Source organism: Stegostoma tigrinum, chromosome 18 (genome assembly GCF_030684315.1).
Source record: "Stegostoma tigrinum isolate sSteTig4 chromosome 18, sSteTig4.hap1, whole genome shotgun sequence".
Classification (NCBI taxonomy): domain Eukaryota; kingdom Metazoa; phylum Chordata; class Chondrichthyes; order Orectolobiformes; family Stegostomatidae; genus Stegostoma; species Stegostoma tigrinum.
Genome location: NC_081371.1, coordinates 32,141,150 through 32,213,238, shown reverse-complemented (window position 1 = coordinate 32,213,238; position 72,089 = coordinate 32,141,150). Strand labels below are relative to the sequence as shown.

The following is a 72,089-nucleotide window of genomic DNA, read 5'->3' as shown; positions in this document are numbered from 1 at the left end:
TCAAGGTGACGCTGAGGATGGGCGCAGACGGGAATGTCGCACACCCACCGTCCAGCTTCGTGATCGGCGGGAGCAGGGGCTACCTGACCTATGCAGGGCAACCTAAAGTCTGCCATGCCTGTGGTAGGTCAGGTCACATGGCGGCTGACTGCAAAGCCACCATCTGCAGGAACTGCAGGGAGGAGAGACACCTTGCAAAGGATTGCCCAAGAGAGAGAAGCTGCAACCTTTGCGGGGAAGCGGGCCACTTCTATAGGGCATGCCCGCGGCGGGGTACCACCTACGCCCAGGTCGCCGGCAGGGGAAATGCAGGGCCAGCCCCCCCCGGAGGAGAGGAAGGCACCAGGGCCAAGCAAGGACCCCACTAATGTGCAGGAGGGCCAGGCCGTGCAGGAGGGCCCAGCCCTGCAGGATGGGCCCGAGGCCAGCAAAGCGCCCCTGCAGGCTCCGATCCCCCCCGACAACCCGGAGCCAATGGAGGTGGCGGCAGGCAACCCAGGGGAGTGGACTACAGTCCGGAAAGCGAGGAGGAAGGTGCGTCGACGGGCCCAGGAACCGCAATCATCAGGCGGGAAGAGGCAGCTACAGGGGGGCTATAAGAGCTCCTCTGACGAGGAGGATTCGGAGAGGGCCCACCCGAAGCAGAAGTTAAAGGTCTCGAGGGGGAAGGAAAGCAGCACCCTGCTTCCAGGTGACGGGAGGCATCCTGAGGCTCTCTCCGACACCCAGTCAAGTGCCGCTGGAGCACTGGAGGGCCCCCCGGAACTTCCAGGCGGGAAGCAGGAACCAGTGCGTACCCAGCCTGACCCGGAGCCGGACCCTCCTGCCTCCGCTCCCCTGACGGGGGGATGCCACCCGGAAGGCAGCACGGACTGTTTCCTGAGCCCGGAGAGCGTCCAGCAGTTAGCCCGGGCAATGGGCATGAAGGGACAGATGGAGGGGCTGGACCTTGGACTTGGGGAGGGTACTGCGGTCACTGCCCACAATGGGGGTACGAGTTGCGAGCATTAATGTGCGCAGCGTCAAGTCAACCGCGAGATGTGTGTCCACGTTGGCCTACCTGACCACCATCGAGGCGGATCTCCTGTTTCTGCAGGAGTGCAGGATACCGCACCTCGGCAGGTACGGGAATAGGTCCGGCGCCTGGACCTGTGGGCCTTCGATCTGGTTGGGGGGTAACGACTGTCGCTCCTCGGGCCTGGCTATTCTGCTGCGGGGGCACGACTTCACCATCTCTCAAGTTCAGGAGGTGGTGGGGGGGCGCCTCCTAGTGGCTGACATCACCTACAGGAATGCTCCCCTGAGGCTGATCAACGTGTACGCCCCAGCGGTACGGAGTGAGCGGTTGGCCGTCCTGCAGCGGCTTCCACCCCTGCTGGCTACGTCCAGGCCGGTCATCCTAGGCGGAGACTTCAACTGCATCATTGATGCAGATGGAAGATCCGGCGTGGGGACAGCGGGTGGGGGGAGTTAACTGGATGTCACGTCCAGATTCCTGATGGGCACGGTGAAGGACGCCAAGCTGCTCGACATCTTCAGCACCCCTGCAGATGGAGTGCAGCGGAGGTACACCTGGTGGTGGCCAGACGGGTCTATCCACTCAAGGATAGACTTCCTGTTTGTGTCACGGGCGTTCTCGGTCATGTCCACCGGCGTTGGGCCAGTGTTCTTCTCTGACCACTGCCTCCTGCTGGCCGACTGTCACTTACAGGACGACCAGCCGGCCGGCAAGGAAACGTGGAAGCTCAACACGACTCTGTTGACCCCGGAGAATGTCGAGGGGCTTAAGAGGGAATACGCCGGTTGGAGAACCGTGAAACCCCTCTTTGAGTCTCCAGGCAACTGGTGGGAGATGGTGAAGGAGAGCATCAAGAGGTTCTTTGTCCTCAAGGGTGTTCGGAAGGCAAGAGAGGGGCGGGGAAAGCTGTCACGACTCCTGAAAAGGGGGCAGAACCTGCTCCTTCTGCAGTTGATGGGCGTCAATGTCACAGAGGACCTCCGCGAGGTGAGGGGCCGGCCAGCAAGCCTCGCTCTTCGCCGTGGAGACCTCCAGGGTAATCTTCCGGTCCAGGGTCCGCTCTTTGGAGCAGGAGGAGACGTGCTCGCTTTTCTTCTTTCAGAAGGTGGACAAAGAGAGCTCTGTGCTTAGCCGGCTGAAGGAGGACGACGGCTCAGTGACGTCGTCTCGGCCTGACATTTTGAGGATCAACAGATCCTTCTATGGCGGACTGTACGACACGAAGCCCACGGACAGCACGGCCTCCGAGTCGTTCCTGTCGTCTATCACGGAGGTCTTAGACGACAGCACGAGGGAGTGGCTGGACCGGCCGATATCCCTGGACGAGCTGACCAGAGCCCTCAAGTCCTTGGAGAGGAATAGGACTCCCGGGAGCGACGGCTTACCGGTCGAGCTGTATTCCGCTCTGTGGGACCTGGTCGGCCAGGACCTGCTGGAGGTGTACGATAGTGCGCTTCGGGCAGGTGAAATGTGCAAGTCCATGAGGAAGGGCATCATCACCCTCATTTACAAGAGGAAGGGGGAGAGGGAAAAAATTATGAATTGGCGTCCCATTTCACTATTGAATGTGGACTACAAAATCCTGGCCAAGGTCATAGCCAACCGGGTCAGGTCTGTCCTGGAGTCAGTGATTCACCCTGACCAAAACTGTGCTGTGCCGGGCAGGAAGATTGCTGAGAGCCTTGCGCTCATCAGAGATACGATCACCTACGTGCAGGACAGGCGGGTGGACACCTGCCTCGTCAGCCTGGACCAGGAGAAGGCCTTCGACAGTATCTCTCATGCTTACATGAGGGACGTCCTCTCCAAATTGGGGTTCGGGGAGGGCAACCGCAATTGGATCCGGCTGCTCTATACCAACATCGTTAGCGCAGTCTCGATCAACGGGTGGGAATCGGACAGTTTTCCCGTCAGATCTGGAGTCAGGCAGGGCTGCCCGCTCTCTCCTGCCATGTTCGTGTGCTGTGTAGAGTCCTTCACCGCATCCATCAGGAAGGACATGAGCCTGAAGGGTGTGACTATCCCAGGCAGCGGAGGCCTTCAGGTCAAGACCTCCCTGTACATGGACGACGTCGCCGTCTTCTGTACCAATCGTCAGTTGGTGAGTAGGCTGTTGGACATCTGCAGCCAGTTTGAACTGGCCTCGGGTGCCAAAGTCAATAGGGGTAAGAGCAAGGTCATGGACAGGCTACCTGAAGGTGCTGGGTGTTTGCTTCGGTGGAGCTGGGGCGTGCACTAAGACTTGGGAGGAGCGTATCACCAAACTGAAGCAGAAGCTGGGCAAGTGGACGCTCTGGTCCCCCTCCATCGCGGGTAAGAACCTGGTTGTCAGGTGCGAGGGGCTTTTGCTACTGTTGTATGTGGCGCAGGCCTGGCCTATTCCCTGGACCTGCGCCGCTGCGGTCATCCGGGCCATCTTCCACTTCATTTGGGGGTCGAGGATGGACCGGGTCCGCAGGGACACCATGTACAAAGACCTGGAAAATGGGGGAAAGGGTGTACCGAACGTCACCCTCACCCTGATGGCTACCTTTGTGTGCGGCTGCATCAAGCTGTGTGTAGGTCCTCAGTATGCAAACACCAAGTGTCACTACTTACTGAGGTTCTACCTGTGCCCGGTGTTGCGAAGGATGGGCCTGGCCTCGTTGCCGCGGAACGCTCCAAGCAGTTGGACCGTCCCATACCACCTGTCCTTCGTGGAGAAATTTTTGAAGGGAAACACGTTTGACCACAAGGCCATCAGGCAGTGGTCAGCACGTAGTATCCTCGAGACCCTTCAGGGAATGGAGAGGGTGGATCCCGTCATGTGGTTCCCCACGCAGACTGCCAAAGTCGTTTGGCAGAATGCCTCATCGCCAGAACTTTCAAACAAGCACAAGGACATTGCTTGGCTGGCGGTGAGAGGGGCTGTGCCAGTGAGATCTTTTATGCATGCCCAGATTCTCGGCACCACCGCACGCTGCCCTCGAGGCGGCTGCGGGGGGGGACGAGACTGTCGATCACCTCCTTCTGGATTGTGCCTATGCGTAGGAGGTCTGGAGGGGGATGCAGTGGTATTTGTCGAGGTTCGTCCCGAGCAGCTCCGTGACACAGGACTCCGTGCTCTACGGGCTGTTTCCCGGGACGCACACCAAGACCAATATCAACTGCGCCTGGAGGACCATCAATGCGGTGAAAGACGCTCTTTGGTCTGCCAACAACTTGCTGGTCTGCCAGCTGAAAGAACTGACCCCGACCGAAGGTTGCAGACTGGTGCACTCCAAGGTCCAGGACTACATGCTGAGGGACGCTTTAAAGCTTGGGGAAGCCACCGCCAAGGCGTGGTGGGGAAAGACCACCGTATGAAACCCCTCGTCCAGAATTGGAAAAAGAACCCTATCTGGTAACTGGGCCCAGCTGGCGCCTTCCCCAACTGGTCAGGGGGCCAACTGGGACTGTGCGGGGAGACAACTGCCAGGGTATTTTCTTTGCTTCTTTTTTCTTCTTTTTTTCCTTTAGTTGCTGTATGTACCCCCTGGGTAACCCGGAGCGGCTTGCATGACTGGGTAGGTGTATAAATTTTTTTTTGTACATCTTATGAATAAAGTATATTTTTTCAAATAAAAAAAAGTGACGCAATGTCCAAAAACTAACCTTCCAGCTCAGTGAGCAAACTCACATCCATATCTTCTCTCTATTTGGAAGTTCTTTTACTCAGTGGAGGAGGTTCAGAGCAAATCCTGTGTTCTTGCTCAACAATGACTCTGTTGATTCCGGATGACTTATGCCTTTTCTGCACACAAATAACCATTATGCCTCAAGGGCACTTTTAATGTCTCTTGGGGTTTTTCAATCACCCCAGGGAATATTAAGTCAGGCGGCTGCAATTTAATTTTCATCAGTTGAAGGCTCATTTTTTGGATAATATTTTAACATTTGCTCTGAAGTCAAGTTGGAATTGAGCTGGATTACCATTAACCTCTATCATCTGTATCATATCTGGTATCAATGAGTCATCTATTATCTGAAGCAGGGGTTGATTTACCTCTGTCAAGGTTGACTTGGCAGCATAAAAGAATATATGTTCCATTAAAAGTGAGTCCAGTTATTCTGGATTTTCTCCCAGTCATATTTGTTCTTTGTTCAATAGTTGTTTTTGACTTATATTATTGGTAATGTTTAACTTTCTTAAAGAAGTTTCCTTGGAGTGATCAAGGTGGACCTAATTCTTTTTGGGTGTTTATTTCTAATTTCATCTCCGGAACAGTGAGTTCTGGCATCAAAAGAATAAAGAATTCACTTGTGTGCTGCATTGGTGTGGTAATGGCTTAGAAAGTTAATGAAGCCTTCCCATATTCTTGAGCTGTGTTTTCTTTCTGTTCCCGTCATTCTCTGGTGTTGTTTTTGGGCTTCATCTGCTACCATCATCTGGGTAGCTCTTTAAAAAGTGAAATCCACTTTTGATTGTAACGAGACGTATCTGAAATTCAGACAATAACGCTGTCTTAAATTACCTCTGGTTGCAATTCACCATAACATCAGAAATTGGACATTGTTTTTAGATCATAAATAAAATTGGCAATATATCAATATATTCTTCTGTTAAATCGTCCTCTCTCCATTATGCAACTGCACCTGAATGTAAAGCAGTTGTCAAATGCTCTTCCAATATTGTCAAATGTATCTGTCTCTTTGCTTACTTTGCGTCATTTTAAAACATGATCTCCTATGAGATCGAAAGAATAAAGAAACCCATTCACTTGCTCTGAGTTACTTCTGTGATCTCGAAACAAATCCGTGTCCATGAATTTTCTCTTCCAAATGGTCCATTTTAATTCTATCTGTATTGTTGTGATTTTAAACCTGATTGGTGGTTTAATATCTTTATCAGTTATTGTGGCATTTAATTACTGTTGCTTCTCCTACTTAAATGATTGACTTGGAATCTATTGTCAACAGTGTTAGCTCCCAGGACGCCAGCATTCCACTCCCGCACATCCCAGATGTCCGCGTTTTTCAAAGACCGCAACCTCCCCCCCGCAGTGGTCGCGAATGCCCTTGACCATGTCTCCCGCATTTCCTGCAACACATCCCTCACACCCCGCTCCCTAAGAGAATCCCCCTCATCCTCACATACCACCAACCTCCGGATAAAACGCATCATCCTCCGACACTTCCGCCATCTACAATCCGACCCCACCTCCTAAGACATTTTTCCATCCCCACCCTTGTCTGCCTTCCGGAGAGACCACTCACTCCGTGACTCCCTTATCTGCTCCACACTCCCCTCCAACCCCACCACACCCGGCACCTTCCCCTGCAACCGCAGGAAGTGCTACACTTGCCCCCACACCTCCTCCCTCACTCCCATCCCAGGCCCCAAGATGACTTTCCATTTTAAGCAGAGGTTCACCTGCACACCTGCCAATGTGGTATACTGTATCCACTGTGCCCGGTGTGTCTTCCTCTACATTGGGGAAACCAAGCGGAGGCTTGGGGACCGCTTTGCAGAACACCTCCACTCGGTTCACAATAAACAACTGCACCTCCCAGTCATGAACCATTTTAACTCCCCCTCCCATTCTCTAGACAACATGTCCATCATGGGCCTCCTGCAGTGCCACAATGATCCCACCCGAAGGTTGCAGGAGCAGCAACTCATATTCCGCTTGGGAACCCTGCAGCCCAATGGTATCAATGTGGACTTCACAAGCTTCAATATCCCCCCAGCCCGCACTGCATCACAAAACCAGCCCAGCTCATGCCCGCCTCCCTAACCTGTTCTTCCTCTCACCTGTCCCCTCCTCCCACCTCAAGCCGCACCTCCATTTCCCACCGACTAACCTCATCCGGCCTCCTCGACCTGTCCATCCACCCCGGACTGACCTATCCCCTCCCCACCTATACTGTCCTCTCCACCTATCTTCTCCTCTATTCATCTTCGGTTCGCCTCCCCGTCTCTCCCTGCTTATTTCAGAACCGTCTCTCCACCCCCTCTCTGATGAAGGGTCTAGGCCCGAAACGTCAGCTTTTGTGCTCCTGAGATGCTGCTTGGCCTGTTGTGTTCATCCAGCTTCACACTTTGTTATCTAGTGTTAGTTGTTTGTTGTGCTATGGTTCTAGCTGATGTTCTTTCTGGACATGTCAGATCCCCAGCTGAAATGTGGCTTGATTGATCAGATTATTTTTATCTTTAAAATTGTGGTCTTTATCGATAAATAAGCAAGAAAATACTGCAGACTTACTTTTAAGAATATAATAGAAGTTTATTAGACAAAATAAATAAAGGTGAAATAGAACAAGATGAATAAAGATATTGAGATTCTGGTCAAGAATAAGGAGAATATGTTAGGTGTAGGCAACTTGGATTAAGTGAATATCTTGAAGACTGCAAGGGGTGTTGGGTCATTCTTAAGAGGGAAGTCAGGAAGGCAAAAGGGGGATATGAGATAAATTTATGTGCCAAGGCTAAAGTTAATCCAAAGAGATTTTACAAGTATACTAAGAGCAAAAAAGTGTACCAGGGAGAGGTTAGGGTCCCTTAAAAATCAATGAAGTTGTAAATTTATGGAACCAAAGGAGATGGGAGATTCTAATCAAATATTTTGCCTCAGTTTTTACTATGAAGAAAGACACGGAGGCTCAGGAAAATAAATATTGATGTCTCGTAAACAGTCTGCTTTGCAGAAAAGGGGATACTGGAAGTTTTAATAAACATGCAGGTGGATAAATCTCTGGGAATTGATCAACTGTATCCCAGGATGTTGTGAGAAATTTGGGAAGAAATTGCAGCTCCCTTAGCAGAGATATTTGTATCATCTATAGCCACATGTGACATACTGGGGAACTAGAGGTTGACAAATTTTGTGCCTTTATTTAAGAAAGGTTGTAAGGAAACCTGTGAGTCTGACATCAGTAGTGGATAAATTGTTGGGGGAAATTCTGAGAGAAAGGGTTAACATGCATTTGGAGAGGCAGGGACTTTGTTTTTTCTTTATTCATTTACAGGATGAGGGTGTCGCTGGCAAGGCAACATTAATTGCCCATCCCTATTTGCCCAGAGGGCAGTTGAGAGTCAACCACAGTGCTGTGGGACTGGAGTCACTTGTAGGACAGACCAGGTAAGGATGGCAGTTTCCTTCTGTTAGTGAACCAGATGGGTTTTTCCAACAATCAAACGGGGATTCATGGTCATCATTAGCTTCTTAATTCCTGATATTTATTGAATTTAAATTCCACCACTTGCTGTGGCAGGATTCAAACCTGGGCCCCAGAATGTTATCTGGGTCTCTGGATTAATGGTCCAGTAATAATGCCACTAGGCCTTTGCCTCCTTAACAACACTGGACTGATTAAGGATAGTCAGCATGGCTTCATATATGGGAAATCATGTCCCACAAACTTGATTTGAGTTTTTTGAGAACATTACCAAAAAGTTGGAGGGCAGAGCAGTAGACATGGTCTGTCTGCATGGACTTTAGTAAAGACTTTGACAAGATTCTGTATGGCCGACTGATTACTAACATGTGATCATGTGGATTCAAGGAGAGCTTGTCAATTGGATATAAAATTTGCTTGACAGTAGGAGACAAAGGGTGGTGATAGAGAGTAGTTTTTCCGGACTGGAGGCCTGTGACCTGTGGTGTACTGCAGAGATTGGTGCTGAATCTACTGTTGTTTGTTATTTATATAAACAATGTGGATGGGAATTTAGGAAGAATGGTTAGTATGACACCAAATATAGTGGTATAATCAACAGTGAAGAAGGTTTCCCAAGATTTCAGAGGCATCTTAATCAATTGGGCCAATGGGCTGAGGAATGGCTGATAGAATTTAATTTGGTTAAATGTGATGTATTGTATTTTGCTAAAGTGTATAAGGGCAGGGCTTATACAATTAATGGTATGGTCCTGGGTAGTGTTGTTGAACAGAGAGACCCAGGGGTTCAGGTACATATTTCTTTGAAAGTTGTCTCACAGGTGGAGAAGACATTTACCACACCTGCCTTCATTGCTCAGTAAAGAAGTCTGGATATCATTTGAGGTTGTACAGAATGTTGGCAAGGCCATTTTAGAGTACTGTGTACAGTTCTGGTAATCCTGTTATAGGAAGGATATCACTAAATTGGAGAGAAAAAGATTTACAAGGATGTTGCCAGAATTAGAGAATTTGAGTTATAAGGGAGGCTGGTTAGACTGGGGCTTCTTTCACTGACCGTAGGATATTGAGGGGTGACCTTATAAAGATTTCTAAAATTATGAGGGGCATAGATAAGTTAAAGAGCAAAGGTCTTCTCCTTAGTGTGGGGGATTTCAAAACTAGGGTGTATAGTTTTAAGGTGAGCAGAGAAACATTTAAAAAGGATCCCAGGGGCAACTTTTTCACACAGAGGGTGATTTATATTTGGAATCAACTGCCAGAGGAAATGGTAGATGCAGGAATAGTTACAACATTTAAAAGCTATTTGGCCATGTACATAAATAGGATGGATTTACAGAGGTATGGGCCAAACACAGACAAGTGGGACTAGTTTAATTTAGGAAACTTGGTTGGCATGGACAAGCTGGACTGAAGGTCTGTTTCTAAGCCATATGACTCTATGAGCCAAGCTGTTTACGTATAACCACAATTTCAAAGATTATAAAACATGCAGCAAGAAAAAATTCCATCTATCCTAACATTACTTTACATCACTCAAATTCTAGAGTAAAGGTTCCCTTTTCTGCCACATCTACAGGTTTGACTTAACCATTTCATTTAGTTCCCAGTCTTGACAGCTTGATGCTCCCTTCAGGTCTTTAACCAATCAGTTCTGGTCTGGAATTTTCAAACTAAAATCATTATGTTGAGGTAACCTATTATCTAACTGTTTTGAACTAACTCCTTTCTCCAGAAGAATTTATTTTCCCGTCTGACACCATCCAGCTCTTTTGTGAACAGCCCAAAAGTTTTCCAATCTATGGATTTTCCCTCTGCAACAAAAAAAATTAATTCTTGATTCTTCTAAACCAAAAGTAAGCTAATGCATTTCAATGTTTGTTCTCTCTCATCATAAAACTGTCACAGTACAATCTTCTTTACATTATCACTCCAGGAGGGCTCCAGTCACCTGTGTTCTGACACATACAGGTTTAAAATCACAGCTCCAGAAAACGGACAAGTTACTTATTACCCTTTCATAAATATAGGCCAAATGTCATATGCCACTATTTCAAAATGCAAATGCTAAAATAAATGATACTAGCATATATATAAATCACACATCCTATAACACATCCAACTAGGTTTTGCTGTTTAGTGTTTTAAATTGCATGATTACTTCATTATTTTAAATGTTGACTTCCTGCAGAAGGATTGTTTAAGCAGGTGTAATTTTCTGTAATAACCATGTTCCTGTATACCTGGGTTGTACCAGAGTGCAGCTCCTCTTTCATTATTTGAAGGAATGATTTCTAAAGTTTTGGTTGCACTTCATCCCCACGCTCATTGCTAATATAGCATTGTAATTAAGAAGCTTTGTTGTTTTACTGAGAGTTTTAACTTATATCATTGCCTTTCCTTTTCAGATTTTTCTTTAATTTCTATGAATTAAACCCAAAAAAAATCTAATTTTGTTTATGCTGGAAAAAGTCAAAAATTTGAATATTTTAGACATGCTTTAAAATTTGTACATTTTCTGCTTCTTCTCTGAAATATTTGGCCATTTCAAATATTAAAAAAATGGCAGCTTGCTTTTATCATGGTTTTAAGAATATTTTTGGTTGTACAATAAAAAAACTTTTGAATCAAAATAGAATTGGGTTTTTTTTATGTTTGTGATTCTCTTACTAAGGGTCTTTCTTTTTGAAGTGTTTTTTTTTGCCAGCTTTTTCTCCGTAATTTTAAACATTGTAACAATGCTTGTGTACTAAACATATCCTTTCTTCGGTTCTTAGCTTAGAACTTTTCCTTAAAAGCAATCATTTTCACACTTTCTCTAAAGGACTTGACTGTCTTGGGATGTTGGATATCATCCACTGTATTGTGGTTTATAATTTGGATTTTTCCTCTTGCCACTTTGGTAAGATTCTGCACAGTCTTCACACTCATTTTCAATATATTTTGCTATTTATGCCTGTTTTACATTTCTACAAAAATGATAAGCTCTGCTCTCAGTTTTACAACCATTTTAAACTGCTGGTTGCTGCAGGCTCTACGTGCTTTTGAGTCACTCAATAATTAACAGTATACCAAGAGTTATCTGACTGGAACATTTTCCCCTTTTCTCTTTGGATGGCTTTTGCTTTTGTAGAGCTTCAAGCTAGCCCTCTTTGATCAAAATGTGCACTATTCTTCATCTTCTATATGCTATGATCATATTCATTGAAACCTCTAGGGTTCCCAGGTAGATTCACTGTCACAATTCACACTAGTCTAAGGATGTCCGCACAAAGTCTTCAGCCGAACATGGGCTAGGTTTTGATAATAGGTAATGGACATGTTTGATGAAGGACTTAGTGTACATATAAAGATACTTAGAGGGTGGTGCACCCAACTGTATCATACAATAGAAGGTCAAAGTCGTTCACAGTCTCCCACACTGTCTGCATTTTCTGTGGGTTTGAGGAGACCATGTTCCACGTATACATGGGTTGTACCAGAGTGCAGCTCCTCTTTCATTATTTGAAGGAATGATTTCTAAAGTTTCGGTTGCACTTCATCCCCACGCTCATGGTCATTAGTCACCCTGTATGAAGGGAAGTGGGCATGTTAGACAACCTTCTCATGGATTTTATGACCAAGGTGGTCATAAAAGTCCAGTTTTTCATTAAAAAAAATTAAAGTTTGTATCTAATATTTTAGCTTCTAATGTGAATTACTCCATATTTGGAAATTTTCCGTTTGATTTAATACCCAACTATAAGTAACAATGAAACAGTTCTACTGCTGCATTTCAACTGGATGAAATAACCTGCTGCACAATTTTGTAAAGCAGGAAAGAGTGTTTTAGTACTACCTATAGTGAAATTAACAGTGGGACTGTTATGGTTAATGTGTCCTAGGTTGAAATGAATTTGATAATGTAGCGTCAAGAAAACCTATATGTTACTACAGAATTGACTGAATTGTACAATGGAGAAATGAAAAGTTTCTGTATAAGGTATAATTATTACAAAGAGTACATTACTTAAGCTTATATAAAGACATGAGAACATATGAACTCAGAGCAGGAGAATGTTTCTTGATTCAATCAACATTCTTCGCAATTCAAAAAGATCATAGTTGACTTGATTATGGTCATAACTCAACTTTCCTGCCTTAATCCCACAAGATTCAATTACCTCATAGATCAAAAATCTCCCTAACTCAGCTTTGAGTATATTCAATAGTAAGTTTCCATTGGTTGCTGGTTGGGAAATTCTAAAGACAATAATTCTCTGAGAGACGGTAGTCTTCCTTCATTTCTTAAATGCCTTATTTTGAAACCATGCCACCTTTTTCTAGACTCTCCCATGAGGGGAAACATATACTCTGCATCTACCCTGTCAAGTCCTCTCGGAATCTTATTTTCAGTAAGATCACTTCTCATCCCTCTAAACTGCAAAGAGTATAGGCACAACTTGCTCAACCTTTCCTCATAACTCAACTGATTCATCTCAGAAGTCAACCTAATGATTTTTTTTTTCTGAATTTGCCTCCTATCCAAATATATGTCTCTTCAAATGAAGAGACCAAAACTGTACATTGTACTCTAGGCCAAGTCTCACCAATCCCCAAAACAGTTATAACAAAACTTTCTTATTTAAAACTCCATCTTCCTTGTGAGAAAGGCCCACATTCATTTGTCTTCATAATTACTTGCTATAAACTTTTTTTTGAGATAAATATATGTGAACACCGAGATGGCTACTGCCATACATTTTAATTACATTCTGCTTCTCATTTCCTCTCTACCATCTTGTGTATTCTCATATTTAACTCCATCTGCTAACATTTTGCCCACTTACTGAACCTATTTTTATCCCTTTGTAGATTCTGTGTGTTTGGCCCACAAATTGCTTTCCTACCTAACTCTGCATTGTCAAAAAATCTGACATTTGGTCCCGTCATCTGAGAAATTAATATAGTTTGTAAACAATTGACATCTCAAAACTGATCCTGTTGCACCTTATTAGTGCAGTATGCAACGTAAAAGTGACTCATTTATCCTGATTATATTATACGTTAGCTAATTAATCCATGCTAATATATTATTTCCAACACCATGAGCTCCTGTTTTATTCTATATGGTAGCTTATTAAAGGTCTATTGTAAATCCAAATATACCACATCTACTGGTCCTACATTGTCTGCCCTTCTTACAACTTCCTCAAATAAATCACTACATTTGTGAAACATGATTTGCCTTTCACAGTATTATGTTGGCTCAATTTGATTGCATTATGAGTTTACAACCATCCAATGACTACTTTCTTAATTATGGATTCCAGAATCTTCCCAATGACAGATCTCAGGCAAATTGATCTATAGTTTCCTGCTTTCGGTCTCCTTCCCATCTTGAATATAAGTTTCACGTTTACAGTTTTACAAAATGCTGGAATCATTCCAGAATCTGAGGAATTTTGGAAGGTTGTGACAAACACACCCGCTGTTTCTGCAGCTTCTTCTTTTAAGACCCAAGAATGCAAGACATCAGTTTGAGGGGACTGATCAGAGTTTAGTCTCAGAGATGAAGGGTCTAGGCCCAAAACATCAGCTTTTGTGCTCCTAAGATGCTGCTTGGCCTGCTGTGTTCATCCAGCTCCACACTTTGTTATCTCAGAGTTTAGTTTCAGTATATTTTATGCTAATTTTTTTTCTAGTGGTAGTGAATTTTTGAAGTTTCCACTCACCATTTTCCCCTTTGATTTCCACTATTCTTGGGATGCCTTTGTGTCTTCTACAGTGAAGATAGATACAAAATACTCAAAAGGTCAAATCTTATAGCAGTTTGTGTGCTGTCAGATATATTGTGATTTGTGGCAGAATCAGATGAGATGTTCCCCAAGGCTGATTTTGAGGTGAGGAGTATCTCACACCAACCTTTTGCTTTTAACAGGCAGCAATGAGTTACCAATTAAGGGAGATTATGGCTTCTTAAATACTTTGTTAAAGGCCCAACCCATCTTATTAATACAAAGCATCCTATGGTGGAGAATGAGGGACCAGAAAATCCAAATATACCACATTTACTGATTCTTCATTACCCAACCTTTTTACTGTCATTGAGGGAATGGTCCCTGCTCGATGCTGACAGTGGAGTGCAGATGAAGATGCATTTGTGGCATTTTGCTGGAGGTGGTGGAAATGGCAGAGGATTAACCCTTGAATGCCAAGGCTGTTGGGGTAGATTGTATTGACAAAGGGAACTCTTTTCTCAGAGGGAGAGTAGGGTTGAGGGCAGAAGTTTCAGAAATGGGTTGACATGACTGAGGGCCCTGATGGGAGAAATCTTCTAATGAGGATAGAGCAGGGTGTATCAGAAGACATTCATCACAGTTGGCTATTAGGCACAATCATTACTTGCACAGGCTCATGACAATGTGTGTAGCTAAAGTTGTTATGAAGTCACAAAGAGCAGCATGCTTTGAATAGCATGTCATGCTTCAAGTGATCCACTCAGTAAGATGACATTAGAGGCCTTTTTACACTCAGATCATATGCTATGATAAAATGATGATATCAAAAGCATATCTTTTAAAGGAATACACACACACTGTCTCTTAAAGGCATCCTGCCATACTGACTGTGAGAAATAACTCGACAAAAATACTTCTATATTCAAGGAAACAACGGTCGGGTACCAGCCGGCAATTAATCTCTGAGCAGTTGATGATCCTTTTAAATGGTCAGGTTGGTTTGGTTAGCAAGATGGCTAGTGTGTGGTTCAGAGTATAACTAACAACACAGAGCTCAATCCCCATTCTGGATGAAGTAGACTGGGCCTGCTGCCTTTCATCTCTCTGGCATAAAATCACAGCATAAATTGTGGCTTGGTGGCATTCAAATCTTTTCGGATGTTACCTGGAGAAGAAGATCCTTTCAAATAAAAAAAAACAAGCATAAGAGATAACAACAGGTGAATGCCTGTATAGTTTCTCCCCTCGATAATACATGATCAGCTCCAAACACTGAGACAGTGCCTCCCTGTTCTAGATTTTGCGGTCAACAGAAACAGTGCGATTTCCCCAAAATATGAGCATGGAAGATTACAATTTCTCCCTCTTCATATTCTGCACAAATTTAAATTGAGGCTAAGTACATTTAAAGAGCAGGTAGCTCAACTGATCCCATGTTCTTTTTTTGCAAATGTAACTCTTTATAATAAGGCATTTAATCTCTGTGCCGTGACAAAACAGGGCGTCAAACCAGAAACTATCATTTCTAAAGGGTGTGAGATAACAAGGTATAAAGCTGGATGAACACAGCAGGCCAAGGAGCATCAGAGGAGCAGGAAAGCTGACGTTTCGGGTTTTTTTTTCTCTGAAGAAGGGTCTAAACCCGAAACATCAGCTTTCCTGCTCCTCTGCTGCTGCTTGGCCTGCTGTGTTCATCCAGCTCTATACCTTTTTATCTCAGATTCTCCAGCATCGGCAGTTCCTACTGCCTCCTTCTAAAGAGCCTTGCTGCTTTCTCCAGGAATAAATTGGGTTAACTTCAGATCTATGTGGAAAACAAAAGCTTCTGGAAATACCCAGCAGGTCTGTCCAAAGGGGGATAGTGGCTATTTCAGCTTCTGATCAATATTGACGCAAATCCTAAATTAATACAAGATAATAAAATGTGAGGCTGGATGAACACAGCAGGCCCAGCAGCATCTCAGGAGCATAAAAGCTTGACATTTCGGGCCTAGACCCTTCATCAGAGAGGGGGATGGGATGAGAGTTTTGGAATAAACAGGGAGAGACGGGGAGGCAGACCGAAGATGAAGAGAAAAGAAGATAGGTCGAGAGGAGAGTATAGGTGGGGAGGTAGGGAGGGGATAGGTCAGTCCAGGGAAGACGGACAGGTCAAGGAGGTGGGATGAGGTTGGTAGGTAGGAGATGGAGGTGCGGCTTGGGGTGGGAGGAAGGGATGGGTGAGAGGAAGAACAGGTTAGGGAGGCAGCGACAGGTTGGACTGGTTTTGGGATGCAGTGGGTGGAGGGGAAGAGCTGGGCTGGTTGTCTGGTGCAGTGGGGGGAGGGGACGAACTGGGCTGGTTTTGGGATGCGGTGGGGGAAGGGGAGATTTTGAAGCTGGTGAAGTCCACATTGATACCATTGGGCTGCAGGGTTCCCAAGCGGAATCTGAGTTGCTGTTCCTGCAGCCTTCGGGTGGCATCATTGTGGCGCTGCAGGAGGCCCATGATGGGCATGTCATCTGAAGAATGGGAGGGGGAGTGGAAAAGGTTTGCGACTGGGAGGTGCAGTTGTTTATTGCGAAACGAGTGGAGGTGTTCTGCAAAGCGGTCCCCAAGCCTCCGCTTGGTTTCCCCAATGTAGAGGAAGCCACACCGGGTACAGTGGATGCAGTATACCACATTGGCAGATGTGCAGGTGAACCTCTGCTTAATGTAAAAAGTCATCTTAGGACCTGGGATGGGGGTGAGGGAGGAGGTGTGGGGGCAAGTGTAGCATTTCCTGCGGTTGCAGGGGAAGGTGCCGGGTGTGTTGGGGTTGGAGAGCAGTGTGGAGCGAACAAGGGAGTCACGGAGAGAGTGGTCTCTCTGGAAAGCTGACAGGGGTGGGGATGGAAAAATGTCTTGGGTGGTGTGGTCGGAATGTAGATGGCGGAAGTGTCGGAGGATGATGCGTTGTATCCGGAGGTTGGTGGGGTGGTGTGTGAGAACGAGGGGGATCCTCTTTGGGCGGTTGTGGCGGGGGCGGGGTGTGAGGGATGTGTTGTGGGAAATGCGGGAGACGCGGTCAAGGGCGTTCTCGACCACTGTGGGGGGAAAGTCGCGGTCCTTGAAGAACTTGGACATCTGTGATGTTTGGGAGTGGAATGCCTCATCGTGGGAGCAGATGCGGCGGAGGCGGAGGAATTGGGAATAGGGGATGGAATTTTTGCAGGAGGGTGGGTGGGAGGAGGTGTATTCTAGATAGCTGTGGGAGTCGGTGGGCTTGAAATGGACATCAGTTACAAGCTGGTTGCCTGAGATGGAGACTGAGGTGTCCAGGAAGGTGAGGGATGTGCTGGAGATGGCCCAGGTGAACTGAAGGTTGGGGTGGAGGGTGTTGGTGAAGTGGATGAACTGTTCGAGCTCCTCTGGGGAGCAAGAGGCGGCGCCGATACAGTCATCAATGAAACGGAGGAAGAGGTTGGGTTTGGGGCCTGTGTAGGTGCGGAAGAGGGATTAATACAGATTTGTGGGGATTTTGCATCTTGCAAAGTTTTCTGACGCATCACTCAGTATTAACGTGCTTGTAACACTATATTTTCTCAACCCTCAATGAAAGCATTGCCAGGGCGTTCCCTGTGCGGATGCAGTTCTGATGAAAGATCAGCAACCAGCATGTGCCTCTCTCTCCAAAGACTCTATCTGACCTACTGAGCATTCGCAGCATTTTCTGTGTTTGAATACATGATAATATTTATGTTCAACAAAACAATTCAACTGAAGTGATGAGTTATCTGAAACGAGAATGTCTACTTTCCCAGTGAAGTGGCAAGACAGGGATTAAGTCCTCTTTTTTCAGACTGGCTTTCCTGATATGCAGCAGTGCCTTTTCTCCCTTAAGTCTTTTCTCTGTGTTCGCTGTGCAGAGAGGCTTGGCTCAGCTTGCTGCGCTGTGTGGAGCCAAAACACAGCGCTGATGTCAAGAGGAGCAAATCTTACTGAAGGCAGGCGAGCATAGTTTACAAGTCAGTGGAGCTATTAATAGGCCTGAGTTCTTTTACAATGTCAACTGTAACCAAAGCCGTTGTGTTAAAGTGTGTTTGCCTGAAATATCTACAGCCACAAGTTGAGAGGTCTTGCTTCGGTTAACTTTAGACACAGTAATGGAGTCGGCGGAAAAAGTCCCCAACCAACATTTTGCAGTCAGTTTACTAGGTCTGCCAGCCGAAGATGATGTTTTTGCTGAGGATGAAGACGCGAATGAAATTTGGATCAAGCCAAAATCTTCCCCACTTCCACGAAGACGGAGTTCTTCTTCAGACGAGGGGCCAGAACCTCCCCCGACCCCGAATCGAAAAGTTTCTTTTGCTGATGCATTTGGTCTCGAACTCGTGTCTGTTAGAGAATTTGACAAATGGGATTTGCCCACTGGCACACTGGGTGGGGAGCTGCCAGGTGAGCGGTTACCTCTTGAGGAATGTCTCTTACTCCCTCTGTTTGAACTCCCATTCTCCCCTGAGGACCTGATGCGGAAAGTTTACGCCCAAAAAGTGGAACTAGAATCGACAGACTTTCCTCCGGGAACGACCTGCATGAAGGGACTTATCCGTGTTTTGAACATATCGTATGAAAAGCTGGTGTATATCCGGATGACACTGAATCATTGGGAGAGTTACTATGACATTCTGGCGGATTATGTCGTTGACTCCTGTGATGGTGAGACTGACCAGTTCACATTCAAAATTTCACTCGTCCCCCCTTACCTTAAGGACGGGGCCAAAGTTGAATTTGCAATTCGTTATGAAACTCCAGGTGCTGTTTACTGGGCAAACAACGATCACAAAAATTACGTGATTTTATGTCATAAGAAAGGCGACCCCAACACAAACGGAAAATCTCCAGAAGAGCTCGATGATCGAAATTTAAAAAGCTGCCTGAAGACATCATATAGGTGAGGAAACAGCAAGCGTGAGCCAATTTACAGCCCTTAAAGTTGCATCGTTTATGATACACCCAAAGGGTTAATCATGTTCATTATTTCCGGGCTCCCTTTGTAGATAATCAGAATCTGAGCAACAGCAAAATGTTTTCTGTATACCAGCACGTTGGAATTAACAAAATCATTCTTCGCAATTTAAACTGTTTTGTCCTAACTGGGGAAGGGGATGCTCATTTGATTAATTTGAAAAATCACGCGGGAAAAGTTATTATTCTCATAAATGAAGATAATTCTATCTCCTGTGCTCTGACATCTACTGTCACTAACAAGATGGAAACGTTCCTTTGGCATCATTGTCCTTTTTAACTTTTGCCCCTATCAGATACCACCACGTGTGTGTCACTGACATAAGCAGAGACAGCGATCCCAGTTGGACTTTTGGTCGAAGCTGCGTTGCTTTAACTCAACCCTGATAGCAGTGACACTGTTCAAAATGAGTTGGCCAATGGCCTCTGATCACATGGTTAGTTCTGCTGGCGGAAGACCCGAAGAATTCGGGCAAAAGACGATTGAGGCTTTGCTATTGTCCCATCATAATTTGTGTTCAACCAACACCATATACAAAAAAACTTCCCTGGTCAACAATCTCATTTGCTGTTTTGGGGATTTACTATGCACAGATTGGATTATGCTCCTTGACTGCTGTACCCTGAACAAGTAATGCATAGAGTGTAAGTGATTTTTGCAATTCTGAAAATGCAAACAATGTTATATGAAATCAAGTTCATTATTTGTTCCTTTCAGAATAATAGTGATAGAAAAGCAAATTGGATAGAAAGTGAATGATAGTGATAATTGGTTCAAAGAGTGTCCCAGGAAGGAGTTTAAAATCTGGGGTTTTCTGGCACTTATGAAGAAGTGTAATTTCCTTCTCAAAGACACACACTTAACTGAACTATTGTTTTGTACCTTTCAGGCAGCCATCTGTCTTCTCCTTTGCATTGCATGAATGATGGTTCCTATCTTAAATATGCGTGCTGATAAGAAAAAAAACTGTTGATAGTAAGAAAATAGAAAACCCACATTACAAATCGTACCTTTCCTTACACTTGGTATTTTAATATTTGTACATAAGTTACTTGCCTAGAACAAAGAACATTTATCAAAGGGTATGACCAATATACAGGATATCAGGGTATGGATTAGGTAGAAATGAACCAGGATAATACATAATGTTTGAGTTAGTGCTGAGATTTTGTTCTCTGTCTTACTTACTTTGGAGAAGCATCATCTTGGGAGGGACATAGTAAAGGTTTTAAAATGATGAGATATTGGGATAGATCTAATTAGTTTGGCTGTTTGAAACAGCAAGAAATGTTAACCCTGGAAATCAAACACATAGGGCTACTGTTAACTCAGAAGTGCTGTGCGGACAGAGTCCTTGTGTACATTTAAGCCTGAGAGAGATTGTTTCTTGATCATTAGGGAATTCAAGGGTTCTGGGAAAAGGGTAGGAAAGTGGGCAGGAAGAATGTTGGATCAGCTATGACCCTATTGAATGGCAGAGTAGGCTTGAGAAGGTGAATGGCCTACTCCTGTTACTTTTTTAAATCATACAATCCCTACAATGTGGAAATGGGCCCTTTGGCCCAACAAGTCCACACTGCCCCTCAGAGCATCCCACCCAGACCCAGCCCCCTATAGCCCACCTAATATATACATCCCTGAACTCCACGGGCAATTTAGCATGGCTAATCCACCTAGCCTGGACATCATTGGACTGTGGGAAGAGACCAAAGCACCTGGAGGAAACCCAAGCAGACACTGGGAGAATGGACAAACTTCACTCAGATAATCGCTCGAGGGTGGAATCAAACCCAGGTCCCTGGCACTGTGAGGCAGCAGTACTAACCACTGTGCCACCATGTCATCCCAAATTTCTTATGGTCTTGTGATCTTATACCTTGACTTAACAGTATTTCTATTTTTTAACTAGAATTGACAGGGTTTGTATAGCCCAGCTGTCACATCAACATACACCACTATCTGCTCATCTACCTCATGACTGCATGAACACACAGATCACCAACCACCTCTCCCCCAGCCCCAGTGATCAAATTCTTTTGACAACTGGAATCTTCCCCTTCCCCATTCAATCTACCAGCCTCTGTAATCAGCTGAACTTGTCACCATAACCTGCTCAATGATCACTCCCACCACTGACTACCTTTCCCGTTCCCATTTGAAAACCACAAATGAATCTGCTTCCACCACATTCTTAGGCAGCATATTCCAGAGGCCACCATCTCAGGAAAACTCTTCCTAGCATTGCATTTGCTTCTTCAGCCAATCACCATAATTTGGTATCCTTTCACTCTCGATCCTTCCACCAATGGAGCCAATTTATCTTTGCCCACAATGGGAATATTCATCATGATTTTGAACATCTCAACTCAACTTCCTCTCTACCTTCCTCCCTAATCCCAGCTTCTCCAAACCGTCCACATAGAGGGAATTCCTTATTCATGGGACCATTCTCATGAATCTTTCAGCACCATCTCTGAAGACTTTCCATTCTTCCTAAAACAAGACACCCAGAATTGGACATAATCCAATTGAGGTCCAGCCAGATTTTTTTTTTAAAGGTGCATTGTAACTTCTTTGCTTTCAATCCTGTATGTTCTAACTTTCTAACCTTTCCTGCCAACTGCAATGATTTGTGAACATATTTTCCTGAGTGTCTCTTGTTCTGCATCCATTTTAGTATTCTAATTTGTTGGCTTATATTTCCTTTTAATTTACTTTGCAATAAGTTCACTTACCTTATCTGTCGCTGACCGTATGTCCACAAATTACCCAGCCTACATCTTTTTTCATGCAAATGTTATGTTCACAGTTCAAATATTTTATGTCATATGCAAATTTTGAAAGATGTGCCTCATTCTCTAAAGTCTAAACTATTAAAATATACCAAGATAAATAGTGGTTCAAGTGCTGACACATGGGAAACAACTGTATATTTTTCTCCAGACAAAATATCATTAACCTCCTTTGTATTTATTGTCACTTTTCTCTTCAACCAACTTTAAATTCATTCTGCAATTGTCTCTTTTATTCCAACAAGTTTATTATTGTACACTTTATCAAAAGTCTTTTGGAACTCCATGCACGTTACATTAACAGCTTCAGCCTCATCAACCTTATCACTTCATTAGAAAAAAACTCAAAAATTAAACACAGATTACTTTCAAGAAATCTAGCTTTCCTTAGTTAATGGGTGAGGTGATGGCTGAGTGGTATTATTGCTGGACCGTTAACCCAGAGACCTAGGTTGTGTTCTGGGGAACCAGATTTGAATTCTGCCATGGCCGATGATAGAATTTGAATTCAATAAACATCTGGACCTAAGAGTCTAATGGTGACCATGAAGCCAGTGTCAATTGTGAGGAAAAACCCATCTGGTTCTGATGAAGGGTCTAGGCCCGAAATGTCAGCTTTTGTGCTCATAAGATGCTGCTTGGCTTGCTGTGTTCATCCAGCTCCACACTTTGTTATCTCAGATTCTCCAGCATCTGCAGTTCCTATTATCTCTGGTTCACTGATGTCCTTTGGAGAAGGAAGTCTGCTGAACTTACCTGGTCTGGCCTACATGTGACTCCAGACCCACAGCAATGTGGTTGCCCTCTGGCAATTGGGATGCTGCCTGGTCAGCGATGCCCTCATCCTGTGATGAACAAAGAAAAAGAAAATTCACATATGCCCAAATGGCTGTTAATTTTATCAAGATTATTGTTTCTGAAAGTTTTCCCAGCACTGAAGTTAAATTAGCTGGATTTTAGATGTTAGGTGTATGCTTACATGCTCTTGTGAACAAGTGTGTCACATTCTTATTCCTCTGGCACCACCTCTGTACTTCAGGTATATTAGGATATTGTGATCAGTATGTCTACAAGTCCCATCTTTATTTCCATCAGGATCCTTAGATCCTTCTGGTGCTGGTGACTCATCAACTTCAAGGAAAGATAAACTTTCTAATATCTCATCCAGTATCTCAATGACTACCTCATTCACTGTGATTACAGCAACGTCTTCTTTGATGAATTTGCAAAATATTCACTTCACAATTCAGCTGTACTTCCTGTAGCAATCTGTAGATCCCATTTTTTAATAGATCTTGTTTTTGTCTCTCGTCAGCCTTCTAACCTCCTTTAAATTTTACTACTGACCTGTCACTAAAATATTTGGATTCCCTTTAATGTTTGTGGCTGTTCTTTCCTCATACACTTTCTTTTGCCTCTCTGTTTCACTTCTCAACATGCCACTTGGCAAATAATCTGTTAATCAGCTAACTGTAGCTAGGATACCAACTGAAAAAAAACAAAAAGCACTGGATCCTGGAGGTTTGAAATGAATGCAGAAATCGATGGCAAAGCTCAGCAATTCTGTCAGCATGTGTGGGAAAAAAAAATAAACATTTCAATTCTCCAGTTGTGATGAAGAGTTACTAGACTCAAAGTATTAACTGCGTAAGTCTTCCGACAAATGCTACCAGACCGGCTGAGTTTTGCCAGCAATTTTTGTTTTGTTTTTGTGAAGAAAATTAAAGACAGCTTCCTGATCTCAAAACATCAGTTCCCTGATCACACCTATCCCATTTTCTCCCTGCCACAGAGCAAATATTTACTTGTTTTATGATTTAAAATTCCCTCCATTAAATTGGTTGGTATTTACAAGGTCAGATTAGGTTAAATCCTATTTTTTTGTATCAGCATTTTATGATCTTTGCAACAAACTTTAGTGATATGTAATAGGAAAAATATTATTAAAGTTCTTTGAAGAGGAACCTTGACATGTTTCAGAAAAGAGAAAATTGCTTTATTGCTTCAAGCAGTGACAACATTATTGTTGAATGAAAGTAAGAATACAGGCGGTAGAGCGACTGTTCATGTGGATGTAAACACCCAGTACAGAATGGTAGATTGAATGTCAGTTTCCTCGTTGTGATTTCTGTATAATTCGATAATTTAGGTAGAAGTCTCATAGAATTCTTCTGAGCAGGCAAATACTTTTTATTCTCTTTCATTTTCAGCAGTAAGTATGTTTAGAAGATTTATTTAAGATAGGAAATAGAAATATACACAAATAAAATAAATTGTTATGTTCTTTATATGTGATTCCTAAAGGATTGTGACAGAAAATAATGCAGTAACTGATGAAGACAAAGGCTTCTACTATATATTACGTATATCTAAAAGAAAAAAGAATTCCCCAAATGAAAGTAAAAAACGTTTTCAGTGTTTAAAGAAACAATTAAAGGCATCTAAAATAAGTATAGTGAGTAATTACAAATCAATCTTATTGATTGCTGCAGTTTGTGAATTGGTAAATTCTAATATATATCTATGTCAGTAAAACAAAAAACAAAACCAGCAATATGATCGAGCATTTTTGATATTTCAGTTGATGCATTGTTAGCCCAGCTATTATCAGTAACAGTCAAGTCTAGCTCTTTGTAATTTGAAGCAACTTGTTTTAAGTCTTTTCTACTTGCATTTTGTGTTCACATTCTCACATTTGCATGAATTCTCCTGTGCATGGGGTTAAAATGAGAAATTTAAACATTAGTATTAAAATCAAATCAGACATTTAATGAACCACTGAGTATCGGTTGTAATCAAAAATTATTTTAGAGTCTTTAAATGTAAATCGCCAAATTTCTTTCAGAAAATAGCAATTTGGGGTTCAGTTTATGGGCTTCAAGATGTGTTTAAGGATAGCATATTTGTGAGGAAAAGCTATGTTTCTCACAATTCCCCACCATTAAGGTTTTCCTTGTGTCATGTCTCAGTCAATTGTAGACTAATTGATAAAGATTGCTTCTGCAACCAGCAGCATGTGAGGTGGTGGACTGGATTCACATTGATCTTTTCATCCACGAATTGCTATGTTCAATAGTCCCTATTAAAGTTGCATCATAATTTAGTGTGGATGTAAATTTCAATATAAAATGTTAAAGGCCATGCAAAATATGCCGACTTCCTGAAAATGTAACACTTTCTGAGAATCAAACTTTTCTCATCAGTTACTGTTATAATTTGTTACTATTTTTAGCTCAATTTCTGTGACATACCTATGGTTGACTCATTCTTTCCTTCAACACTATTATCTTCTAAGTTTATACTAAATAATTTATAGTGCATTCAACATTTCTTTCAGTTGGTTGCTTGACACACAAATGAATGTTTTTCAAGCAAATTTTTGCCGTGTTTTTGGGTATTGTAGAAATATGTTTACCTGGGATTGACTGACATCTCAATTTTTCTTAAAAAAAACTTCTAATTCCTTTCTACGGGCATTCGGATCCTTAATTACTATTAATTATCAATTTATAGAATTATTTTCTTAAGAATTAACATTTGCAGTATTAAAACCATAACTTAGCTTTAATGGAGCCATAACGTCGTCAAAATGTTAGCAAGAGTGATACAACAAGCTCCAATTTTTAAAGGGACTTAACATTGGGAGTTAGAAGCGCATGGTTTTTTCTGGAGTCTGGTCCCATTTAGCATGGAAAGTAGAGTTCTATGTTGGAGAAATAACATGGAAGCTTGAAAGAACCTGAAAATAATGATTTTCATTGTCCTGATGTTCAGTGAGAGGCACTTTTTATCAATGAATCACTTGGTATCAGGGTAAATGTGAAAACATGGTGAAGTGAGACGACAAATAAGTTGGAGCTGGGAATAGAATTTCTTTCAGTGTGAGATGAGATGCAAGAAGCAACATGACCAATGAAGTTAAAATGAAAGCGCTGCCATGGATAAAACATGGGATAGTTTTTAGTAACCAAGCTTTTGGACACCATCTGAATTAAATGTGCAAACATTATTAATTGAAGTAAACATTTTTCTTTGCAATGCAGTGAGGCTGGATGAACACAGCAGGCCAAGCAGCATCTCAGGAGCACAAAAGCTGACGTTTCGGGCCTAGACCCTTCATCAGAGAGGGGGATGGGGAGAGGGAACTGGAATAAATAGGGAGAGAGGGGGAGGCGGACCGAAGATGGAGAGTAAAGAAGATAGGTGGAGAGAGTATAGGTGGGGAGGTAGGGAGGGGATCGGTCAGTCCAGGGAAGACGGACAGGTCAAGGAGGTGGGGTGAGGTTGGTAGGTAGGAGATGGAGGTGCCACCCGAAGGCTGCACTGTATGGCAACTCATATTCCACTTGGGAACGCTGCAGCCCAATGGTATCAATGTGGACTTCACCAGCTTCAAAATCTCCCCTTCCCCCCCTGTATCCCAAAACCAGCCCAGTTCGTCCCCTCCCCCCACTGCACCACACAACCAGCCCAGCTCTTCCCCCCCACCCACTGCATCCCAAAACTAGTCCAACCTGTCTCTGCCTCCCTAACCGGTTCTTCCTCTCACCCATCCCTTCCTCCCACCCCAAGCCTCACCCTCAGCTACCTACTAACCTCATCCCACCTCCTTGACCTGTCCGTCTTCCCTGGACTGACCTATCCCCTCCCTACCTCCCCACCTATACTCTCTCCACCTATCTTCTTTTCTCTCCATCTTCGGTCCGCCTCCCCCTCTCTCCCTATTTATTCCAGTTCCCTCCCCCCATCCCCCTCTCTGATGAAGGGTCTAGGCCCGAAACGTCAGCTTTTGTGCTCCTGAGATGCTGCTTGGCCTGCTGTGTTCATCCAGCTTCACACTTTATTATCTTGGAATCTCCAGCATCTGCAGTTCCCATTATCTCAGATTCTTTTGTTCACTGAGTTGACAATGTTTGCCAGGAGCATAGCACAATGCATTCACTTTTATTGCTGTGGGGAATATATGGTTTATTTTTTAGACTTGGATGTTAAATGTCAGCGGTCAATTATAGAAGGATTTAATGAGGTTCTTGTGCAGTGGTAGTGTCCCGATCTCTGGATCAGGAGAGCCGATTGCATATCCCACTTGCTACTGAGATGTGTAGCGACATCTGTGAGCAGGGTGATTTTAAAAAAAAATCCTAGAAGAATTTAGTACAGTTAGCATTCTGGTTCCTCAAATTTGTGTTTTGTAATTTGCATCAATTTATAACTAAAATGGAAAAATATTTTTGCTCATGCTGATTAATGGAATTTTCTATATTTTCCACATCCCACATGAGCATTAAGAACTTACAGTTTAATGGGAGGGGTCAGTTAGCTCGGGCTGGACAGTTGGTTTTCAATGCAGAGTAATGCCATCAGCATGGGTTCAATACCCATATCAGCTGAGGTTATTATGAAGGCCTTTCCTTGCCTGAGCTATGGTGACTCTTGGGTTAACCACCATTAGTTATCTCTCTCACTGCAGCCCTATCGTTTAGTGGGACCATGGTGATCTTACCATTTAGAGAGAACACTGGTTAGGCACTAATTAAAATTTTCGGTTCATTACTCCAATAATCCAATTTTACTTCAACTTCTTAAGGATACCATGTGATAGTCATTCTTCTATTGGAATGGCCGATGGATCGTAGAAATCTACAACATTGAAGGAGGCCATTTGGCCTATCATGTTTGTGCAAACAGTTTGAAAGAGGAGTTATGCTTAGATGTACTCTGTTTTTTTGTCTGCAAATCAGTCAGTACCTCATGGTCAAATATCTATACAACATCCTTCCAAAATTATTCAGGGAATGAACGTCTATCACCTCTTTGGGTACAGCATTCAGATCCTCACAACTCTCTAAATGAAAAGAAATTCTAATTTCCGCACGACATCTATTTCCAATATTTATGAATCTATGACTTCAAGCTATTATCCATTACCCAATAACCATTTACTTACTATTTATTTCACAAGAATCTCTCACCATCTTGAAAACATCTTTTAGCCCAAAGAACTCTATGCAATTGATTTCTGGGATGAGGGGCTTCTCTTACGAGGAGGTTTCGGGCAGGATGGGTCCATGTTCACTGGAATTCAGAAGAAATGCAATATGCTGAGGGGACCTAACTGGATAGGTGTTGGAAGGATGTTTCATCTTGTGGGAGAAATTAGAACTAAGGGACACAGTTTAAAAATAAGGGGTTTCCCCTTAAAGTGGTGTTGAGAATTTTTTTCTGTCACAGAGGCCATAAGCCAGTGGATTTCCTTTCCCCAGAGAACAGTGGAGGCAGGATCATTAAGTGGCAGAGGAAGATAGATTCTTGACTAGCAAGTGATGAACGTATATTGAGAATCAGCAGAAAAGTGGATTTGAGGGCACAATCCAATCAGCCACAATCTTTTTGAGTGGTAGAGCAATGACCTACTTCAATTCCTAATTAGTATGTATGCATTAAGTCTCCTTTTATCACTCCCTAAAAGTTTGATAAGAGGAGGATGCAAAGAGACTGCAAAAGAGTATACACAATTTAATTCTACAGGCTCACCACTCTCTGGGTGAAGAAATTTCTGTTCATCTCAGTCTTGAATCATTTACCCATACATCGGAGATGGGAGAGCTACGCGGACACCGTGTTTCAGTCACAACTCTTAGATTAATTACTGGTTACCCTGCCATAAGAAGGATATTATTAAATTGGAGTGGGTTCAGAAAAGATTTGTGAAGATATTGCCCAGACTGGTGTGTTTAAGTTGTATGAAGAGGCTGTACGGTTGGGTTTTTTTCACTGGAGCATAGGAGGTTGAGGAGTGACCTTACAGAGGCTTATAAAATCATGAGGGGCATAGGTAAGGTGAATAGCAAAGATATTTTCTGTGGGCTGGTGGAATTCAAAACTATAGAGCATATTTTTAAGAAGAAAGATTTATAAGGGATGTGAGGGTGATTTGTTTGTGGAATGAACTGCCAGAGGTATATGCAGGTAGAGTTACAACATATGAAAGATACCTAGATAAGTACGCGAATAGGAAAGGTTTAGGGGGATATGGACCAAACACAGACAAGTGGAACTAGTTTAGCTTGGCATGGACGAATTGGACCATAGGGTCTGCTTCCATGTTATATAATTCTATGACTAAATGAATGGGCAGAAACATAGCAATTGGGATGTCATTTTGGGGTAATTGTGTAGTTACCCTTTTGGATGGAAAATAGAAAAGTAGAATTTTAGGTTAGCTTCTGTTATAAAAGGAATAGAATATAGAAATTTAAAAAAAACTCGTAGAACAACTATTTAAAGCCATGGTGAGACCACATACAAAAAACATGAATCATTTTGGCCTCTTACCTTGGAAGGATATATTCATTTAAGAGAAAGCACAACAAATATTCACTAGGCTGATTACTAGGATGATGGAATTGTCACATTAGGTAATACTGAGTAGACTAGGCCTTGAGTTTCAAAGATTGAGAGTTGATCTCATTATAAATTATAATATTTTTAAGGGCACAACAAGCTAAATACCAGGTACTTGTTTCCCCTAACATGAGAATGAAGAACAAGGGAACACAATTTCAGAATAACATTTAGGAAGAATACAAAGAAATACATCTTAATATAATGATTGTAGGTTTTCAGAATTTGCTACCTTAGACAGCTGTGAATACTCAGTTTTTGAGAACATATAGGCATTACCATTAAGAGAAGTAAGTTATGGACAATGTGCAAGAAGGTAAAGCACAAGATCAGCCATGATCAGCTTAGTGGAGCTGTCTTGAAAGCTGAATAGATGATTCCTGCTGCTATGTCTTATTTTCTTTTGTCCTTATTCCTGGTGACATCCTGGCAAACTACCTCTACACTCTTTAAATGCACTTACATTTTTCCTGAAGTGCAGTTACCAGAATTGGGCACAATACATCCAGCTAAGATCTAACTAGTGATTTTTTAAGTTCCGACGATGATGTTAGCATTTATATCACATTCTGCTGTTCGTAAACCCATGTGTTTATATGCCCTTTTAAGCTCATCATCGACATGCTCCAACTTCCTTAAGGATATGTGTATGGAGTTAACAATGTCTCTTGCATTCCAACTGCATTCTTATTATTAATATTATAAGTAATGCCCTTATCATAACTTCAGCGTCCTTTTGTGTAACTTTCACATCATCTGGCGCATCTAACCATTCAAAAATATGGTGTGCTGTCTTTCCATTTTAGTCGTAACAAAGCACATCACTTCACACTTTTCCACTTTGAACCCCATTAGACATTCTTCTGTCCATTTTATCATTTCTAGGCCAATCAAAAGTCTGTAACTATCCTTGTTATGATTTATTTTGTTAAGTCTAATATCATCGGCAAACTTTATAATACTAATTCATACCTCAAACCTTTGGTTGTTTCCCAAAAATGACTAAAGGGCCCAAAGCTAATTATTGGGGAACAGCACAGCAAATATGATCTGGAAAAGACCTATCTACATCTACCCTTTTCTTCCTTTTACTGAGCTAAATTTACATCAAAACCATGATTGTTCTTGTTTGATTGTTTGATTAGCTTGTTCATATGCTTCCATCTTCTTAATAAGCCTTCTGTATGGCACTTTGTAAATCCCTTCCAAAACATTTAAATCTACAACACCTTCCACATTGCCTTCATAAATCTTCTCTATCACCTCAATGAATTCAGTCAAGTTAATTGGTAAGAAAGTACAGTTGACAAATCCATGTTGGCTCTCCTTGATTAACACATGCCTTTCCAAATACAAGTTAATTTTATTCCAGATAATGGTTTCAATAACTTTTTCACCCAGCCAATGAGAAATGAAGGATTTCTCTGTAATTTTTATCTTTGCTTCTTTCAGCAATTTATGATTAGATTGCATTTCAACTGCATTCTTATTATTAATATTATAAGTAATGCCGTTACCATAACTTCAGCGTCCTTTAGTGTAACTTTCAAATCATCTTGCTTTCTTTTCATTTAATATCTTTGTCATGTCCTCTGCCTTCATATAAAGATTTTCATGCAACATTTTCCCTGTAAAATTGCTTACATTGTAAATGTTTACAAAAATGTTTTGCGGCTCAGTTTGGTGGTGTCTGCTAATTGTTACTCATAACCACCCTTTGTATCCTCTATACATTTTTAAAATACCCTCTTGTACTTTTATTTAAATTTCCCCTTGTATATTCTTACTTAATCTTCCTGGTTACTCACTGAATTTTGTTCCTGACATTTGGTACAAGTCTCACTTTTGTTTACTTCGGCATTTGTTTTCTTTGTCTTCGAGGTCAAATTATATTTGGATGCTCTAGCGTTTAAGTTTTCAAGGAAGATGCCTTCTATCTGAGCTATCTATCTCCTGAATGCTTTCCATTAGTGCTGTACCCTGAAACTGTCTTTTCCAACCTCTCCTGTATTAGGCTTCTTAATTTGAAAATATTTCTTCTCCAAGTGAACTTTTTGTATTCGAGATAGCCTATCTATAATTATTTAATATCAAATGCTATGGACACCATTTGCTCAATGACCTCTTATTTCATTTTCTCAACTTGATTTCACATGACCAAATGAAAAATTCCTAAGCATGAATCAGATGTTCTTGTCCTTCACTTCCCTTCACAGTCTTTTTCCTAATCTAAACCGGCATAATTAAAAACTCCCAAGATTACTACTCTATTTTTATTACATGCTTTTGAAATTTGCTGATTAATTTTCTCATCTATTTGCTCAATATTCAACATTTCATAGAAAATCCCCATTAATGTAACATTTCCCCTTCCTTTCTGCTTACTACCAAGCATTCAGAAATGATAGAGAAGGTAAAGGTTTTTGGGTAGGAGAGACAATATTGATTAAGGATCATGTTACTGATCTAAATGAAGAGGATTTAATAAATAGTTCTAGGGCTGAGTATACTAGACACCAGTTGAAGAAAGGAAGGGAAAATGTTACATTAATGGGGATTTTCTATGAAGTGTTGAATATTGAGAAAATATTGAGGAAAGCGGGACATAACACCAGCGCTTCGTCGGAGGCTCACTGTTGATGTTACCTAGTATGGTGACGAAACTTCTGAAAACGAACCTTCCAGCTCAGCGAGCAAACTCACATCCATTAGATTAGATTCCCTACAGTGTGGAAACAGGCCCTTCGGCCCAACAAGTTCACACTGCCCCTTGAAGCATTCCACTCTGACCCATCCCCCTATAACCCACACAGCATGCCGCCCCTAATACGAAAACCGTCAGGTGAAGGTATGGGGCAGTGTGGTGGCTCAGTGGTTAGCACTGCAGCCTCACAGCACCAGGGACCTGGGTTCGATTCCAGCCTCAGACAACTATCTGTGCAGAGTTTGCACGTTCTCCTCATGTCTGCGTGGGTTTCCTCTGGGTGCTCTGGCTTCCTCCCACAATCCAAAGATGTGCAGGTTAGGTGGATTGGCCATGCTAAATTGCCTGTAGTGTTCAGGGGTGTGTGGGTTATAGAGGGATGGGTCAGGGTGGGACACTTCAAGGGGCAGTGTGTACTTGTCAGGCCAAAGGGCTGATTCCACACTGTCGGGAATCTAACCTAATCTTATTTCAGCCATTAATCCTCATCAGATCCCAATCCACTAAGCATATCTGATATTAAATACAAGTAGCCTTCTATAGGGACCAGCTAGAGCCATTGGTGAAATGCCCTAAACATTTCTTCATCTAGAGATTTATACTTCACCCCAACAACTTCTCAGTCATAATCTTTTTCTTTATCAACACACTGCAAACCATCTCTTCCTTCATTCCTAACCTTCTGAAGAATTTCCAAATCATTAATTCCAGAATTCTCCAATGCCATGTACTTTTACTGCTATGTCTAATTGTCAGGCTGTTTATGCTCACCCAATAACAGATAAACTACATCCAACTAATTAGGAATATTAAAGCCACCATCTTTGTTCCCTGCCTTCCTTCCTCCTGGCAACTGTCTGAAACTGAAATAGATTTTTTGCAAATCTGGGGCCATTTTTAAGCTCAATATGTGGCTCAAATCCACACCATCGCTAGGAGCAGCTACTTCTATAATTCCCTGCCTCAGCTCATTTGCTGCTGAAACCCTTATCTAAGCCTTTGATAAATTCCAAACTTGACATTCCTGCTACTGTCCTCTTCCTTTGTAAACTTACAGTTCCAATGACACTTGACCAACCACTCCCAAGCTTTGTAGCATGTAGATTTATTGTGACAATTGTGACAAGAATGTGCAGCAAAATCTGCTCTGCTGTCTGTGACCTAACTCACACCAACTTCCAGTTACTAACACGTCTGTGTTTGCAAGTTGTCATGGGCTCATGGTTAAGCAATAGACATAATTTTGAAATTCTCACCCTTGCCTTCAGAACCCTCAGTGACCTTTCTAAATAAAACATTCATATGATCCTGTGTCGGCTACAAGCTGACCCTGTCTCCACAATGAACATGATACTCTACCCCCATATCTGACCATTGCACCCAGAAGCTCTCATCAGTGTTCTCTGTTGGACGTGTCAGATGGCCCATCCTTATACTGTTTCCATGCCAGCCATGTTCTGTCAATTCCATATGGCACTTTAACACCACATGTTGCATTAATAGTTTTTGAAAGTCACTATTTCCTGCAGCTGTCTCAAATCAGTGACTGAAGACAGTTAATGGATGACCCCTCGCCATGTTTGTGTGTAGCCAGATGAGCTTTACATAACATGGAGATTCAGGCAAATAGGGAAGTTTGAATAGAGTCAGAATCTTATGCTGACTTTTGTCAGAAAATAAAAAGGACCAAACCTGCTTTAAGCTCATGGGTTATGTGGAGGTAACAGGGCAGACCACCATGTAGTGATCATTTCACTGGACTAATAATTCAGAACACCATGTTGATGCTGTAGGTAAAAGGATTCAAACCCAATCATGGCAGATGGTGAAATTTGAATTGAATAAAAATCTACAATACAAAAGTAACCTAATGGTGACCAATATGTTGATTGTCAAAAAAAAATCCATCTGGCTCACTAATGTCCTTGGAGGAAGGAAATCTCCTGCCCTTCCCTGGTCTGGCCTACAGTTAACTCCAACCTCAGAACAGTGTAATCGTTTCTCACTGTTCTCTGGATAATTAAGGATGAGTAATAAATGGGAGTTTAGCCAGTGATGCCCGCATCCCATGGATGAATTTAAAAATGTCTAAGTAATGTCCTTGTTCTAAGTCATAACTCTTTAATTTCTTGACACTTTGTCTTGTTGCTTCTGAGGACACTTTAGAATGATATAGATATATATGCTGCTGGAGAGAGAGAAGAAAAACAACTTAGTGAGAAAATATTTAAAGGGAAATATTGCCTTTAAATGATGACTGGACCATTGGCACCTGAGCTTCATATATGTCATCATCGACCATTCCCTAAACAAAACGATTGGCAAGTGACCTTTTGTGGTGGCCTTACTGATGACACCAGCAAAAATCCCAGCACTTTGGAAGGCAAGATCTTACAACATAAGAATAAGGCTTCATATCTGGCTCAATTCCTCTCCCCCCAGAACGCCACCTCCCTAATGCCAACACACAAACATAGCACCCAGAACAAACATCTCTGTAAGGCTGTTTCTGGTAGTATTAAATTTCTGCTTTCTTGAGGTTCAAGCTAACATCTTTTGACGTTTATAAGATTAGCATATTTTGGAATTAGTGCTTTAAATGAAGATCTGATCGAAAGTTTACCTTACAGCAGGATGGCTTCTTTGTCAGATAGCGTCGGAGGGCTTGGATTATTTTGCTGAGAAGATGGCGCGACAAATGTACACCGAGAGAAAATGCCAGCAGGCTCTAGGTTTGCCATGGGTTCACTCAGGTTTCCCACAACCCCAGGAAGGGGTTAGATGTATTTAGTTTTTTTTAAAAATTGCCTGTAGCCTGCCCATTTACTTATAAACTGAAAGGAAACCAGGATCAGTGATAGCTATTTAGCAATTCTACTGAGATGTAAGGCTAATTTGTTCCACATCGCCAAGGGGATGAAGCCAGGGGAAGTTATTTTTAAGATCAAGTGATCCATTTCTTTACAGACCAAATAATATCCTGGACAGACACCTGAGGTTCTGTGCAATCAGCGGTGAGAAAAGATTGCTTAACTTTGAAGGATACCACAAGCAGATGGAGAAACTGTCAGCCTTAATTCACATAGAAGCATCCTGCAGCCTTCTATGGATTCTGTGAGATTTGGCCTGACATGAGCAGAGGGTAGAATAATTATCAGTCTTTTCTCTTGGTTGTGGATTTAAAGAAGTCTCTGAAAACTGAGAAAAACTGAGACAGTCAATTAACGTCATATTTGGAAAAATTGTGGCACAGTGAACTCAGTGGAAGCTGGAAGCTACTGTGAACTGCTTGCCAGAAGGATTGTAAAGCTATGCAGAGTGCAGTGGGTGAGAAATATATAATGCAATACCACCTTCTGTCACTTAAAATATAAGTTGCCTCGTGAAAGCAAAGTTGAGTCAATAGTTTCTTTTCTTCATTTGCTGCAGTAAAAGTTTTAAAATGAGTTATCTTACTAGATCATTCTTGCAGCTATCAACTAGAAGTTAGAATTCATTTTTAAAAAGTTATCAGTGTCTACAGCAATTATAAACTTCAATTAACTTTCAGACCTCTTTCTCACAACATGTCCACTGATGCCCTAATGCATACTGAGCTACGGTAAATACAGGGTTGAGTTTCAAACATATGGCTGTGATAGTTATGCTCTTTGAATATAACTTTGAGGCCTGGATCTTTTTGACATGTTGAGTGGGCCAGCAGATGTACTGAAAGGACACGAAACATCCCCTTGGAGATGGGACAACTGGCCCATTTTGGCCAACTGGCCAATTAGATTTTCGCAGACCAAATGCCCAGCTAATTTTGTGGCATAGCAGACTGCGAGTTGACAACTCTACCATTCCCTCAGCAGGTGAGGCCGAATGGGATTTATCTGCACCCCTGTAGGAAACCCTAGGCTGGCCAGAGCCCTCGAGATCGCAGATCACCAAGTGGAGTTGCCAAATTCATCTCAGGCAATGGGCGTAGCAGTAGGCTCCTTCCGTATCAACTGTGGATATTGGGGTTGTGCCAAAGCCTAGTGTTAGGAAACATGAATTGAAAAATTCAAATGGCAATGGTGACTGTACTTTCTATGAATATTATAAGTAATGTGTAAATACATGTTTGGATCACTCTACTTTTGTATGTTGAATGATCTGTACGTTGGGATTTGTACAAACTAATAAGTTCTTTTGAAGGCTTAACTCTTCATTGACTATCAATAATGGCACCGTTTATTATGTGGCCTTGGAAGTAGTGGTACCTGCATAGCTTTCTAATTGAGGAATCTTTGTAAGGTTTGGATCCTGGTTGTCAAATCAGTATATGGTGCTTACCCCTTATCATCAACCAGAAGCTGTTGTTTAAGCATTCAAAGCTGGGCCATTCTATATATTGCAGGTGCACACATAGAGTCTGGACCAGGCCTCGCCAGCTTGTGCAGCAAGTGTCACTGAGATATGTGCAACTTCCTTCTGAATCACAAATTTGCATGATTTTGACAAAACCATACATATAGGTTTTCGCATTCCAATGGCCTTCAGCCATTTTCTTTCTGGGTGCTAAATGTCATGGGAATTTTAGTTGACATGAATGAAGTCTACTGTATTGCCTGGCACTTCCAGCATGACATTTATTGAAGAGGACAGCACCTTGCAGGGGACTCACCTTTGTTGTAGTCAAGTTTCAATGCAGGTGTCATGGGTAACCTGGTGCATTGCTCCATTGTCCTGGTATCTGCAGGAATAATAGCGCTGGGCATTCCCTCAGGGTTACCAGTCTCCTCCGCTTCTTCATCCAGAGGTCTGCAGCTCCTCCATTTCCTGCTCACAAATTGCTCATGTCTTTGCTGCATGTGTTTTTGTAGGAGACAGCAGATCACAACGATCCAGAGACTATCTGTAGTGCATCGTGCAGCCCTCCACCCAATCAGTCCAGACAGAAGATCGTCTGCAACCCAGTGGCTCAGTTGTTGCCCTTGTTGAGGCAGAGGCAGCTTTTCACTTCTCATTACTGGGCTTGCTTGTTCCACACAGGTGTCATGAGAAGGTCTTCTTTGGATGTGCCCTGTCCCGTGTAGAGGGGAGCCATTCTTGTAGTTGCTGAGCAAACAGTTCCAGCACCTGTAAAAAACAAGCATACACTTGCAGGATTCGATTCCAGTGACCGAAAACCAGCTACAAAATTAGAAAGTTAATGAATGTGCGGAGGAGCTCATAGCCCAGTATATGGGCAATGATTTGCCCTTTATAACTGTAGAAATTCATTAATGTTACCAAAACCCACAAGTCCAGCTGCCTGAATCGTAGGATCAATGGTGAATCTCATAAAACTAATTTGACCACTGGTGATCTCCCTGATGTAGTTGTGAGTGGCTGACTCCAAGATGCCATACATGCCATCAGTGAAATCCTGGAATGATCCAGTGACACAGAAATTCAATGCCGCTGTTACTTTTAAAGCAAATGGCATCAAATTACTTCCCAGACAACAAGAACCTAGGTCTTCCTGAAGTAGCTGACATAGGCGAGTAACAGAATCCCTTGATATCATCAGCCATCTCCTACATTGGCTCCACCTCCAGCTTATTTAATTAAATGCATTTCTTGACATCTCACTGGCCCCTGATTTCCATCATCCTAAACAGCCTGGCCCTTTGTTTGAGTGATAATGGGAACTGCAGATGCTGGAGAGTCCAAGATAACAAAGTGTGGAACTGGATGAACACAGCAGGCCAAGCAACATCTCAGGAGCACAAAAGCTGACGTTTCAGGCCTAGACCCTTCATCAGAGAGAGCCCTTTGCTTGCATCTCTTTTGCTATTTTGGTCATTGTTGCATCTGGTCCTGGGCTTCCAAATTTCCATTTCCTGTCCAGGTGGACCAGAGCTTAGAGAAGCACTTGGCCCACTTGATACATCTTCTCTGTTTGAGCTGAACTGCTCATACAAAGAAGGCAAAAATCTGGTCAGCACAATCCTTAGGGACCTCCCTTCTGACTTGAGTGTTTTCAATTAATGTTAAGCCCTGTGCTTTGCTTCAGCCAAACCCTGGCCTCCACAGCACTGTGTACATCTCTCTCCTTGACCACATTGCAGATCTTCATGTTATCTCAGCTTAGTCCCTGGATACTCCAACATTGACCTTGGAGGTAGAAGTCAATTGTCTTGCATACTCATTCAGTCACCTTTAACCCTTGCTGCATAATCCTTACCGTGGCTTTGTTGACCTTTGAGTTAGCACTACCATGCTTGATTAACTTTCATTTATTATTGATTTGCTTCAACAGCCCATCTTAGGGAATCTGGATTGCACCTCCGCAATCCTCCATTGTCCTTGATCTGCTACCCACTATTATCGAACCTTCCGTCGTGACACATCACTTGTCCTCTGTTATAATCAACTCTTAAGACCCCTTGTTTACCTTCTTTTTACACCCTAGGATCTCACCCACGACCATGCTTGGCCTCTTGTCCGTGGGAAATGACAGACCCTTTGAAATTCAGCTTCTTCCCTCTGCCACTGTGACACTGTAGGTGCACCATGAAAGCTCCAAGCCTCATTTGGTCTGTTCTGTGTTGATCCCCTTGCATTGCCGCCAATGGCTGCTCTATTGTGGCTTAACAAAGCTCCCATTGAATGAAAAGGCCTCCTACTCAGTTCAATATCACTAGAAAGACTACCGCACCTGCTGATCACCACCTTTAACCATTTCTGAGTTTGATGGCATGTTTCTCTTTTGCTGCAGAGTTAATTGCAGAGGAATTATTTAGTCTGCTGCAATGGTGTTTTAATAAGCGTTCATCAAATACTGATGTATTAAAATTAGTCTCCCACCACTTTCATCAGGAAATCCTGATCAACTACAGTTACAATTCTCGGCTTTAAAAATTCTAACTGTCCCTGCCTTCACCATTAAATGCACACACCTGCTACCGCTACTTCCTGCTGCCGCTAGCAGCACAAACGTCCGGCTACAGAATATTATGGCAAACCCTACTAACTCTAAGAGCAATTGTGGACCATTAAGCCACAGCCATTTCTTTTTGTTGTTGTTGTGACACCTTAACTAATAACTCTGAACTTAGCTTGGAGGAAAGATTTTATATTAAATCCAAGGACAAATAAACCTGTGATGTGGATCTGTTTCTTACAAAAGTTTTATTTTAAAAAATATCACTTCTGCTGTTTGTTCCAGCAGATTCAAAATGATATTTATGACTTATTAATATCTTAAATGAACTAAAACAAAGAACTGTGGATGCTGGAAATCTAGTAACATGAAGCAGAAATTGCTAGAGAAACTCAGCAGGCTTGGCAACATTTGTGGAGAGAGAACGGAGTTGACATTTCAGTCCCAGTGACCCTTCTTCAGAACTGAAAATATGTTGTCCCTAAAATTCATTGAGGTGGGGGTGCAGTGGGATAAAATTAAGACCTTTGCTGAGCACAGAACAGTCAGCATCAGAGACTGGAAGGTCAGAAGTGATAGTAAATAATCAACAAGAGGTCAGCTTATGGGAAGGGATGGAGACGGAGGGAAGGGGAAGGAAGGAAGGAAGGTTTCAGATGGGCATGGATACATCTGAGTTGTTGCAGCTTGTGCTCCTTATTGCCTGAAAGGAAGAGAAAAAGTTTCTTGTTAGAATGTTCAATGAGCCAGAAAATGAAGTGGAACTGTGGGGTAGGGCAGCTCTGGGATAGTATGAGGTAGTTCTGAAGGAGAGAGAGGTCGAGAGTGTGCATATGGTGACACATGACACTGAGTGTGGATCTCAGAATACAGTGAGATCAGTTGTCTGAAGAACATTGTACACCACAGAGATACCTGTGATCCTGGCTGGATTTAAAACACCAAGGCTGAAACTTCAGCTGGAATCCACATGGAATGAGTCAGAGCTGTGAACTGTCACTGAGGTCAGTTCTCAAGAAGGATCACTGGATCTGAAAATTTTCTTCTGCTTCTTCTTCACAGATGTTGCCAGACCTGCTGAGTTTCTCCAGAAATTTCTGCTTTAGTCTGAAATTAACTATCTTGATTTGATCCTGAGTACTGTAGCCTGTTGTCAGGAAAGCATTATCAGGGATATTATTCATTGGAGAGAATTCTTCATCATCTCTGGTTATCCTACTTGAGTTTCATTTTAAATTCAAAAATTAATGTTAGCTTTAATTTAATTCACTTTGATACTGTAATTGGCCTAAGTATATTAGAGTATGTTACTACTAAGACTTGAATGATCAATTAAACTAATGCCTTAACAACCGATACAGTAACTCATGATTACAGAATCATAGAGCTGTACAGCATGGAAATAGACTCCTCAGTCCAACTGATCCATGCCAGCCAGGTATCCTCAATTAATCTAGTCCCATTTGGTGGCATTTGTCCAATGTCTCTCTAAACCCTTGCTATTCAATACCCATCTAGATACCTTTTAAATGTTGTAATTGCACCAGCCTCACAACTTCTTCTGGCAGCTCGTTCCATAAATGCATGAAAACTATGCCCCTTACGTCCCATTTAAAGTTTACCCCTTACCTTGAACATATGCCCTCTGGATTTGGACACATCCATCCCAGGAAAAAGACCTTGGCTATTGACCCTATTCATGCCTCTCAAGATTTTATAAACCTCAATAAGGTCACCGCACAGCCTATGGCACTCCAGGGAAAATAGCCTCAGCCTATTCAGCCTCTCCCTATATCTCAAATCTTTCCTGAACCCCTTGAAGTTTCACAACACCCTTCCTAAATCAGGGAGACCAGAATTGCATGCAATATTCCAAAAGTGGCCTAACTAATGTCCTGCACAGCCACAACATGCCCTCCCAACTCCTGTACTCAATGCATTGACCAATATAGGCAAGCATACCAAGTACCTTCTTCACTATCTGGTCAATCTGTGACTCCACTTTCAGTGAACCACTGAAATACCAAGTGATAGTGCACGATACTGGAAAATACACAGAAGCCAAAAAGCATTATTCCATTGAATTACCTTTGTGCAAACCATTTTTACTAATGTTATTAATGTCAAACTTTCCAAAATAAATGGCATTGGACAACTTTAAGTTAATAGACTACAAATATGGGTGTGCCTTAAGGGAACCCAATCATAATGAATGGTCTCTAAAAATGCAATTATGGCCCTTATTTGTATGCACAAGGGGTTTATGTTGTGACCAATGTAGAGTTTTTTGATGACTTTACCAAAATGACACTCCTAGCTGCTAATGAGCTTCCATTCCTGCCCAACATAGTAGAGTTTTGGGCAGGGGCCACTTTGCGCCCAAGCAATGGCTGTTATTGCAGCCAAGTTTCTTGGCCTACATGTCTCATCAAAAGTATTTAAAGATATATTCTAGTCTGACCTCCTTTGGGCCACATAGTTATTTTAACTGCAGACCCCATGGTGCAGTTGGTGTTAAATAATTTTTCTATGGATAGAATACATAATGCAATTTATTTCAAGCTCCTTCTTTACTCTGGCAAAAAAGCGACCGAAAATTAAATTAATAACACTATTTTATGGTATTTAGAACTTCATAGACCAGGATGAAAGGGAACATTCCCAGACAGGATGTGGGAGGAAAGACTGTAGAGAAAAGTATTAGGTATTTGCATTTCAGTCTCCTAACCTCCTATTTAAAAAGTGAGAGTGTCAGAGAAAATAAGCCAAACTCAGTGTTGGGGCTGGGGTCTTTTGGAAGCAATTGGAAATGTCTCTTCATTTTCTAGTAGTATGGGGTAGTAAACAGAGTAAAATTGCTTGATGCCTCAGCACCTCTCATCTGAAACTATGCAGAAAGAAGATGCTGCTAAAAATAAAATCATCAGTACATTTTAAGACCCTCAAGGAGTTGTTCCAACAGCTTTTAATGGAGCTTATGGCATGATGTGTTTTCATGTACAAATAATTTTACCATGTATGTGGGGCTATTTATCAATATAAAATATTGTACGTTAAAGTTGATTCAAACTTATGAAAGGAGCACTTATATTTGAAAATGTCACTGCACCCCAAGCAATGGTTACTGACCACAGTAGTTTAACTGTAATTTGGTGAACTATTATAATCAAAAAAACCTAGTTTATTTTCAGAAAGTGAGAAAAGGCATTTATCACCTCAGCTGATTGTAAGCTCAATAAAATATATTATTTTACAAATTAAAAGTTGTTAGCAGCACAGGTAAGTATCACATTTTATAAACACAGTTCTCCATTGTACATCTAAGATTTCTTAGGCAGATTTCACAAGCCTCTTTCTTAAGAAAATGGGTCTTGTTTATAAAAATCACATGTCAATTTTTTTTCAGTAAGAAATCTATTTTCAGGCTCTGCACAAGCCTGTTTGGCGTTTTGTAACAACTATTCTAAGTGTGGTCTGCCGATACTGAGAGAGCCTGTAAACAGTAAGACAACAGAATTAATTTTATGCAAAATAACAGGTGGTTTAAGATAGAGATAGCTGAAAATATTTTGCTTTGGACTTACCAGGGAGTTATAACAGGTGAACATGATATTAAATGATGAGTAATGAGGGAAGTGCATTTGATTTTTTTTAAAGGATATATTAAATAAACTATTCAGTCTCAAAGTAAATAAAATCCCTGGTTTGTATGGATTATCTCTGTTCACTTTAAATAATTTAGTAAAATATTAGGAGGGAAATTTGTTAGAAAACAAACTTTATGCTGTGGACTGGAAGATAGCAATCTATATGTCCAGATTTATACACCAAATTCCTACAGTGTAGATAGAGGCCATTTGGCCCATCGTGTATGCAGTGACCTTCTGAAGGGTATCCCAGCACTGTGAGGGCAACAGCGCTAACTACTGTACCACCCTGTCATTCTATAAATGCACAGATATATAAAAAAGAGGGAAGACATCATGTCTAGAAAATTAGAGATCAGCCAGCTTTATATAAGCAAGAGGAAAAATAATGGAATCCCTACTTAGAATGGAATAAAGTGTAGAAATGAAAAATTTAACAATTAATATATGAATATCGAAAGGGAAAATATTACTTAACCAGCCTGATTGAATGTTTTGAGCCCGGAGAATATATGTGATGTTGCAATAAATATAATTTGCTCAGAGATAGTAAGAACAACTGCTGATGCTTGAGTCAGAGATAACACAGTGCGGAGATGGAAATTTCTGAAGAAGGGTCCTGACCCGAAACGTCAGCCTTCCTGCTCCTCTCATGCTGCCTGGCCTGCTGTGTTCCTGCGGCTCCATTCTGTGTTATCTCTAAATATAATTTGCCTGGTTTTTCAAAAGACCTTAAATAAGATCTTCCATAATATACTGATTGATAAAATTAGAGAGTGTATACTTAGAGATAAGTAGCAGAATGGATTGCTAACTGGCTTTGAGATGTTGGGTGGGGAAAATGTGAGTGATAAAGAAAGGCTGGAGAGGCTAGGACCTTTTCACTGGAGCAGAGGAAGTTGTGAAGTGTCCTTATAGAGGTTTATAAAATCATTAGCAGTAGAGTTGGGGTTAATGATAGGTGTCTTTTCCCTCGGGGAGTTTCAAGACATGAGGGATACATTTTTAAGGTGAGAGGAGAGAGATTTGAAAAAGACATGAGGGGCAAATTTTTACACAGAGTGGTTTGCATGATTTTGAAATGTCTCTGGAATACTAGTTCCCATTCTACTGTCAAGAGGCTGCCTTTCTTCCCAAGTTGTGTTTAGGTCACCACTGGGCACCTGCTATTCAGAGTTGGAAACAGCCCTTAATAAATCCCTTTATAAAATCATTCTCTTTATATGCCGTTGGCCATCAGTTCTATTTGGCTTGGAATGGGGCCATTTTTGAATGTTGCAAAAGACTGCAGAATACCAAGCCATACTCCAGTTCTAAGTTTTCAAGCTTTCAAGGGTAGAGACTATTTCCACTGACTGGGAGTTAAGAATGAATGGGTAAAATCTAAAGATTAAAACCAGACATAGTGGACTGAATTTTCCCAGAAATTGTCTGCATGCCAATTTTGGCAAGTACCCTCCCAGCACTTGCACTGTGAAGGGCACTTCCTGTTGGGCAGCTCTTGACTTGGTGGATGGCTTGGCTTTAAAAATGACAGTGGGTAATCTTGGCACTGGTGAGTAGTTCAGCCACTGGCAAGAGGAAGACAGTGTGAGCGAGACACTGTACAGGCATGGTGCGTAGCTAGTGAGGTGGGCTGTGGTGAATAATATGAAAAAAAAACTTGAGATTTTCTCAAGGAGTGAGGGGAACGAAAAAATTCTTCTGAGGGCACACAAATGACACTTCTTTGCAAATACAAATGTCACATTCATTAATACAATGCTGTTTGAGAATGAAACTACAGGTTATCCATACTTAATATTAACCCATTGGAGAACCCTGCCTAAGGGAGTGCTACTCTTTCTCTGACATCCAGGGTCGTCTCACACCTTTTCATTGAACAATGTGGGGCCATGAGCTACTGGAAAATCTTCAAATGATTGAAAATGTTCACTTATGCTCAGCAACAGCGAAAGTGAAGAAAAATCAGATAAACAAAAGTTGTTTTTGATTTGGAGAATATGCAGGGACTGCTTGCCTCTCAAGTGCCAACAATGTTATAGTCAACAAATGAGTGATCACTGCACCCAGCTCACATCTGTTGGAAATGGGAGTCAATTAAGTCCTATTGGACTTAGTGTGCCTGACACTGCAGTGCTCTATCATGCAGAAGGTAATGTTCCGCTTGTTCATTGTCTCCCTCAGAAGAGTACTGCTAATCTCTAAGCTCTTTAGTGGCCATCATCTCCCCTCCGAGGTGCTCCTGTTGTACACTCTGTCTTGAGTGCAAGACCTCTTGTCCCATCTCCACACCCCTCATCAACGACAAAAGCAATTTTGCAGATAGAAGCATGCTGGTAAGTACTTTCAGTTCAAGAGTAGAGAAAATCTGGGTCTTTGTGCAGCCTGTGAGATCTTGGATTGCCTTTGTGAACTGTGACCTGCAGGGACCACTTTTAAGGTCACCTATGATCACTTCTAATTCCCAGAGATGACTGTGATCAAACAACAGTGAGCAATGACATGACAAGGTTGATTGTGACTAGGCCTTGTATCTCACACAGTTGGTCACTGCATCCATTGCATATATGGGATACTATGATTACCAACGACTTCAATCTTCAAGTAAAAGTGCCAGATCAATGCATTTGTCCTTTGAAGGGCCTCGCATAAATTACCTGTAGAACCTGTGTTCATAAAGAAAAAGACATTTATTCCACATCAGGTGCAGTTGCAACTATTTTTCATTTCCATTGCATATGTATAATTTTCCTGAGTATGGAAGGCAGGTCATTGTTTGTTTGACATTGTGAGTCACAGTCTCAGTTGAGCAATCATGAGGCCCTCCCAAACCTCCATGTGCTTGTTTCTTCCTCACACTCCCCGTCAAAGCACGTGTTCTACATGTTCCCAAGTACCTCTGTCAATTATCACTTCTTCTCCCAACATCAGTTCCTGAGCATCGGCCCTACAACTCAGTCAAACTAACCATCAAGCTGCACTTCCCCTATGAGGCCAGGATGGCCGTGACTAATGACCCTCCATCCTATATTAACCCATGTCCTCCAATGCATTATAGTCTCCCTTTTTCTATCGAGATTCCCTGTTTGTCCTTTCTGTATCCCAGCAAGCTGCCTCAGGTTGTCAGAACTCACTTCCCCAAGTTCCCTACCAGAGCAATAGCTTCTGATAGCCTGCCTTGGCTTTCATTGAGCTGACTCCAGGATTGACCATGGCTTGACCCCTTGCCTATTTGAACAGACAACCCCAACTATTCAGTGACTTGGTCTTTGACTGATCTCCGTAAAACTCCCCAACTAACTTATCAGTAATCCATAGACCTGTCATGAGGCACTTGCCATGTGGGATAATCATACAGCAAATCCCAATGGGTTTACGTGCGGATGCTCCCTTGTCCTCAGAGACTGTGTATGGTTTGATTTGAATGATTTATTGTCACTTATATTTTACAAATAAATGCAGTGAAAAGTATAATATGTGGTCACGCTCCGGCCATTTCCCTTGGAGGGATTTGGCACCATTGAGAGGGGCCTAGCAAGAAGGAATGTCTCTGCCCTTGCTGTGATCTAGATAAGGTCCACATTCGGATCAATTTCTATCAGGCCACCTGAATGTGGCCAAGGCAGGGTTGGCATTGGTTATTGGCAAATAGACAGGCAGGCAGCTGCTGTTACTAAATTCCTCTCAATTAATAAATTTGAGGTGTAGAGGCTAGCATAATGTAAACTTACTGTGAAAGACAATAATGGATTCTATCTGCCCACTATTGGGGAGATCAAAACAACAATTTTGTTGAAGAACATTCATTCAAATGATTGTCCTGTCCTTAGTCCTGAATGTAGTGCATAAATTTATATCCATTATCACTCATTTTTCATGTGATTTTCACACATCAACAATAATATCACAAAGAAAAAAATCAATCTATTCATATTCTTTAGCACTGCATGTGAATATGTTCCTTCCCTATGAAATAGAAGCAGCCTTTCTAAGATCTAATCTGATATTCTGTCCCTCATGATTTGGCTAATTGTACGTCTATTATATTTTGACAAGCTGACTTGCAGGAAGCTTTAAAGTTAATACTGTCTCACCTGACAAATGGCAACAGGAAGTTGAAGAGACATTTGAGACTTGAGCAGTGGAAGAGTTTAACTGAAATTCACAGAGTATGTAGATGACAGTTTATCTCCTTACTGGATACTGTTAATGTTAATATTGCCAGCATCAATTGCAGTGCTCTATTTGGTATTCATGAGAGGTGGAAATCAATTTTAAGTACTAGAGGGAGTTTGTCATGTTGAATCTGGATGCAATTAGACCTCTACTACTTAGCATATGGTTTAAACTGCATTGAGACTTACAACTGAGGTGTGCATTTAGACTTGGTGCCATGAGGATCTTAGGGTCAGTTGAATAGTTCGGCATGATGATGGCCTTTTCCTTTTGATGTCACACTGTAGAAGCAGGACTGGACTGCTGCCTGCTCCTTTAACGCTCTCATAAACCCAATGCATTTTCATGCATTGGGGAGGTATTTTTTTCTGTGAGGCAGATTCTTATCAGGAGTTCTGCCATGAAGAAGGACCTTGCAAGTTCTGGAAACTGGAGTAAGGAAAGTTGTTGGTGGAATATCTGTGCTGCAGTATCAAACCTGAAGGCAAGCAAATGTAGAAAAGAGTTTTAAAGATAGAGAAACATAGTTCTTTTGCAGGCCTCATCCTTCATTAACATAATAGGGGGCCTTACCAATAGTAAAACCAGTCATTGGACATTTTCTAGCAAATAGCTGGAGAGGGCAGTGAAAATAACAACAGATGGGAGGAAAATGGAGCAGAAAACTGTGGTCTGTCTATTTAAATTCAGGGAAAGGAAAACCAACAGTCGTCCCAGAGGAATGGAAGGTCACTGGCCAAATACCATGTGGTATTACAGAGTGAAATCCAGACCTCTGTACCTATTTCAGAAAATTTGGTTAAAAATAAGTTTCCTAAAGTTTACTCTGTTTAAATTGTAACCGAGAAACTTTGTGATATAATTCTTACACAAATTATGTTTGTTTTAAAGCAAAGAGAACCTGGAAACACCTGATGATGATGGCTGTACATTGGTACGAAGTCCTGAAGGTATAAATTATTCCTTTTTTAAGCCTCATCCATCTATGATACATTAAAGTAAAGAGCTGCCCATGGTAAATATTGATATTGTTCTGAATTTACCCAGACATAGCCCAGCAGGAAAGTAGAGAGACAGTTTTGGAAACGGCCATTTCTGTGCAATTGAATACCGAAAGCATGTATGATGATAATCCAGGACAAAAAGAAGAAAGGAGTGAACAACTGGACACACAGGTATGAAATAGTCATTCACTGCTCTTTGTGTATTACATTTTGATCCAGTTTTACCTTTTTCTCCTTCCCCCAGACATGATCTGTTATTTTCAGCAAGGAAAGTTGACAAAGGCGTCATTACCTCTTCGACTGCTCAGGCCTAGATATTCACAGCAGTATTGGTGGTCTCAATGCTGGGAATTCTTTCCCCATTTCCAGCATCAGCTATTTTTGCTGGAGCAGGATAAGTGCACAGATAGCAATCCCACACCCTGTACCCAACACAGCCAGCTCCATTATATGCTTAGGCATATCGTAACAGCTTAGGCATATCCCAAACCCCACCCCTTACACAATTATCGAGGAAATAGGCCAGCTTCTGGATGAGTCAAAGTTCACAACCCCTTAGAGCAGTTGTGACCCATAGTTGGGATTTGGGAAATTTATAAGGGCTATGTTGAAAAGGTCTTACATGTGCTCTTCTTTCATAATAAACAAAACGCCTGGCCATCTGCTTCTACTGAAACCGTTCCCAGCTGGCCTCATTATGAATGTTTGGCTGAACTCCAAGACACTCAAACTCATCAGCTCAGCAAGGTGTCCACGCAACCAAGAGAAGTGTTTACTTTGCTTGATAGCCATCTTTATGTCGTTATAGTAAATTATTTTTATTGTGCTCTTCTGTCAATGTTGAAGATTTATTTGGATAATATTAAAGAAATATGAAGTGCTTAAAGCTTCTGTTACTAATACTAAATTTGGCTTAGCTGATTGACACATTTATAGAAGATACAGCAGATTTTTATCGAAGAAAATTTTCAAATCGGTGTTTTGTTTCTCAGCATTTCAATTCTTGCCATTGTTATTATGTGGACAATGTATTATATGGACAATTCTCCATGTAGAGCAACATTGGTGAGTGGGTGTGTAGGGAGCATGGAGGACACATTGGGAACAATGTGAGTAAGTGGGGGTGAGGGTGGGTGAGGGCTAAAGAATATAATCACTTTTAATGCAATTAGAACAAAGCCCCGGATAACTGAAGAGCCCTTTCTAACCAACTTGACTTGGCACCGGCCATCCATGTAGCTGCCTACAACCTACTTGCTGGGTCAGCGGACTTGACTGTATCCTGTCCCAACCTTTCCTGAATGAAGAATGGAAATAATGGTACCTTCTAAAGTGAAACAGATCTGTCCAGTCAGAAAACCTGGCTAGCTCAAGCTAGCCACCGCAGTAGCAAAAATCTAGCCACCAGTTTCTCCACAACAAAGTGATCGGTGTCTTGTTTCACCTGATGTTATTCCTGAAAAAGTCATAACCCAGACTGAAATTTGGTTTGAAAGTTTTTTTTTAAATTTAACAAAGTGATCTTATACTGAAATACAAACATGCAATGCTTGAAATTCAAGTTTAACAATAAAATATAACTTTATTAGATGAAAGTAATTAAGATAAAGTAGAGCAAAACAAACCATTTACACAAAGTTAAAGATTTTGAACAAAGAGTGAAATGCAATCCCGTATATTCCAAAAAAGCACTCATTTAGCATACTCACACCACAGGTTAGTTCCATCCTATGTTGTATCTGGGGAGCTAAATGTAAAAAACACAGAGAATACTGAAAAAACTCAGCACGTCTGGCAGCATCTGTGGAGAGAGAAAAACAGTGTTAACATTTCAAGTCTGGTATGACTCTTCTTCTGAGCTTAATTTAACTGTGGCTTTAATTCTCCCTTTTGAAAATCTGATCATCTCTTCCTAGAACCTTCATAAAACTAAGCTTTGACTTTCTCAGCATGATATAAGAATTAGAAATTGATTAGCTTTATTGTCACGTCCTCAAATGAGTACAGTGAAAAGTGTACAAGTCGTCACTTATGGAGCTGTATAATGCACCTAGGTGCAAATTCTTAAATTATAAATTTTAGGGGAAAAAAAATTACAAAAATAAAGAAATAAAACATCCAGTATAACTCTTTCAGGATTATAATCAAACACTTCTGGCCTAGAACTTCTAAACTAGACATGTTACACTGAGATAACCAATTTTTTAAGAGTTCTAAACCTCCTTCTTTTCTCAGGGGCAACTGTTTGACACTTTCATCTTCAGCCAAGACTTCTGCAAACTGCCCAAGCTATAACTGAAAAGTTCTGGGGGTCTCTCATAAACTCCAAAAAAAATCCAGAATCCTTTTACATCTGAATGTACAACACTATTTATTTTTTTCTCTTGTATCTTCTCCTAATATAAACAAAAACCAATTATTCCCCAGGAAGTCTCTCCAATACTGTATTTAAAAGAAATCATCGTGACTACAGAAATATTTACAAGTTAGTCATTAAACCCCCTTAAACACAGATAGATCTTATATACCGTTACTTTAAAATTCAAAAATACACTGTAACTGGTATTAAAATGGATGTCAGTCACACAACATACATCACAGTGGGCAGTCCATATCTGTGAAACTTTCCTATAAAATAGTGAAACACATTAAATGTCATTAACAACAGCTGTTTGTTGAGGTTTTTCAAGTGACATTCAACTATGCTAGGGGTCCAAACAAAGTGAAGATTTTTATCTATAGTAAGCACATGGAAATGCAGCTCGAGAGAGACTGTTCAGTAAGTGAAGATTTCTTTACATCTTACACACACTCCAGTCCCCCATTTGTCACATGACCATAAACAGTAGAAGACATGATAGCGTTGATGTCTTATTTGAAGGCTGGACCAGTACTGAGGTAAGTTAAATGCTTCAGTTCTGATGAAGAGTCATCTTGAAATATTAACTTGGCTATCGATCCACAGACGCTGCCAGACCTGCTGTGATTCTCCAGCAATATCTGTTTATGTTTCAGATCTCCAGTGTTTGCAGTTCTTCGTTTTGAGTTAAATGCTTTCCATTTTGATGCTAATCAGGTCCTGCTGTAGCAATGCCCATTGAAGTTTGTAAACAGGTTCCCATTTGCACCTCCTTCCCCCACCTTCCAGCAAAAATTCCATCTCCATTCCCAACTCTTTCGCCTCTGCCGCATCTGCTCCCAGGATGAGGCATTCTACTCCCGTACATCCCAGATGCCCTCGTTCTTCAAGGACCGCAACCTCCCCCCCGCCTCCGCCGCAGTGGTTGAGAATGCCCTCGACCGTGTCTCCCGCATTTCCCATAACTCATCCCTCACACCCCATCCCAGCAATAACCGCCAAAAGAGAATCCCCCTCGTCCTCACATACCACCCCACCAACCTGCGGATACAACGCATCATCCTCTGACACTTCCGCCATCTACAATCCTACCCCACCACCAAAGACATTTTTCCATCCCCACCCTTGTCTGCCTTCCGGAAAGACCATTCCCTCCAGGACTCCCTTGTTTGCTCCACACTCCCCTCCAACCCCACCATACCCGGCACTTTCCCCTGCAATCGCAGGAAGTGATACACTTGCCCCCATGCCTCCTCCCTCACCTCCATCCCAGGCCCCAAGATGACTTTCCACATCAAGCAGATGTTCACCTGCACATCTGCCAATGCAGTGTATTGCATCTACTGTACCCGTTGTGGCTTCCTCTACATCGGAGAAACCAAGCGGAGGCTTGGGGATGGCTTTGCAGAACACCTACACTCGGTTCGCAACAAACAACTGCACCTCCCAGTCGCGAACCATTTTAATTCCCCCTCGCATTCCTTAGACCGCATGCCCATCCTGGGCCTCCTGCAGTGCTACAACAATGCCACCCGAAGGTTGCAGGAGCAGCAACTCATATTGCGCTTGGGAACCCTGCAGCCCAATGGTATCAATGTGGATTTCAAAAGCTTCAAAATCTCCTCTCCCTCTACTGCATCCCAAAACCAGCCCAGCTCATCCCCGCCTCCCCAACCTGTTCTTCCTCTCACCTATCCCCTCCTCCCACCTCAAACCACACCACCATTCCCTACCTCCTAACCTCATCCCGCCCCCTTGACCTATCCGTCCTCCCCGGACTGATCTATCCACTCCCTACCTCCCCACCTATACTCACCTCTACAAGCTCCATCCCGCCCCTTTAACTTGTCTGTCTCCTCTCAACCTATCTTTTCCTCTATCCACCTCCCCCTGTCTCCACATTTATTTCAGAACTCTCTCCCCATCCCCCTTTTCTGATGAAGGGTCTAGTCCTGAAACATCAGCTTTTGTGCTCCTAAGATGCTGTGTTCATCGAGCTCCACACTTTGTTATCTCGGATTCTCCAGCATCTCCAGTTCCCATTATCTCTGATCCCATATGCAGTAATTGTCTCTTTTTACTGTTAACGAGTTTCTATATTTATATATATTATCATGGTCTTGACTCTTCATGTAGCTAAATGGCTTGTGTCTGTGTAGCAGTGTCTGTGCAATTCTGGATGAAGATTACTTTGAATATGTATTGTTTTGCCTTTAAAGCCTCAACTCAGGATCACCCTCGGGTATCCCTCACAGCCTGTGTGGATATTTGTATATTTCTCTACCGTTCTGAGGAAGGGTCACCGGACCCGAAACGTTAACTCTTTTTTCTCCTCCACAGATGCTGCCAGATCTGCTGAGCTTTTCCAGCAACTTTGTTTTTATATATATTTCTCTAGTTGTCTGATTAATTCCTGATTAATAGGCACCCACAATTCCGTCCTTTTCTGAGGCTGTGACCAAGGAAGCGACTATTATTGCTGGTTCTTGGTCCTGGCTCTAGTTTCCAGTGGCCAGTCAGTAAATTAGATTCTAACAGCTAAACTGCGTACTTCCGTATGAAACCACCGCCTGTTTTCCTGCAAGCCTTTGGATAGCATTTTTACCTGGACTCATTGGCATCCATACAGGCAGTGAGCTTCACATTCAGTAGTCTAACCAATATTAACAAGTGCATCACTACAAATACATGGGAATCAATTCTAATCTAAGGATCAGTGTAAACCCTAATACCACAGTCCCAAACAGTCTGCCATCACTACGCATCTTTCAGTTCAGCTTCACTGGGATTTACTTCCCCTTGGGAAGCAGGTATCTCAGCAAATCCTTGTTAGATCATTGCTTATCTTAATCCATTCCCAACAGGGAGTGCAGCTGCTAGTTATCACCGAATGTCTGATTATCAGTGGGGCCCCAGGGATAAAAGCCAAACCTCACGTGTTATTCACTGGATAATAAATGTGACTGCACTGGTATTGAGTTTCACTAGTGGGTACAAAGTAATCTCCTTCCTCTTCCATTTATGTCATTGGTTCATGGAAAGTGCTGGGCAAAATGGCGCGGTTTAGGGTGGTATTAAAACTGTACTCATCCCTAGCCATAATGAGTGTGGACATTCTCTGTCCTCAAGCACCAACCTGTATATTTGGACATGTAAAACTCCTTTATTGCAATCTATTCTCTCCTTGATCTCTGTATTCCTAACTGTTTTGCTGTCATGATGATTTAATTCACATTGAATTTAAAATTCACTTTGAGCATTGCTTTGCTCAAAATCATTTAGAAGTCAACAAGCTTATTATAGCTAACAATTGTAATTTATTAATAAACACCGAATTGCACTAAAAATTGTTCCAGCAATTGAAAATCCCCTAATTTTAAAACCGAATGTTAAAAATGAATCAGTGAGATTTCTCTGTGCTGCTCGTATCCTTTAACACTTCACATTCCTGACTGCAAGTAGCATCACTTGAGTTCTTATAGAACAGGTATTGTTAGATCCATTGTCAACTGACTTGATTCCTCAGAATTGTGGTTGCCAAACACATCAGTAATATTATAGTTTCAATGATCCTGAAAAGGGAGAGCATGGTGGGCACTGGTTGTCACCCATTAGTCCTTATTATCCTTTGTGTTCCCATACTTTTTGATCTGTGACCAGTGTTTCAACTGCCTTTCCTTTCCATATCCCAGTGCAATGTCACTGGGTACCAGGAGCTTCACATTAAAATGCCAAGCCTGATTTTGCAAGGAGGACCTAGCCATTCCTCTATTTTCCTGAGATGGTTGCAAATAGGATAATAATCAGTCAGCCTTAGCTTTGGCTACTGCAGCTTTCTGGTGCCACGGTGAGGTTCCAAGTTATTTTTTTGAGATGGATATCGCCTCGCTCTGAGGTAATGTGCATTCTTGCCTGCTGCAACCAATCATGTAATAGTGCCCTATTCCAAATGCAAACCTACTTTACAAGTATATATGTATTTGCTTTCCTTCCACTTTTGGACTGCTACAAATTCTATGGCCTATCCTAAACTAGCTTTTAAAAATGATTATCTAAGACCAAACAATGTTCAGGATACTCAGTTTGTTTAAAGTATACATTGTTCGAATAACTCACTGTAATTATTTCATGATTGCAGACTGTGTGTTTCTTGGGACTTCCTAGGCTGCTGCATTCTCTGGGAGTTGACCACATTGAAATTGCTTCTTATTTAACTTTAATATGAGAATTTGAAATTTAAATATGTATGGAGCTTCACCTGGAGTTGTCACAATGTTTTTTAACCTTAAAATCACTCTGTCATTCTTACCAATAACTTGAATTATTAAATCTAGATATTTACCCCTGGTTCTGTGTCTTACTGGTAGGCCTTCAGATTAATTGTCAAGTTTCTCCAAACTGAGTTTCCTTCTCTTGTTTGGAATTCAGATCACTTGAAATATTGTTTCTAAATTCCAATTAGCAGCATCTGATATTAAAGTAAATTTCCCCTTGTCTTTTGAGATCTATGGCAGAAACCAGAATCTTTAAATTATGCAGCACAGCTTTAAGTCAGAGGTCTGTACAATCCAATGTAGAATCTGTTTTCATTACTTTAAAAATTAAAACTTAATATACTCCTCCTTTAATCTAAATCATAAATCACTCTTCAAGTGCACACAAAAAGTTTGTTTGGCCACAAAATAGCACCAGCTCTTAAGAAGAAGAAAACAGAAAGAAAAATATTATGACACCAAACAACAATAAAACCATGTACAAAACAAACACAAGGTGTCAAACTACAACTACTTTTGTGTGACACAGATTCTGGTTTGGAATGCACACAATTACAGGGCTGCTTGCCCAGCGTATTTCTTTCTCACTTATTCCAGGACAGAACAAAGAATAGTTTTAACAGTGGTACAAATTCAGTAGCAGCCATTCACAGAATCAGGCCAATATTCCAAACTGGTTAATTTTTGATTCTTTTGCTGATGTCCATAGCCCGTGATACTCAGGTGTGCATTTCGTTCCAGACCTTGAGCCCTTCTGTTTCTCTCTGATCGGGCTGACTAAGCTTATTGTGGCCTTCTCTTCTGTCTCATCAAAACCGATAGGCAGTTGCACCTTTGGATCAAACTGAAATGTGACCACATAGCTCTTGCCCTTGTATCAGTTTCCTATTGTTAAGTCTGGCTTCTCCAGTTTTTTGGAAGTGAATGGGGACACAAATTCCTTTCCAAGCCCTGTCCTCTGTCCTGGATACAAAGCCCTTTTTCCCCTTTTGTGGAATGTGGAATACGTAACGAGTTCTAGTCCAAAACACTATCAACAAAATTCATTCTGTTATTAATTCAAAAAACTTGTATCAAGAAACAAAACAAGTCATCTGTAATAACATAATTCCTATTATTTGCACTTTCATACATACATTACGTGTATGTTGTCATCCCTCAGACTCATGGCAAGAACCTGCACATGGAGTCTTTAATGTGGTTTCTGACAATAATATGATTCTGCTAGTATGCTACCTCCTTTTGAAGTACTGGTAAGCAAACAGTTCAGCAACCCCTTTAAACGGGTTTTGTTATTGCAAATAAAAGCAAAAACTTTAAAGGAAACATACTATATTAAAATTTTGATTTTGGGAGTGATTGTGTACTGCAGCCAGTGTGGGTCCTGTTGGTCACTTAAAGCTTCAAGGGTTTCATTGACTTAGGAGAGAATATGTATTCAGAATTCTATCCACTCCCCTCATTTATAATATGATCAAACATTCAACATTTGATGTTCCGGCTCACTTAATTCTTTGTCCAACAGCACCTTAGCAACAAAATATTCTTCAAATATGGGATCACAATTTTTGTTTTTTAAAGCCACACGGATCATCTTCTGTTTTGATGCCAAATGTTATTAGGCATTCATCTGCTTAAATTGCTAAGTGTTTACAGATTTTTTTTGTAAGTTACTCTACTTATCAAGCATAAGAGATAACAAAGTGTGAAGCTGGATGAACACAACAGGCCAAGCAGCATCTCAGGAGCACAAAAGCTGACGTTTCGGGCCTAGACCCTTCATCAGAGAAGGGTCTAGGCCCGAAACGTCAGCTTTTGTGCTCCTGAGATGCTGCTTGGCCTGCTCTGTTCATCCAGCTTCACACTTTGTGATCTTGGCTTCTCTAGCATCTGCAGTTCCCGTTATCTCTACTTATCGAGCATGCTGGTTATCCAGAGTTTTTGTGACATCCTTTCACTCGGTGGGTATGCTACATGTATCTCATCAAAGTCATAACAATCACGGTTTCAGGTCTGATCACTGGGAGCACTTTATTCATCACTACTTGTCAATTAGAACAATTATCAATGATAACTGTTCTCTATTTGCTATGATCTGAACAAGTAAATTTTGAACTGCCTGAATTATAACAGACCTTGTAATAACAGGCAATGACCCATTTGGAGCCAGTGGGTAATAACAACATGTGATAAAATGCAGGAAACTGCTGTGACTAATTAAATTATGGATAAAATAAACAAGATAAAATAGAAATTTATGGGAAGTATGTTATATCAGATTGTTTTTGATACACGTTTTGTGAAATAAACCGTAATATATTTAAAGAAGGAATGAATTCTTCTGGTAGTGTTTTGGACTGGAATTCATTATGTATGTTATTACCTTGAAATTTCTTGATTTGTAATGTGATATATTGGGGATGAGGAATATGACATTGGACATCAGCCCTCCACAATATATGATGTAGAAGCGGGCAGTTGTGTTGTATGTGGGAGAACAGATATTTCTGCGGATTTGCCACAATAATATACTAAGATTTATAAAAGTCTCATTTTTTGCATTAGTTCCAAAACTCTGTGTTAATCTGCATAACATATACCGCAGATGGTTGGGTTCTGTTGAGTCAGATAACTTGAAGTTTACTTATAGCACTATTTATATAACTATTTATGAGGCTACAATATTACAGACCTTACACATATAATTTGGGTTCTATGCTTACTAACGCCACCGTACATTACACAAAACCACGTGACTACATTGGCTGTATTACACAAAAGGAGTGACTGAAGGTGAGACAGTTATCTATAAACTGGAATGTTATGCATCATTACATTGTATGACAATCTTGAAGTACAGATCTAGCTGGCCTGGAAGCGATGACATTACATAATATTCCACCTTTTTTCCTTTAAAGAGTGGAAAGCTTTTCTCAATAAGATGTACAAGGATGCATTTTTTATAATTCTGTCTATACATTCAGATCATGCTTTAGTTGGTGTATGACACAATCAGAACTAGGCCTTCGATAGTTATCCTGACTTGGTGGTGTATCTTTGCTTCTGGGTGTCCTATCTGTCATTTTGGATAATTACGTATCATTTATTATAACTGTTTGGTTACTTTCCAGCATGACATTTTCTCAATCCAAGTCATCATCCTTTGTAACAATGATTGATTATATGCAGTAACTGGAGGAGGGACTGGAGAGGCTGGGATTTTTTTTCCTGGATCATCAGAGGCTGAGGGTTGATCTTATTGAGATTTATTAAATCATGAGGGCTCAGATAAGACAAATAGCCAAGGTCTTTTCCCTAGGCTAGGGGAGTCTAAAACAAGAGGACACAGGTTTAAGTTGAGAGGGGAAAGATTAAAAAAAGGACCTGAGGGACAATTTGTTCACACAGAGAGTGGAGCATGTATGGATTGAGCTGCCAGAGGAAGTGGTAGGGGCGAGTGCAATTATAACATTTAAGAGACATTTGGACAGGTACATGAATCAGAAGGGTTTAGAGGAATATGGCTCAAATGCAGGCAAATTAGATTTTGGATATTTAATCGATATGGACAAGTTGGACTGAGGGTCTGCTTCTATGCTGTCTGACTGTACGACTGAGTGATTGGATATGTCATCTATTTCTTTGCAGCAGGTGACCACTGTGTGTTAATGTAATGTGACCTGGGCTGGACACATTGTCAGAATACCTTCTCACAAACCCAAGTACTTGTATGAAAGTCTTAAATCCAGCAGCTTTGCCATCATTCAAGTTAGGACAGTCTGTACACTCATTGATTTATGCATGTGCTTGTACCATTTTCTTTTTTCTTTCCAACAGTGTGTCACACACATATGATTAGGTGGTCAGATTGTAGAAGGGATGAAATGCATGGATCTGTCTCCTGAGAGCCTCTGATGATGACAAACTGGTGACTACAGGAGCAGCATGTAGAATTAACATAGCTATCTGAAAATCTTGACAAGTCGCTTTACATTTAATGACCATGGACGTCTCAGCATGATTAGTGTGTTCTCTACAATCAATTTGCAGTATATAGTGAGTAGAAGAGGTAATATGTCGATACATCTTGGAAAGGTGCACAAGTATACTATGGAATATTGTCAGGCACAATTTGCTGAGGTACACTGAACAAACTAAATATAATGGTCAATGTGCCAAAGCTGATTCATCAATCAAAAGGAAATTTGATGAAATAATTGGTCACTAGAATGTGATTGTGTCCTTTGACATGGAAAATATCAGTCACTAACTTCTACAATTGCTCAGAAGGAATCTCATTTCAAAGGAAAGGTTCTCTTGATTGTTGAGGTTGATGGAATGGAAATGCGTCACAGTGGCTCAGTAGTCAACACAGATGCCTCACAGCATCAGGGAACTGGGTTCAATTCCAGCCTTAGGTGACTGTCTGTGTGGAGTTTGCATGTCCTCCCCATGTCTGTGTGGGTTTCCTCTGTGTGCTTGAGATTCCTCCCACAGTCCAAAGATGTACAGTCTAGGTGGTTTGGCCATGCTACAGTGCCCAGGGATGTTTAGATTAGGTGGGCTAGACATGAGGAAATGCAGGGGTAGAGGGGTGGGATGCTCTTTGGAGGGGCAATATGGACTTGTTGGGCCAAATGGCCTATTTCCACACTGTAAGAACTCTATGATAAATAACTTTTTAACTGATCAATGTCTTTATTGATGCCAGGTCACTATATGGATTCATGAGCCAATCTCTTGTTTTATTTCCATCCATGGACTTAAGTTATGTGATCTACCATGTCTTGGCATAGATCTTATCAAATTATGATTTTGTTTTGCATTCTTGGAGAGCGTCAATTCATCATGAATGACTAGAATGAATGTACTAGTTCAGGGGCCTGTTTTCTGTGTTAATGGCATGTGTTGATGATTTTCTGAGGTGTCGCAGTTGCTTATCATCTGATAAATCTACACTGTTTGGCTGTGACCAAAAGCATGAGATCAGCGTTAAGACCATCTTCCAGTTCATTTCAATAAAACCACTTGAAGGTGTAAAGGAACATCTTTGTTCCTAGCAGGGTTTGGAGTCAGCTAATAGCATCAGACATAGTCATTTGGAACCTGGTTTGTGTTATATTTCTACATTTTACTATTGGATCTGTAAAATTGGACAATGTAGTCATACAGGTGCATTTGTGAGAGCTTTTTGAAAGATTATTTCTAATGGCTTTTGGTCACTATAAAGTGCTTGCCAAATAAGTTTGTATGAAACCAACACATTCTGAAAACTAAAGCGAAAAGAGTCTCTCTTTTAACATTGGAGTAGTTAGCCCAAGCTGTCATAAGGATCATATAACCAAATACGATAGGCTTCTTATGATATGTTAGAGTGTATAAGGCCTTTCTGGGATGCATTTACTCTCAGAGTGGTAGTTATGGAGCAATTGTAGTATGGAAATACACACTCACAGGATAATATAACATCTTTGAGAGACTGGAAAAATGAAATGTCTGGAGTTACAGCTGACAGATTTGGTACCTCATGGGTCCTGACAATATGTAGATCTAGGCATCTTCATAAACTTACAGTAACTAATGCATCTGTTTTCACATGGTAAATATTGATGTGCCCCGCTGAGAATCTGTGTATACATTCAAGATGGATAATGCTAAGGCATGGGATGTTGAACTATGCAAGTAGTTAACATATCCTATATGGATAACATTATGCTATGCCCAGTTCCTTGAGTGCAACTTGTTTAAGATGCATAAAGGGAAAATACTTGCTGTTGCACAAGTGTTGATTTTGGCATACAGTCCATGTTGTCTTTTGGGGTATATCTCTCAGATTGAGGTAATAGGCTTCAGTTTTTTTTATGACATCCATGTGGAATGTCAAGTTTACCAATTGTACCATCTGAGTGCAGTCTGCACAATAACATTACAGTTACCTCTTTTTGACATGCTTATGTACAGCAGATGGAACTTTGGACATTTCTTTAGCACTGTTCTTAGTTGACTGTTCTTCATATGCTGCTCTAGAGCATTTTGTTGTAGTTCGGGTTGCTGTGGGTGATTAAGGTAAAATGTGCAAGAAATACAATGTCTTCTTGTAGCCTGCATATGTTACAAAATGCTGGACACTGTCTTGGGCTTTAGACAAGCTACATCTCATGTAAGATTTGGATGTCCCGCTGAACCTGTTGATGGCTGTAATAGTTACTCCAGAATTAAACATTTGTTGCTGGCCTGATGCAAATACATTGAACTTTGTGACCCTCTTCCAGTAGAGCACCAATGATAAATTCTTTGGTTTGGACAGAAGAGGTTTTCTGAAAGATCTGATACCTTTGGGTGCAATGACTAGTTCCATAAGCTTCTTAGCCAAGTCAGCTTTAATAAAATTATGTTCTGTATCTTGGGTCAATATAATGGTCAATTCTCTCCAAAAACACAATGGTGCAGTTCATATTCTTCACTTTATACAGGTCACCAGACTCCCAGGTGACAGCTATAAATCAAAGTCTCACAGTTCCTTACAGTGCTACACCTAGCACACATCTCAGCCTTTAGACTTATCATAACCCCTCTACATTATCTGCAATGAGATCATGAACAATTACAACTTTTCAAAGTTTGAATGAGAGCTCAGAAATGTGGGCAAAAGAGATTATTAAATAGTAGTACTCTATATAGATTCCAGACCCATTTACCAAAGTGATTTCAAAATACTTTTCTCTTTCTTGCTCAAACACTACCACAAGATGACTACGGGGCGGAAGTGTACTGACTGGATTGTTAGCTTGCCTTGAATGATTTTGGTGAAGTCCCCTGGTAAATTGGAGCCCAGGTGGCCACGCCCTGCTGGGATTGGCCGCTCAGAGAGAGATGCAACCTCCTCAAGTCCTCGTGACCTGGCGGAGCCATGGCACGGCACCTCTGGAGTATCCAGAGTTAGCAATCCATGGTGTGGTCTGTCTCTCATCCTTCCTGGTGATGGGCAATGGCCCTTACTCATCCCTTGAGCAGTTGGGTAGCAGGTCAAAATCCCTAGGCCTGCTATCGTTGAGCAAATGAACAAGTACATTGATAGCTAGCCTGGGTGAGTGATGATCTGAGCACGTTTTTGTCAGAGACTGCCTGTTTGTACTGGACCCAGCTCCTCACTGCAGCCACCAGGCAGTCCATGGACGTAGCCATATGCTTGCATTGCCAGATACATAACATCAGCCAGACTTTCTACCCTTCTCCCCAGTCTACACAATGTGTCAGCCATCCCAGCCAGATGATCCGCTAGATGCCTATGCAGCTCTGTTAGTCGTTTATAAGTCAGTATGCAGATTCAGCACATATACTGGGATCAGCAGTGGCCTGTTCATGAGCAGTCCTTCAATTGTCAAAGGCCTCAGCCATTCTTCTTCCTTGGACTGTGGGCCTGTTCCAAAGCTGTGCCCACTAGTCTGGGGCTCCAACCCCAATAAATTATGCACCAGGGAGAATGTCAATGCTGGTAGTTGGGAGGTGGGGGGGTCAAGAATGTGTTGGCGAAGCATCCTCTGAGGGTCCAGGCTATTATAGTGCCATAGAGTCATACCACACGGAAACAAACCTTTTGGTCCAACCAGTCCATGTCAAACGTAATCGCAAACTGGTCTCACCTGCTTGCTCCTGACCTATATCCTTACAAACCTTTCCTATTCATGTACTTATCCAAATACCTTTTACGTGTTGTAGTTGTACCCACATCCAGCAATTCCTCAGGAAGTTCATTCCACATGTGAACCATGCTCTATGTAAAAAAAATTGCCCCCATCTCTTTTTTAAATCTCTCTCCTCTCACCTTAAAAATGTGCCTCCTAATCTTGAAATCCTCCATCCTAGGACATCTACAATTAACCCTATCTATGCCCCTCATGATTTTATACATTTCTATAAGGTCACCTTTCACTGTCCAATTCCAGTGAAAAAAATCCCAGCATGTCCAGCCTTTCTTTATAACTCAAATCTTCCATAACTGGTAACATCCTGGTAAATCTCTTCTAAACTCTCTCCAGCTTAATAATATCCTTCCTATAACTGAGCAACCAGAACTGCACACTGTACTCCAGAAGAGGCCTCACCAATGTCCCATACAACCTCAACATGACTTCCAAATGCCTACACTCAAAGGACTGAGCAATGAAGGCAAGTGTGCTAAACACCTTTTTAACCACCCTGTCTACGTGTGACACAAACTTCAAAGAATTATTTACCTGAATGCCTTGGTTCCTCTCATTTACAACACCACACAAGGCCGACCATTAATTGTATAAGTCTTAACCCTGTTTGTTGTACCAAATGAAATACCTCGCATTTATCCAGATTGAACTCCATCTATCATTTTTGCCCATTGACCCATTTGAACAAGATCCCTTTGTAATCCTAGAAAACCTTCTTCATTTTGTACTATACCACCAATTTTGTTGTCATCCGCGCACTTACTAACCATGCCTTCTATATTCTCATCCAAATCATTTATATAAATGACAAACAAAAGAGGACCCAGAAATGATCCCTTTGGATCACTGCTGGTCACAAGCTTCCAGTCTGAAAAGCAACCCTCCATCTTTACTCCCTGTCTCCTGTCAGTAAGCCAATTATGTAAACAATTAGCAAGCTCACACTAAATCCCATTTGACATAACTTTTCTAATTAGTCTACCATGCAGAACCTTACTGAAGTCTAAACTAAAGTCCAACTAAACAATGTCAACTGCTCTGCCTTCATCAATTTTTTTTTGGTAACTTCCTCACAAAATTCATAAAACCATGCTGACTATCCCTAATCAATTTTTGCCTCTCTAAACGTTCGTAAATCCTACCTTTTAGAATCACCTCCAACAATTTACCCACAACCGAAGTCAGATTCAAAGGTAATAGGAACTGCAGATGCTGGAGAAGCCGAGATAACAAAGTGTAAAGCTGGATGAACACAGCAGGCCAAGCAGCATCTTAGGAGCAGTAAAGCTGATGTTTCGGGCCAAGATCCTGATGAAGCTCTTTAGTTCCCTGGTTTCTTCTTCCAACCTTTCTTAAACAGAGGTACAACATTAGCCATCCTTCAGTCGTCAGGCACCTCACCCATAATATAGATGATGCAAATGTTTGACAATTTCCTCCTTTACTTCCCACAACATTGTGGGACACATTAGATCAGATCCCTGTGATTTATCCACCTTTATATTCTCTAAGACATCAAGAATGTCCTCTTCCTGTAATTCTTTCTCAGAGGACTGTTTGCTGGAGTTTGATGAAGTTAGCTTAGGGACACACATTCTCCTAAAGAGCCTTGTCGTTCCTTATCCCTATGTTGTGGCACCTGTAGAGACAAAAGACAAAAGATTGGATAATATAGTACTATCTGTCCCCAGACTTTAATTCAGATGTACCTCTTTCACGAATGGCACTTAGTGGTTGTGCGGAGGTTATCTTGTGAGGTGGTTGAGTATATCTAGTTTTCTCTTCAGTACAATCGTGGACCCATATTTTCTAGCAATCCCTGAAGTCTACTCCTGAAAAAGTCTTGATGACCCTCATGGCAGGCATTCCACCCCTAGTCCGTGATCTCTTATGTTGGTTTTGCACATTCCTCTCCTGCAGAACAACAAATAAATTATGAAGCATTCCATAGGTCCATGAGCACTTGTCCCTGCAGTCATAGATACAGACAGAGATACAGATAGAGAATCCTCGGGGAGACTGCACTCACAGATGCAGTGTCACACCCAATGAGGCATTGATAAAATGCAGAGCAGGCTTATAACTTGTCTCAGACATGCCCAGGTTTCAGTTGGCTTTACTATGCAACATTGACAGGTGTTCCTTGGTTGAAGATAGTAGAATTTTGTCAAGTGTCTTCCCAATATAATGCCCAGAAATTGGAGTTTGGCATGTTCTGACAGGAGACATAAATTGTCTTTCCTGTGCATATATATGTAATGAGCTAAAAATAACAAAAATTCATTAAAAGAACCCACACTGTTATAAATGGAGCCAATGGTGATACTGGACAAGTCGGATCCCAGAGTGAAACCTAGAAATATTGATCTGGGTTTCTGGATTGCTGCATAAAAAGAGCTCTGACTAATTAAGTTGGCACCTCTAAATTGATTATTGTTGTGCCTATTACTTTGTAACATTTATTTATCCATTAGATAATACATAGTAGGCCTGCAAAGTAAACACAACATTAAACCTAGATCACACTACATCTCACAAAGTCTCAACAGCAGCAGAAGTTTGAATGAATGATCATTATGTGTCTCAGAACACTTTCATTGGCAAATTTTGGACATGAATGACCCGACTTTCAGTTTGACTGTTGAGTTTGCATGTTTTACCAGAAGTAAAACCTAATCTATAATTTTGACACAACAGCTATTATTTATGTAAATAAACAACCAGAGATTGTCATTAATTTTACACTTTGTGCAATTGCCTTCTCCACTGTCAATTCATAGTCATTAATATTTCAAATTAGCTATTCCAGTTTGTGGGTAATTTCTATAAGCAGTCTGGGTTTCCTTGGAATCAAATCTCTGACCTTGTCTACATTATCTATTATAATTATCATTTATATTCAAAGCACTACTATTATTATAATTGTACATTCTTCTTGTAAAGTGGTAAACATTGTTTGTCAGAAGTATGCTATTCAATGGAAAACAGTACAATCACATTTGTATAACATGGTAATTTAGCATCTTCACTGTAAAGTATCTGTGAAAGTCTGATTCCAAATAAAAATGAGTACAGTATGTTGATTAAAGGTTTTTATTCTTAAGAGCCTGTCAAATAGATGGTACATCCTGGGTGAAATGGCCTTTTAAAACCTCTTTTCATACTGAAATTATAAATAATATAATAGCTATGCAAATTTTTTTCTCTTTTAAATGTTACAGTCAGTTAAAACTAAATAATGCAATACATTTATGCTTTATTTTGTTCATTTTTGAAATATTTGCTGCAAAGCAATAGATTAATTCAGGTGAACAAAAATTGGGTATTTTTCCTGATTTGTGGCTTTCATCAACATTCAAATTTGAAATTTTTCAATGTCTGTTCATCATCCACTCAAGTAACATGAAAGCTTTAGCCTTTGTGCACAGTGGCAGAATCCTAACCTCTGTATCAGAGTATTATTGGTTCAAGTACCATTCCAGGACTTGAATGTTAATCACAGCCGACACTCCAGTGCAGCACTATGGGAATGCTTTTCTGTCAGATACACTTTGTAATAGATGAGATTTTATAAAGAAGTACCATCTGCCCTTTTTGATGGAGAGAAAAATCCCATGTCAGTATTTGAAAAAAATGAAGGAAGGTTTTGCCAGCCAACATTTATCCCTAATCTGATATCACTAAAAGTGATTGGTAGGGCTCAGTTCATTTCTGTTTATGAGTCCTTGCAGTACCTGAAGCAACAGCTTACAGTTTTCCTACATTACAACAATGGTTGCTTCATCAGGGCTTAATTCTGAAATGCTTTGGGTGTCTATGATTGTTAAAGGCACAATATAGCACAATTATTTCCTTTCTTCTAAAGTACTGAACCAGGGAAGCATACTTGAAAATAATGTACCACTTCATTTAACATTCAGTAGATTTCAGTATGCATCAGATGCCATACATTAACCTTTTCAACAAGTCACAAAATCAGATTTACAAGTAAACAAGTAAAACGGTTTGATGAGCTGTGAGTTAATGTTCAGTTGGATAGTTTAATTCAATTAAGTTGAGATATAAATAAATGATTAATGAATGAATTATATATCATTAATTCTAATCAGTTATCGAATATCCTTTTCAATCTTTCCCTTGTTGAAATATATTCTCGAAGATCAATTTTATTCCTCCCCACCAGGCAGAAATAGGTCAGGTGTGAAGACATAATGTTTACTGACTGTTTTAGACCACTTTTGGCTTTTATTTTGCTGCGTTCAGTAGTCATTGGGAAGAGGCACTTTCTGAATTTTTCTTTAATCTCTCTTGGATTGTGGGTGTCATTGGCTGGATGAACTAGGTTTGATTGAGCCAATGATGCTGTGATAAAATTTTAATTGGGGTTTTGGTGGTCTAGTCAGGGGAAAGAGGTTGCTGGCTGGGCTGCAGACAAAAGAAATTCTCCCAATGCAAACCTTTATCTTGTGACATCAGAAAGAGTAGGGGTTTTCTTCAGGCCCCACAGGCAAGCCACATCACCTCCTCTGCCATGACACCATAACAAACATTCTCCCACAATTTAGTTGATTAGTGGGGAGGCTTCTCTTTGTTCTGACCACCTGAACATCCTTTCGCACCCACTAACCAGCTGCTGTTTTCTGCTCAAGTCGGTTAGCAGCTAATCGGTGACTTGTAAATGTGCTGGACTCAGCAAGTTAGTTTTGCAATCACTTGACTCCCAATCACCTGAAACCAGCTTAGAATTAAATTCAACCACTTGGTGTTCTGTTAACTCTAATTAATGTTTCAAACCTTTCTCTATCTTTTTCATCATGTATGATGCAAAGGCATTTTTAAGAGTGAATATGTTATTTTTATACTTACTAGTGCACTTTACAAATGTTTCTTTTAAGCCCATTGGCCACAGCTGATTTTTTTTTACTGACCCACACATTGTCATAAGTTAGTTGTCACAAATGAAAGAATGTTTTCTTGATGTATTTGAAAATTTTTCACATAAGAAGCAGTCATGGTGTTTAAAGAAATCTTGGGTGAGGCATTGAATAAGTGGTCATACCTGACATGGAGCATGGGGTCATTTTGTTCATGCTGTTAGACTGTAATATTGAAATATTTTGTTTGTACATGTGGATTTAAATTTTCCAAAACTGTTTTTGTTCATCTAGGCTGAAAACATACTCATACCTCCATTATAATTGGATCCAGCAATTGTTTTAAATGTCATTTATTTCAGGAGCATTCTATTTTCATTGCTACGCTTGTAGGTATTCACAAATGTTACATGTTAAATGTGTGGAAATTATTCTGATGAAGGCATAGCTATGTGCAGCTAAATTTATTACGATTTATCTGTCATCTAACAGTACAAATTTATTTTCACAGATGAATCCTCCATTCCATATATCATTGACCACCCCAAGAGGTGAGAAAACTGATTTAGCACCTGTGGGAGAATCATATACTCATGTTATGGAAGAACATGAGAAGAATGCCAGGAAAATCAGTGAGTCATCAGTTAATCAGCAGAATGATTTAGAAGTTGAACATCCTAAGTTTGCAAGTGTAAACAACTATAAGGTGAACGAAGTTAAGCAAGACAAAGAACCTGTGTGGATCAGGATTCCATTGGACAGTAACAAAGATACATCCAATTTGCCAACTCAGAGTCACGAGGAATGTGCAGTACTACAAACAGAGAGTGTTAATGTTGTAGCAAGCAATGGCAATAGAATGATCCAGTCTTCTACATTCTCTTATGATGAAGCAGATTTACTACATGAAAGCGGCCTTCTTGTCTCTCGGGTAAGAGATGAACTTGTTCCGTCACATGGAAGTGATACATCAGCTAAATCTGGACTAGAATTGAATAATTTCTCAGGCAATAGCAGAGACAGTGTCTTTGCTATTAATATGCAAGATAAGGTAATCATTCAGGGGGCTATTGATGAGTGTGACAAGCTCCCTAATAATACACAAAGTCCGATACAATCTCAACAAGAGAGCACAGGTGCTGCAAATGGAAATAATGTAAATGATTATTTGACTGACAACACAATGGCAAGTAGTGAATCAGAGTCCACTCCTGTCTCTGCAGTACGCACCGACACTCATTTGGAATGTGAATCAGATAGAAAGAGCTCTACAGCTCCTGGTTCAATCTTATCAAAGGAAGAAAAGGTTTGCAGTGTAAAAGCAAGTGACACACAAGAACCACCCCAATATTACAGTAAAGCTGAGAAACTGGAAGATGTAAAGCATGGTAATGATTTTCCTGAGAAATCTAATTTAATAAACCAAGAAGCAGAAAATATGCAAGAGCAAATCTCACTTAAACAAGATCTCAAAGTTAGTGCGAAGAACACATTCAGTGAATCTTTAGAAGTTACAAAACATTCACAAATTGGAAAAGAAATGGTCATCAAATTTGAGTGTGCTGCAAACAAACAAAGTTCTTGTGATGTGTGTTCAAATAACAAAATTGAAAAAGACACTGCAGGCATCATGGAATTCATGCAACATACAGATATGCACAGTGATTCGTGTAATGGGAAGTATCAAAATACAGGAGAGGAGTTTGGTACTTGTCTCCAGATCACACCTAGTAAACAGTTGGAATTTGCAAATATATCAAATGATGAGACTGCCACGATGCGTGCAGAAATCCCTAAGCTGCAGGGTTCTTTAGAAAAAGAAAAATATCAAGACTCTTGTGAAGTAGATGACGTTCTGACACAATTACCAGAGACTAAATCAACAAAAGAAGGTATTGTAAATGAGCAAAATAAAAATATAATTCCAGCCATACAAACTGTAGAGCTAAGCACGAGTGCTCCATCGTGTGTTTTAGTGGATACAGTGGTAAAAGAAGCAATTGAAGCAGCTTTGTTTGAAATTAGTGGAGATGAAGGAAGAAGTACAACATTTGTATCAGAAAAAGGGACAGCCATCCAAAATTCGCCAAGTGAAGATCAATTTTCAATGTCAATTCAGAAGGGGTCCACATCTTTTCATTTAACATCAAAACATGAACAACCTTCCAAAATTCACGATACCCATGAACAAATTGCAAAAGATGCTTTGCAGCTTGGTGAATATGCAACTGAAACAAATACAATGTGTGTACAAATGGGGAAGGATGCATGTGATGCTTCTCAGAAAATTACAGAAGAAGTAGCTTCTTCAATAAGTCTGCAAACAAAAACATCTGTACCAATTTCAGAAGACATAAAACCTCCAGATGTAACTTTTCATTACAGCCAATCTTTAGAAGTTGCAAACAATTTGACTGCAGATTTTCAAGTGGAGAATCAAAGTGGAGCCAAAATTGCAGCAGAAGCTGGGCAAGATGTTAGTGATTCAATGAAGATGCTTCCTGGTTTTCAGGAAGAAACCGACGGAAGAATTTCTTGCAAAATCACTGATACAAGTGACAGCATTATTGAAAATATTTTTGAATCTTTGGATCTTAAAATAACAGACAATTATGAAGTTAAACAAACACATCCAGAAGTTGTAAAGGAGTTGTCTAGTAATACTACTGAGGTCTCAGAAGAAAATGCACATTACAATGAGAGGGAAAAGAATATAGACTTCACACAGAGATGTCATGTTTCAGAATTGGGCTTTACACAAGGTTACAGTGCACCAGATCTTACGGAGTGCATAGAGGTAGGAAAAACAGAACTTAAGGGAGAAGAGGCAATGAGCATAAAGAACAATTTGCAACACTTTGGTGAAACAAATGAACCCAGATCAATTGGAGTTACGCAATTACATAAATTTACTAATATGTCTAAAGCTACAAAGGAAGTTGTGCCAGTTACTGGGCAGATTGTAGTAGAAGAAGCTGACCATGAAACTAGTATAGAGATTGAGGCAGTTAATAAGCAAAAATGTGGAACAGTCAATGAAGTTATTATGGACAGTGAAAGAGAAAGAGCACCAGTAGGTGCCCATTACCTGGAAAGTATGGAAATGTGTCATGACACTCAACGGATGCAAGTAAATGAGAGAAAAAATCAAAATGCAGTAAGGCCTAAAAACTTTGCGAAATTTGGTTCAAGTTCATACATTTCTAGTGAAACAGAGAAGAAAAATGGAGCTGAAACTCCACCACAGAATTCTGAGCCATGTAGCCATCACAAATATGTAGGTCCAGTCATACTGATTAGCAAACCAGTTGAAGGGGATGAGGGAAAGGTGGCAATCAGTGATATCTCCAGTAATATCTATCCCTGTTCAGAAAGGTTAGAATTTGAGGAATGTAATGAGAAAATATTTGAGAATGAGCAGGCAGGTGAAGCTTATGATGGTAATGTTAAGAATGAGGAATTACAGTTACAGAGTGAACCATTTGCAGATGAAGTTAATTTGAAAAACACAGCATGGAAAGCTTACTATTTTGTTTTATTCATTGTGTTTCTAGTTACTGTTTATCATTATGACTTTATAGGATGCTTTGCATTATACCTGTTTACATTGTATTGGTTGTATTGTGAAGGAGGAACAAGCAATGATTCTGTCAAAAAGGAATGATGTAAGTAATAGTATCATAATGAATGCTGCAAGGAAAGGCAATGGTTGCACATATGAAGAACTGAAATTAGGTTTTGGAATTGTTAACCATTTGAGTACTGAAAGAACCATTGCCTGTCAGAATACACACATTGTTTGTTTCACACATCAACAAAATGGTTATCCACATGTCTACCAATATTTCAAGGTAGAATTAATCACATTTTCAAAATACATAATATTTTATAATTGATAACATTCTTAGAATAAACCAAAATAGCCTTCTTTTATTTTTATGATGCTAAACAATACTGGTTAACAGTTAATGTGACAACAATGCCATCAAAATGCCTTACTATAAGTTTTTAAAAAGTGCCTAGTTGAGAAAGCTTTACAGAAAATTGACTTTATGGCCTATTTTCTTCATATAAAGTAATGTGATTGACATTTACTTATTAAAGAAACTCGGCTTAAAATATCCTTTGTGAAGTTCATATGACCATTTTATCTCTTACTTGAGTGCAGTTCAGATAATTTCAGACCAAATTTTTTTGTGCTGTAATAAATTTGTATAATAAACTAGGGTAACATCTACTAAATACTTCAAGTCATATAACTTTAGCCTGTTTTATAGTCAGTGAATGGAAATTTAGTTTGATCTTCTGAATGGTAAAGCATTAAAGTTGTTACAAATGATATAAAACACGTATTTTATTTCTCCTGCCATTTTTAAACATGGTGTTTGTTAGTTAGTTCAGAATTGTCTTTTTCCTGGTGCGACTCAAATGGCTTTCAGTTGTATGTGGAAAAATGAAGTAGAAGTTGTCTTGGAAGAAAGGGAGAGGCAAATCAGAAATAATAACTTTTTTCATAATATCTATACAGCTATAAAAGATTACGCTGAAGAACACCTTCAAAAAGTAATCTTTAAGTGTAAACATTGGGACAATATGATATCACTTGCTAAGACATATGTTTCTCATTTATTTAGCCACCTCACAGCATTTGAAATTTTCCTCGTCCTGGAGAAGTTAATAATCAATTGTCTCTGTGTCTTTAAGAATTTTGTGCTATTAATTGCTGTTTTGTTATTTTCTTCACTTTGTTGCATACTTGTTCTTTGGAGAAACACCTTCAGTTTTTACTTCCCTATTAGCAGATTGCCTATGCTGTATTGCACCCTCCAGAGAAGGTTTGTTATTTAATACTTTTCTTCACTGCATCTGATGTATAATTTTGTTAATAAATATAGTTTCTTGTTGCACCTTCAGCAATTATTTCTTCAGGATTTAAGTCTTGTTATGTAAAATATTGCCTCCCAGCTTCTCCACCATATCACTTCTCTCTTCTTTCAGAAATGTTCTTAATGTTTCCCCATTTTTTCCTCTTATTTCAACATTTGTGAATGATATGGGGCATGGTGTCAGGTATCATTATATTTGCGAATTATATACACATTCACATGGGCAGACAGTGCAGGAAATGATTAGAAAGTTCAGAGCTTTCCTTTTATTTGTTGCATCACTGAAAATGTGATAGATTGATTATGCATTTTAGAAAGGGCATCTGTGATCTGCCTTATGCAGCAATGCACAGCAAATTGACTTATGTTGCTAATGTCATCAGTTTCTACCTGGAATGTTCTGAAGGCATATTTTTAAAAAAAAAGCACCACAGTGACCTTTATAATAAAATGCATATCCTGATGCGACAACAAATGACATCCTATCATAGCCTCAATAGTGAAG

General features: G+C 40.9%; 1 protein-coding gene across 2 annotated transcripts; it reads left to right on the top strand.

Moving 5' to 3' along the window:
- Positions 1–17,597: 17,597 nt before the first annotated feature.
- ppp1r3ab (protein phosphatase 1, regulatory subunit 3Ab) lies at positions 17,598–71,611 on the top strand. 2 transcript variants are annotated; one of them, XM_048548284.2, is made up of 4 exons: positions 17,598–18,788; positions 47,376–47,434; positions 47,532–47,659; positions 67,210–71,611. In XM_048548284.2, exons 1-4 carry the CDS (start codon positions 18,001–18,003, stop codon positions 70,360–70,362), a joined length of 4,128 nt encoding a protein of 1,375 aa, XP_048404241.2. In that variant the 5' UTR covers positions 17,598–18,000; the 3' UTR covers positions 70,363–71,611. The 2 variants fall into 2 exon arrangements, with proteins under 2 accessions (XP_048404241.2, XP_048404242.2); XM_048548285.2 differs by lacking the exon at positions 17,598–18,788 and adding an exon at positions 19,392–19,507.
- Positions 71,612–72,089: the final 478 nt, after the last annotated feature.

Bases quoted from the DNA above. Each gene is read 5' to 3' on its own strand.
- ppp1r3ab (XM_048548284.2), top strand. From the start codon at position 18,001: ATGGAGTCGGCGGAAAAAGTCCCCAACCAACATTTTGCAGTCAGTTTA. The intron at 18,789-47,375 runs GTGAGGAAACAG...TTTGTTTTAAAG, and splicing joins TGCCTGAAGACATCATATAG to CAAAGAGAACCTGGAAACAC. The intron at 47,435-47,531 runs GTATAAATTATT...GAATTTACCCAG, and splicing joins ATTGGTACGAAGTCCTGAAG to ACATAGCCCAGCAGGAAAGT.